This window comes from Panicum virgatum, chromosome 5N (assembly GCF_016808335.1).
Source record: "Panicum virgatum strain AP13 chromosome 5N, P.virgatum_v5, whole genome shotgun sequence".
NCBI lineage: Eukaryota > Viridiplantae > Streptophyta > Magnoliopsida > Poales > Poaceae > Panicum > Panicum virgatum.
In genome coordinates, this window is record NC_053149.1 from 61444590 (window position 1) to 61513078 (window position 68489).

The 68489-nt window shown below is 45.7% G+C and overlaps 7 protein-coding genes, 1 long non-coding RNA gene and 2 pseudogenes across 10 annotated transcripts; 8 read left to right on the top strand and 2 right to left on the bottom strand.

The window, feature by feature from the left end:
* The first annotated feature begins 2815 nt into the window (after nucleotides 1-2815).
* Nucleotides 2816-7682, top strand: LOC120672713 (2,3-bisphosphoglycerate-independent phosphoglycerate mutase). The gene is made up of 10 exons (XM_039953262.1): nucleotides 2816-2933; nucleotides 3385-3558; nucleotides 4117-4244; nucleotides 4743-4893; nucleotides 4996-5199; nucleotides 5279-5703; nucleotides 6597-6789; nucleotides 6861-6956; nucleotides 7098-7253; nucleotides 7339-7682. Exons 2-10 carry the CDS (start codon nucleotides 3397-3399, stop codon nucleotides 7501-7503), a joined length of 1680 nt encoding a protein of 559 aa, XP_039809196.1. The 5' UTR covers nucleotides 2816-2933; nucleotides 3385-3396; the 3' UTR covers nucleotides 7504-7682.
* Nucleotides 7683-16220: 8538 nt separating this feature from the next.
* On the top strand, nucleotides 16221-21027 carry LOC120673632 (protein PIN-LIKES 6-like). 3 transcript variants are annotated; one of them, XM_039954577.1, is made up of 12 exons: nucleotides 16221-16605; nucleotides 17323-17605; nucleotides 17762-17841; nucleotides 18642-18766; nucleotides 18862-18983; nucleotides 19118-19357; nucleotides 19455-19529; nucleotides 19617-19717; nucleotides 19819-19871; nucleotides 19998-20192; nucleotides 20358-20479; nucleotides 20562-21027. In XM_039954577.1, exons 2-11 carry the CDS (start codon nucleotides 17411-17413, stop codon nucleotides 20477-20479), a joined length of 1308 nt encoding a protein of 435 aa, XP_039810511.1. In that variant the 5' UTR covers nucleotides 16221-16605; nucleotides 17323-17410; the 3' UTR covers nucleotides 20562-21027. The 3 variants fall into 3 exon arrangements, with proteins under 3 accessions (XP_039810511.1, XP_039810510.1, XP_039810512.1); XM_039954576.1 differs by lacking the exon at nucleotides 16221-16605 and adding an exon at nucleotides 17083-17221; XM_039954578.1 differs by lacking the exon at nucleotides 16221-16605 and adding an exon at nucleotides 17089-17217.
* A 1244-nt stretch (nucleotides 21028-22271) lies between these two features.
* LOC120676180 lies at nucleotides 22272-25568 on the bottom strand (annotated as a pseudogene).
* LOC120676181 lies at nucleotides 22491-23820 on the top strand (annotated as a pseudogene).
* Nucleotides 25569-26260: 692 nt separating the features above from the next.
* LOC120675759 lies at nucleotides 26261-26721 on the top strand. The gene is made up of 2 exons (XR_005675474.1): nucleotides 26261-26353; nucleotides 26479-26721. It is a non-coding gene; the product is annotated as an uncharacterized LOC120675759 (long non-coding RNA).
* A 1454-nt stretch (nucleotides 26722-28175) lies between these two features.
* On the top strand, nucleotides 28176-30817 carry LOC120675996 (TATA-binding protein-associated factor BTAF1-like). The gene is made up of 6 exons (XM_039957205.1): nucleotides 28176-28360; nucleotides 28469-28853; nucleotides 28926-29363; nucleotides 29482-29601; nucleotides 29682-30167; nucleotides 30348-30817. The coding sequence occupies exons 1-5, from the start codon at nucleotides 28269-28271 to the stop codon at nucleotides 29937-29939; spliced, it is 1293 nt and encodes a 430-aa protein (XP_039813139.1). The 5' UTR covers nucleotides 28176-28268; the 3' UTR covers nucleotides 29940-30167; nucleotides 30348-30817.
* Nucleotides 30818-32549: 1732 nt separating this feature from the next.
* On the top strand, nucleotides 32550-34432 carry LOC120675745 (pentatricopeptide repeat-containing protein At4g15720-like). The gene is made up of 2 exons (XM_039956952.1): nucleotides 32550-33791; nucleotides 33930-34432. Exon 1 carries the CDS (start codon nucleotides 32719-32721, stop codon nucleotides 33427-33429), a length of 711 nt encoding a protein of 236 aa, XP_039812886.1. The 5' UTR covers nucleotides 32550-32718; the 3' UTR covers nucleotides 33430-33791; nucleotides 33930-34432.
* Nucleotides 34433-35200: 768 nt separating this feature from the next.
* Nucleotides 35201-38248, bottom strand: LOC120675746 (cytochrome b-c1 complex subunit 6-1, mitochondrial-like). Its single transcript, XM_039956953.1, has 4 exons — nucleotides 38074-38248; nucleotides 36335-36419; nucleotides 35623-35712; nucleotides 35201-35531 (listed from the first exon to the last, which is right to left on the bottom strand). Coding segments are annotated over exons 1-4 (210 nt in total). The 5' UTR covers nucleotides 38076-38248; the 3' UTR covers nucleotides 35201-35498.
* Nucleotides 38249-59488: 21240 nt separating this feature from the next.
* On the top strand, nucleotides 59489-63042 carry LOC120676401 (KH domain-containing protein SPIN1-like). Its single transcript, XM_039957670.1, has 7 exons — nucleotides 59489-59838; nucleotides 59980-60068; nucleotides 60400-60554; nucleotides 61634-61747; nucleotides 61832-61948; nucleotides 62051-62194; nucleotides 62580-63042. The coding sequence occupies exons 1-7, from the start codon at nucleotides 59741-59743 to the stop codon at nucleotides 62709-62711; spliced, it is 849 nt and encodes a 282-aa protein (XP_039813604.1). The 5' UTR covers nucleotides 59489-59740; the 3' UTR covers nucleotides 62712-63042.
* A 725-nt stretch (nucleotides 63043-63767) lies between these two features.
* LOC120676402 (WUSCHEL-related homeobox 8-like) lies at nucleotides 63768-67404 on the top strand. Its single transcript, XM_039957671.1, has 3 exons — nucleotides 63768-64472; nucleotides 66417-66935; nucleotides 67016-67404. The coding sequence occupies exons 1-3, from the start codon at nucleotides 64271-64273 to the stop codon at nucleotides 67099-67101; spliced, it is 807 nt and encodes a 268-aa protein (XP_039813605.1). The 5' UTR covers nucleotides 63768-64270; the 3' UTR covers nucleotides 67102-67404.
* Nucleotides 67405-68489: the final 1085 nt, after the last annotated feature.

Genomic DNA, 68489 nt, shown 5'->3' on the forward strand with positions numbered 1-68489 from the left:
GTGGAGAAGGAGCAGACTGAGGAAAAGTATCTACCACTACCATAGCCCACACTGCATTCCCTTTGATCCATTTGTGCAAAGTATTCAAAGACATCTGATGAATGGTAAGTGGCTGAGTCTGGTGGCCAACCAGCTTGATTTTGTGTCCTTGATCCATAAATTCAATGGTCTTGTTCTCCCAATGGCAGGTCATAGGATTGTGGGAACATAACCAGTCATAACCCAAAATAGCATCATAGGTGGCTATATCCAGCACTTTCATATCAGTGGCCAAGGTGTGTCCATTGGACCACCATTTTAACTCTGGAACCATAGTGTCAGTGATGAGTGTTGCTCCACTGGCTAACTGAACCTGTTGGGGGGCACAAGGAACAGGGACAATCCCAACAGTCTGCAGAAAGTTAGAGCTGACAAAACTATGAGAGCTCCCACTGTCAATCAAAATGAGCATGGCTTTGTTGCCCACTAGTGCTGAAACTTTCATGGCTTGCCCCTGATCTGTCCCAGCCAGAGCATTCAAGGACAGTTGACAAAAATCTTGTGCTAAGGCATCTTCCAAGTCTAATTGTGTCAGGATGTGTTCAGACAACTCAACATCAAGAGAATTCAGGGAAAAAACATTCACCTAAGCTTTAGGACATTTGGGGCAAATGGCTGCATGGGCTGGATCATACTTGTCACTACACCAGTAGCACATGCCATTAGCCTTGGAATAGTCCCGTTTTTGTCATTCTCTCCATAATGTACTTGTATGTGTCGTTTGTTTGGTAGTGCTGGTCTGCAATTTAGTAGTCTGCAGGGGTTTTTGAAACTTGTCCTTCCCTTTTTCCATTGCTCTCTCGTGAAGTTTGGCCAACATGATGGCTCGGTGTAGGGTGGGTGGAACCTGAGTCTGAACAGCCAATCGGAGATCATGTTTCAATCCATTGATGAACTGAGCAACAAAAAAGACTGGGTCATAACCACTGTGGTGCATGTTAATCTGATAATACAGTTCCTCAAACTGAGCAGCATACTCTTCCATTGAACCTCTTTGCTTCAATTCCAATAGATCATCCATGGCTTCACGATATTCATACTGACCGAATTGTTGTTCCACAGCATCAGCAAACTTAGTCCATGTAGCATGTGGTTTAGTCTTCTTGTATACCTGCAACCACTTTGCAGCCTTCTTATCAAAGTGCAGGGAAGCAGCCGTGACCCACATAGACTCTTCAATGTTGGAGATATGAAAATAGTCAACACACTTATCACGCTAGATTTTGGGGTTTTCACCAGTGAACAAAGGAAACTGTAGCTTGGGCACAACTGATCTGGGAAGGGAACCTCCATCACGACTCGGGCGCGGGCCACCAGCATGGGCGCGACGATGAGAAGGTTCAGCGACTGGTGGAGGTCTGGAGGAACGGTGGGGAACTCCCATAGTAGAGTGGATAGAATGCTCATCAGCATCACTGTCAGACATCATGTCGAGCGTCATGCGTGCGACTGCCTGACCAGTGGCTTCCACCTGTTTGGCTAAGATGTGCTGCTCCTGGGCATAGCGATCCACCGTCGCGGAAGTGCGATCCATCTGATCTCGGAGCTCTTGTTGGGAGGATCCAATGGTACTAACACGAGCAAACAAGAGATCCAAACTTGAACGAATTTGTTCCCAGTGTTCATCCTCTCGATGGGTGTACTCAGCCATGGCGTCCAGGATAAACGCTGTCTGCACGGATGGTTTGGGAGGCGCCATGGTTGATAGGAAGAAGAAAATCCAAGCGAAAACAGAGAACGGAACAGGGTGCGGAACCAGCAATCCGTGATCGAGAACAGCACGATTCCCCTCCAACTAAAACCTAAGCGGCGCGGGACGAACACTATGTGGGCGACGGCGCCGGAAATGGTTAATCGGCGCTTTGCGGTGGCCGCCGTCGACTGAACACGGTGGGCGGGGCGAGGACGTCGCGGCCGGAATGACCAACGACGGAGCGAGGTGAGGACGCCGATGAGGCGATCCCGACCGAGGAGAGGGAACCAGATCGAAGAAAAACACGCACAGATCGAGAGAGACACGGATCCGAACTCAAGGAGCAGAGGAAGTCACCGGACTGCGGCACGACGCGGTGGAACGTAGAAGCTCGCGACGAAGCCGAGGATCACCGTCTCTGAGACCACCTGTCACACCCGTTGCCGCCGGCGAGCCGACGACGTGAGATAGCACAGCACGGATCGGATACGAGGAAGCTTGGGGAAGGAGGAAGACCCTCCTTGATCCCGTTCGCTTGTTTATTTTTTCATAACAGACATAGTTCTCATCCTCTTACAATAGATTGGCATTTATCCTGCCGGTAACACACTCGCACACGCCACACGTAGGTGGTCTTATCGTCAGTTACAGACACCTCTGGTGCCAACTGTATCTTGTCACGGTATTGTCACTCCACCGGTGTGACATGCTGTTCCGTTGCACGAGCCCTCACAAGTAAGTGGACCCCACAGGGCGCGGCGGTAGCCGCCGACCATCCTGACCGTCCAATACAAGGGGCATGATATAAAACTGGCGGATCTCCGCCGTCTGGATCCACACAAACCCGGCGGAGGCCATTCCTTGCCAACTTGAACGAAAAGTCCATCTTTTCCTTCCTTTGTTAAACAAAAAATTATAATAAAACTCCAAAAATGACCTTTCTATGCACAAGACAGCCGTTCGATGGTTCCACTTGTTCGCACGGAGCGCCGATCCGGCCGTCCAATTCTAAAATCGACGAATTAGGTCGAAGGCTCGAAGCACCACCATTAAAGATAGCTTAATTATTATTCTTTTATTCGCATCGTCGTCACCTCTCCTTATTAATATCCTCGCGGCATCGCATCCTCGGTTCCATCGTACCATTGCTCGCCCAGAGTTCTTCTTGTTAGGCAAGGCAAGGCGAAAGCAGAAGCAAAAGGTGAGAACAATCTCAGATTCCTCCCTTCCCCATTCGCGTCCCCGCGATTTCTCGATGTTTGCTCGTTTCCGTTCTTTTGTCAGATCAACCATCCTTCGCATCTGATTTGCTTTTTTTTTCTATCTGGAATTGGAACTTTTCGCCTCCCCCGCGTCGTCTCCCGTCAGGCGGCTCGGGGACGACTAACCGACCCACCTAGCGCCCACCGCCGGCGGCGGCGGCCCGGCGGCGGCCCCCCTGCTCCCCCCTTTCCTCCCTCCTTTTTTCCCTCTCCCTCTCGTTCAGGCCTCATCTAAGATCTCGATCTAGATTTCGGCATCACGTGACTTCGTGTGCCGGAGGCTTAGTGCGGCGGCGAAAGCTGATGGCGATGTGTCTCATGGTTATGCTGCGGATTTGCTGCGCATCTAACATGTTGCTGACTGTTTGGTGCGGTGTATGATTTTGGCAGGTTTGGTTGGTGATGGCGAGCTCGGGGTTCTCGTGGACGCTGCCGGACCATCCGAAGCTCCCCAAGGGGAAGCAGGTGGCCGTCGTCGTGCTGGACGGATGGGGCGAGGCCAACGCCGACGAGTACAATTGCATCCACGTCGCTCAGACGCCCGTCATGGACTCGCTCAAGAATGTATGTATGCTTTTCTTTGCACTTTATTTTTTTATAAAGGACAAATCGGCCTCTTTTTGCGCTTTATATTCGATATCATGGTTGTGGCTGTTGTTTAGTCGGCAGTTGGACTGGGCACGATAGTTTTCTACTTGGAAGCTAGTGCTCAGAATTTGCGTTGCTCCAGTTGAGTGTGATGACGGATCTAACGTGATCTTTTATACTTTTCACTGTAATGGCCATTCAGAATCCAGACTGATTATTCGAATGCAGATTCATAACTGACATTCTTTTTCTGCTTGGTCTAAGCATCTGTACCCAATAATTAATGTTGAGTTTCATATCGTAGCACTGTCTGAAATGGTGATGTGTTGAGGTTACTCATGCTCTACAAATCAATGTCCATACAATTGATTGTTTGATCGTTGTCTGGGTCTGAACAAAAAAAATGACTTGGTGTTGCATGAAACCTTCTTGTTTAGTTAGATAACTCTTCGATGAAACATTGTTCTCTGTATAATTTGATTTGTAGGTAATACAATATTCATGCTTTAATTCACCCTTTTGCCAATATATCAGGGTGCTCCAGAGAAATGGAGACTAGTGAAGGCTCATGGAACCGCTGTGGGTCTCCCATCTGATGATGACATGGGCAACAGTGAAGTTGGCCACAATGCTCTTGGAGCTGGCCGCATTTTTGCCCAAGGGTATGTTAGCTTTTATTAGTTTTTGATTTGAAATATGGTTGTAACTAATGTACAATTTGTTTGAATATTTCATTGGGACATGAATGCACACAACTTTATGTTTGACCCATACATGCCAAGCCTCTACAAGTGATATAATTGCCACAAATAATCTTTATGTCCATAAGATTCAAAATATGTGTAGCACGGGTATAAGAGTGGGCAGTACAGAGTTTGCCATCTTCCACTCCTTAACCAGAATAGAGCACTCTGTATTCTTGTTATCATTGGTTCTAGTTCCATTGATATATTATTTCTTTACTTCGACCAACTGCTAACAAGATCTCTTTCATGTGCTGGTTTGTGCTTTCTTTCACTTGTGCGTACACTTTCATACAAAGCAATCAAGAAGTTGAACTTATTGTGCTATTTTATCTCTTTTATATACATGTCAAATATAAAAATAAGTCCTTCACAATCTCTGACCTAACTAAGTGCCGGATTTTTTCTGTGATATAGCGCTAAGCTCGTGGACCAAGCTCTTGCCTCCGGAAAAATTTATGAAGGTGATGGGTTCAACTACATCAAAGAATCTTTTGAAAATGGTACTCTTCACCTTATTGGGTTGTTGAGTGATGGTGGTGTCCACTCCCGTCTTGACCAACTGCAGGTTTGCTAAGCTTTCCTTGATTTATTGATGGTTAAGTTACAGAAATGGCTTAGGATGCTGTCCATGCCACAAGATTTACTTTTGTTTTTTTGCTCTGTTCAGCTACTTCTGAAAGGTGCTAGTGAGAGGGGAGCAAAAAAAATCCGTGTTCACATCCTTACCGATGGGCGTGATGTTTTGGATGGCAGCAGTGTCGGTTTTGTAGAGACACTAGAGAATGATCTTTCACAGCTTCGAGAGAAGGGTATTGACGCACAGATTGCATCAGGTGGTGGAAGGATGTATGTTACCATGGACCGTTATGAGGTAAACACTTCTCATCTTATTCAACCATCAATATTTATTGTTCACTTTGCCTTACAGTTCTTTTTTTAATGCTTTACAGAATGACTGGGATGTGGTTAAACGTGGGTGGGATGCCCAGGTGCTTGGAGAAGCACCCCACAAATTCAAAAGTGCACTTGAAGCCGTGAAAACACTGAGAGCAGAGCCGAATGCTAATGATCAGTATTTGCCCCCATTTGTGATAGTTGATGACAGTGGCAAAGCTGTTGGGCCTGTACTAGATGGTGATGCAGTTGTCACTATCAACTTCCGGGCTGATCGTATGATTATGCTTGCAAAGGCACTTGAGTATGCAGACTTCGACAAATTTGACCGTGTCCGTGTCCCAAAAATCCGGTATGCTGGGATGCTTCAATATGATGGTGAGTTGAAGCTTCCTAGCCGTTATCTTGTTTCTCCACCAGAGATAGAGAGAACATCTGGTGAATACTTGGTGAAGAATGGCATCCGCACCTTTGCTTGCAGGCAAGTACTACCTTTTTGTCAATCTTTCTCTTGATATTAAAACATTTCTTGTCGTGAACTTTGATTTTGAAAACACTTGTTATTTTCAGAGCTCTGTACCAGAAATACTTATTAATATCTTTTGGCAACATTTGCATCCGATCTTATAAAAATAGTACTTAGTGCTACAAGTCAGGGTCACATGAAAACATGTTGCTAATTGTGTCGGCTGCCTTCTGCATTTTTATCCCAAATCTTCTGTCCTTCCAAGTTTCTTCTTGTAAAGTTCCATTCTCAATCTCGGATCAATCTCTAAAATATGAAAAGATAATTTATCTATATAAATGGAGGCATGATATGCACCAAGGTTTTTAAAGCGGTAAGGCGAGGCGAGGCGAGGCGATGGGGAGCCGCTCAGTCGCCTAGGCAACGCCTAGGCGGGCTAAGGCGAGCCTTAAGCAAGGCGATGGGAAACCGCCTTGTCGCCTAGGCGACGCCTTAAAAACCCTGATATGCACAATGTTAACCTAAATGCTAAAAAGTCGATCACCTTAGCCAATTATCGAGCTAAATGCCTGTTTAAATGGGAATGGCTGGCAACTTGGGCTAAACAACCATTTAGGCAGTTTGTTTTAAATTTGTGCAGATAATATGTTTATTGCCGTTATTTGTTGACATTTATAGAGAAATCTTCAAGGTACAGATAGGAGGTTCAAGTTTTTTATACAAAGATCTTAGTTTGCTGGTCTTGTGCTAAGTGTGGCCTCATAAGTTGCTATTGTTCTTATTAGAGCTGCAATTTTTTTGATTGATTTGAGTTTCATATTGTTCTAGACTTCTAGTGCTTACAACAGCACGTTTTGACATCCTTATGCATACATAGGCGGTATGGTAACATTTTTTGTGTGGAACAGTGAGACGGTGAAGTTCGGTCATGTCACATTTTTCTGGAACGGTAACCGTTCAGGATACTTCGATGAAACTAAGGAAGAGTATGTAGAAATTCCTAGTGACAGTGGTATTACATTCAATGTTGCACCCAAGATGAAGGCGCTTGAAATCGCGGAGAAAGCCAGGGACGCTATCCTTAGTGGAAAGTTTGACCAGGTATAAGATTCTGAAGTTTGTATTAAACTAGTCTTTCAATTTATCCGTTGCTTAGTTTATTGCTGTTACAGGTACGTGTCAACCTGCCAAATGGTGACATGGTGGGTCACACTGGTGATATTGAGGCCACAGTTGTTGCTTGCAAGGCAGCTGATGAAGCTGTTAAGGTGAGAACGATCATTTATTGTTTACTTACATGCATTTTTGTCTTCATTATCTCCATATGTGTGCATTGCACAGTTCAGCATGTTTATATTGCACTATTTTTTTTTGCTTTTGCCTATTTTAATCACTGCTCTTTTAAACAGATTATTTTGGATGCTGTGGAGCAAGTTGGTGGTATTTACCTTGTCACTGCTGACCATGGAAATGCAGAGGACATGGTGAAAAGGAACAAAGCTGGCAAGCCACTGCTCGACAAGAGTGGTGGTATCCAAATTCTCACCTCGCATACCCTTCAGCCCGTAAGTCCAACGCCCCAAGATCCTAGGCCATTCACGAGGCTCATGTTGATTGCCCGGATTTTTAATGCCTCTGTTATACTTGCAGGTCCCAGTCGCCATTGGAGGCCCTGGTCTGCACCCTGGAGTGAAATTCCGGAATGACATTCAGACCCCTGGGCTTGCCAACGTTGCTGCCACTGTGATGAACCTCCATGGCTTCGAGGCCCCTGCTGACTACGAGCCAACCCTCATTGAAGTTGCTGACAACTAAATACTGGCCAACCTTGATGTCCAATTTTGTTGTTATAATTTTGAGAATGCATCGGTGATGGACATGTCTTTGAATAATTCTTGTTTGCAAGCAGGCTGCTCAAACTCGCGAAACATTGAGAGGAACACAGTTCGGATTGCACTCATATGCTCTATTGATGACTTGAAATCATCTCCTGAGCTGGCCTTTTTTTTGGCAGTTTGATAGCCATTTTTACTCTATTATACATCATATATGTGAGGCAGCAAACCGTGCCTGGCTAAAAATTGCTTGATGGTATATTCTGCTTGTGCATTCGTGCCCTGGAATGTACAATTCACCTGTCCTGCACTATGCAACCAAAATATCATAATACGAGGACAGGGTCCCAAAGTTTAAACTCGATAAATGGATCTCTGTGTGACACTTCTTTCCTCAGACGAAACCTTGAAGACCATTCCGTAGTTCTGACACTCTTGATTTTCTCAGACGAAACCTGACATGGATCTGACGGTGTTGATCTCTTCTTGGATGGTGTTTTGTTTGCTACGGTTCCCTGCCTAGAGTAAATTCCATAGAACTACTGCTATATATCACTTTTATGCTGTCGATTTTTATATTTATTTTACTGTCTACCGTCAAAGTTTAAAAGATTTTAAAAGATTTGACTAAGAAAATATAAACATAACATATTCTATGAAGGTAGTATAGAAGACGGAGGTAAACTCGCTGCTTCTACGGCACCTCTGTAAGCGTACTCCTTTTTCTATAGTTGTGACGGGAGAGTGGCGCATGCTCAAATGCATTGGGCTAACCTTTGGCAAGCAGTGAGCTAAGGGCATATACAATTCAAATGCATTGGGCTAACCTTTGGCAAGCAGTGAGCTAAGGGCATATACAATGCTGATTAATGAGTCGACTCGACTATGTTTGGTTTTTTAACTCGGCTATGTTTGGTTTTTTTACGTTTTTCCACGCGCTGAAATGCCGAACCGACCGTTGCAGACGACGGCACCGGTTCGTGCTCCCACACTATACAGACATTTCCTGCCGTGTTGTAGCATCCGTTTCCACACGGTGACGGTGGCGAGAGGACCCCCTGCTACCCACAGCAGCGCGCGTGCGAATCTGTCGATGGTGGCAAAAACCACCTGTGAGCCTGCGATTTTCCCAACCTATCCATCCCCTCAGGGGCGGAGCCAGCGTGGGGCCAGGGGGGCTCAAGCCCTCTTACCCCCAAGAGGAGGAGGAGAGAAGGGAAAGGAGGAGGAAGAAGAGGAATGACCCCTACGTGATGGGGCTAGCTTCGCCACTGCATCCCCTCCACCGTATCCCACCCGGAGGAGCAGTTGATGGCGGCAGAACGAAGAAGCGATGGGGACGGAGCAGCAAGAGGCTGCGGCGCCGTGGAAGCTTCTACCTGCAACCGCGGAGCAGGACTGGAAGAGAGGCAAAAACCCCTCGAAATCCCAAGTCGTCGGTTGCTTGCTTCGCCGGAGGAGAGCCGAGCGCAATGGCAGCGGCGGCGGAGGAAGCAGTGACCGCGCCACCACGCGGAGAGCGAGACTGCAGAGATGGAAGCGATGGCGAAGGCAGCGATGCAGTGGGAGGAGGACTGGACTGTGGAATACTCCTGGACGCAGCTCCGCTTCGACCGCCCCCTCGCCGACTGACTGTGAAGCTAGTTACTCTTGAACAGTTGAACTGAATACTGTACTTTGCTTAGGGTGTGTTTAGTTCGCGAAATTTTTTGGGTTTGTCTACTGTAGCACTTTTGTTTTTATTTGGTAATTAGTGTCCAATTATAGACTAATTAGGCTCAAAAGATTCATCTCATCATTTACAGCTAAACTGTGCAATTGGTTAATTTTTTAAACTATATTTAATGCTCCATGCATGTGTCCAAAAATTCGATGTGACTGGGAATCTTGAAAAAAATTTTTGGAACTAAACATTTATTGTGTCAATATGCTCAATTTGTGTGCATGAAGCTAATCTGTATGCATGTGTCAATATGCTCAATTTGTGATACTGTAAGCATGAACATTTTCCTCTCGTTCTCTGCTTTTTTTTCATGAGACTCTACATATTTTCATGAGACTGTATGTACGGAGATGTTTACTAGCTCTTGCTCTTTTGCTAATACTGACATCATGAACCTGAGTCCTCCTGTCCTCTCTCATGTTCAGGCTCCTGATCGTTCAGGTTGTTTACCAGTTGCATATGTATTTCTTTCTTTCTTTTCTATTTTTTTGGGTTCTGAGAACAGTGTCCTGTGATTGTGATAAAGTGTAGTGCCCTTTTTTTTTGTGATTGATAAAGTGTAGTGCCCTAGGTTTGTGCCTTGGAACAGAGGAAGGGTTAGCCCAATGTTCTTGCTTTTCTATCTTACGTGCACCAGACGACACAATTCATTTCATTTGGTTCACAAAGTATTATTTAATACATGCAACAAAAAGACATACAAAGATCCAATTTAGACTCGGTCATCTTGTATTATGTGTCCATGCTTGTACTAAATAACTTGTAGATAGGCTCACATATACCCCACTGTACATATTGTCTTTTTTATTGTTTGTATACGGTGTTCTAGACACTTACAGACGGCAATCGTCTTCAGCATTGTACATGCCCTAACGAGTTTCACGACCGAGGACAAATATGTCACTTCATCACGTCTTCGTTTTTGTTTGTTCTTCTTTCAAGCATTGTTACCTCCTATGACTCGACTCATTGCCGTCGTCACTATGAATGGTCAGTATTTCACCCTTACAAACAGTACTACTAAGAGCGCATATAACTTGAAACTTAGAAAGAATCTTCAGGGAAGAAGAAAGGTAAGAAGATGAAGATGGATAGAATTGTAAACGATCAGACTTCATGTGTTTCAAAAAAGAACTATCAAATTTCATGAGTCAATTGAATCAATTGATGACGTGCTACTTTCGCAAAAAAAAAAATTTGATGACGTGCTACTAGTAGTGGATCGACCACTACTAGAACCACGCACGGCCCGGGTCATATTAGCCTGCACATCGAGCCCATCAGGTCCATGGAGTGGCCCTGGAACGACGCTGCGCTGATGTTGCTGGATGCTGTGCCTGCCGACAATCCAAGTTAAGGGTGCAAATGGATGATCTTTAAAAGCACCTCTAATTCTCTTTAATTTAAAATATTATACTAGTTTTTTAAAATAAAACTAGTCCCAGTCAGTTTTTCCGCAGGAACAAAGCAGCGGGTGACCCGAGCCAGAACTCCGCCGAAAGGCCGCCCAGATGAAGTGGCCCTTGGACGTCCCAAGTGCCGGCCTACGACTACGAACGAGTCGCATGCCGAGGGCAAACTGCAGGCACGCATGATGCTGTGAAAGAGTGACATCAGTCTGCAAGGGGTCTGGTTCGACCCTTCCGCGGACTCGCTCCGACCCTCAAATCAAGTGGTGAATCGGAGCGAATCGACTCTGAATGAAAGATGTGTAATTGGGTTTGTGACCCATCGACCCTGGGTTCGATCCGAACCTCTCGCTGTTCCGTCGACATCGAGCGCACTAGAGCAATACAGCCACTGCGCAGCAAATCAGCTCGCTTGCTCGAATTCTCGTTGGTCTTCCCAACGATCGGAGTTGTACGTGTCTCTAGCAGCAGGAATCATATGGGCGGTGGGCATCATCATGATGTCAAAAGCTTATTTGACGTGGCTAGGCAGTAGCTAACCAACGATGAGCAACGGTGCAGCTCGGCAAGTGGGTCGCCCCTGGCTATCCATGGGTTTGACGAGGCAGCTGTACTTACGAGACGGTTCGACCCCGAACCTCCTTGGACATCGGAGGAGCGGAGGGTCACGTTTAGGTGCGTTTCGAGCCGCACCGTTTGCAGGCTGAGAGTGACACGCCGATGTCGTTGGTTAAGAAAGTGTTGGAATTGGAAGTGTCACACGTGACTGTGGGCGATCACTGAGGCTGGAGACTTCCATTTTTTGTTAATTAAAACACGAACACGCGTCGCTCCTTGAATTAGAAAGTGGCTTAAGAATCCACCCGTGGGGTCTAGTAGCCGCCGCCGTGTTTAGCTCGCTTGGAAGGTGGAAGCCGGAAGCCAGCGAATTTCGGGAAACCTGATGGCCATCTAAAAGAAAGAAGCCGGTACGGCGATACTGGTGCCTCATGCGACCCTAACCACGTGAAGCTCACCTTTTTTTTAATCATTAAGGACGAGAAACCTAATGCTGTGCGCCTACCTGTCCGCCTTCGCGAAGTCCGTAGGGGATCCGGCAGTTTCCTTTCGTCCGGAACAGTGCCGCGTGCTTGCTTCGTGCGTGCGATAAGAGAAGGATAATGATTCAGCCTATTTTTCGTTGCATGAATACTTGCAGTCTATCTCTCAGCTCACTTGTATAGTGATTAGTTTGTTAATTATTAAAATATTATCCGTTCAAGTTGGCTTGGAGGAAAAATAAAAACAGTAAAAAAAAAGAACTTCAAAATCAGAATTAGACAAAAAGCTTATGGAGAATGCAATCAATGAGTGAAATGGCCCGTTTTGTGCAACTCCGGGACATGGTGCAGGAGATACAACTGAATGATGAACAAGATAGCATCTTTTGGCGCTCGACGTCTGATGGTGTATACACAACAAAATCAGTTTACAATGTGCAGTTTCTTGGCTCTTACAGCTTGTTCAGAGGAGAACATATTTGGCAAGCAGAAGCAGAAGGGAAGCACAAATTATTTACATGGCTTTTGGTTCGGTGCAATATACTTACCGCAAACAAGATGATAGCTAGACCATGGCCTTGTAATCCAGTATGCACTATGTGCAATCAAGAATAAGAGACAGCTGCACATTTGATACTTCACTGCACTTTTGCTAGGCAAGTATGGGACAAGATGGAGAGTTGGACGCAGCATTATTTGGTGCAAGGTACGGTGCAAGGACTACAAGTGATGGATTGGTGGGAGAAAGGACTTGCGCATTTACCTAAGAAAGAATGTAACTTAAGGCAGCTTTGATGATCTATTGTGCTTGGAATATCTGGAAGGCAAGGAACAGGTGTGTGTTTGATAATAAGATTTTATCACCGATGGAGGTTCTTCAGGAGATTAAAGCCGAGGTGCATTGCAGGACTTCGACATGCGGAAGACCTGAGCTATCGTTGTTTACTGCTTATTTTGCCTTTTATTGTGTTTGAGTTAAGCTTGTTTTATGTAATAGTAAGTCTGTAAGAACTCGGAACACTACTTCTTTCCTTCTTAAATGATAGTGTGGTGCTCCCGCAAGCTTTCAAAAAAATATTTCTTTCACAAGTTTTCTTAATTCTTGTATCGAGCGGCTATGAATTATAGCCTGCTTTCCCCTCTCTCCTCTCTTCTTTTCTTCGTCTTATCATTCAGCCTGCTTTATAGACTGCTATAATACTTTTTCTAAATTCGCCACAACGAAAAGCCTGACGATCTCACAGACAGGCAGCAGTGCGCATCCGAAGTTCCGAACCGGGAAGTATTCAATCAGCTCGGGCTGCTCGGCCGATGATTTCGTCAGCAGATGACACGCCGGGACCGGAGACCCGGCGCCCCAGATCCGATGTGGCCGGCGCGCGTCGTTGCCCGCCCGTGGAAGCAACCGCGGCGAATCGCTGCTTTGCCGGGCGCTTCCGTGCGGCGACGGCGACGCTTTGGAGTTTGGACGCACGCGCGCGGTGGCTTGCCGTGGCCGCGCCCGCCGCCCAGCGTCACGAGCCGGAGTCGCCTCCCCGGGGAAAAATCTCGAGTTCTTTGGGTGGGCAGTGGGCTCGGGTCGTCGGTTGCCCCGTCGCCGGCGGCAGCGCGCCTGCTACTGCTAGCTATCGTCCGCCTCACCTGACCCTAACAACTCAGGACGCACGTACACGGCGGCACGCCTGTTCCCGTGCACCGTTCGTGTCGCTTACTTCGAAAAAAGATGGGATAACTTAGTTATATGTATCGCGTATGCTTCCTTCACCAGGTGAATACCCGTTGTCCGGCATGGTGCAGCAGGGTCTCACTGTCACTTGAGCCTACTTTACGTGCCTAACCATCTGGAAGCACGCACACCTGTTCGGTTTACTTAGCTTTACCCTGCTACTTAGTTCAAACAAGGTGTCTCCTGCACCGGATGACTACTGGCCAGGGCATTATCAATTATCTGTCATGATGAGTAGTGGCTAATGTCATGTTTAGTAGCTAAGCTGATTAGTGTACTTGGATTAGAATGTTGTGGGCCTAAATGGCCAGCCCATGTAACGGGTTGCTGGCTACTACATAAGCCGGTTGTTGGCATGAGCTGTATGACAAGTAACAGAACTCTAAACCGTTTCTGAACCGAACTCCTATCCCCTGTTCTTGCTCTGTCTTCTCGTTCTTCTTCTTCTTCTGCGATTCTCTTTGATTCCCGGTGATTTCTCTTCACTATCTTGTCGAGATCGTGACATTATCATCCCCTGCTCGCGAGTGCAGAGTGCTGACTCGATCTTTGCCTCTTCTGTCTAGCCGGGTCCGCCTCTGCAGGGCAGCGCACACGCGTCGCAGCGCCAACGAGCGCGCACAGTACGCGTCAACGTCGATGACTAGCAGCTCCAGCGGCGTACCGAGACGTCACATTAGAGCTCTGCACTTACCATTCGTCGGCACGTACGTCGGCGGGGCATGCTGATGCTGGTGCCTGGCGCGCTCGCGGTGCGGTGGACAGATAACAGCCTGTTCGGTTGAACTGAACGGCTGGGCTGGACTACTGTTTCAGCTGATTTTGTGAGGAAGCAAGTACTGTAGCGGCTCATACTGTAGCGACTTGTTATTCCCATCAAGTGCAACCGAACAGGACGGAAATAACCAAGAGCGGCTGCCGATTGATGACGAGTCTTTGTCATCATCAGGCATCCTTTTACCTGTCTCTCTCAATTTGTGATGTGATGGCTACCTCTCTGATTGGATTTTGAATAAGAGAAATACTTTCACCATCTAAAAAAAGAATGAGAAGTCAAATAATTTTAAATTTATATTAAATAATATTGACATCTACTCCTTAGGAAAATAAATATCATTAGATTAATTATGTAATATACTTTCATACTATATCTATTGAAGATTTAATGTTAATAATATCTTGTATAAATTTAATCATATCTAAAATTGTGTGACTTTTTGGGAAACGAAAGTTGCATTGTTTGATGGAAGGATGGAGTACCGCGGTAGCTGCGCCATCGGACGGAGACAGGGGCGCCTTGGATCATTTCACGCGTAACAAAAGCAGGTAGCACAAATGGAAGTTGAGAGTTTCCGCTGGGTGAAAGCTACTACGACTGCAGCGCAGGTTCGATCAGGTGTATTCAGGACTTCATGTTCAGGTTCAGAGATCCTACGAGTCCTCTTTTGCTTGGTCGGTCCAACAGCGGAGCTGCCCACCACCACCACCACCACCAGCCAGCCAGCCACTATGGACGTCCGAGCTACGATGATGGTGCCGGAGGAAGCATCGCGCGCGCTGACCATTCTTTCTCTGCCCGGCCTTTTCGAGGTTAATCACATCAGACTCGCATCTAGAAGCGTTCACACCATCTGGAATAGGACTGGTACTATTTTTTTCTTGGCGACTTCTATCTCCATGGCTGGAATTAACCACTAGTAGATCACTTTCCTGCCTTACGTGACGATGGCTCCATCACTTTAAACTGCCCGGAACCTGTCATCGTCTACCATAAAGTGGTTAAGGTACTGGGTGTCGACAATCGCACTTGAGTGGGAACTATAGTATGAACAAGGGGAAAGTTCCGAGAGAGGGCAGTCCTTTTTGCCCGTTTTCACCTTAGCTCATAATTGTCTTCACCTAGGCGTTCCGGGTATATATTCCTTCTTTACGATAAAAGCCCCGGGAAACACAGGCGCACATGTACAGACAGTATCGCCCAATATGAACGTATTTTTTTAGCTGTCGATAATAAAACTATTGTGTCTATGGCCAAAAAGAAATATGTGCCCTGAAATATTTGTCCATTAAAGATATCAAGAGTAGTCATGTGTGATAGGAGGGCATACTTTAGTACGTAGTACAACAATATGCTCCACGGTGAATTTAGCACATCAACCTCAAGTTATCAATCTACTTCGCTTTTTAGTTATTTTTAAACAGAGTTAAAAACAATGATTTAGTCTAAAACTAAATGAACTTATGTGTGATAGGAGGATACTTTACTACTTCTTCAGTTCCAAATTGTAGGTCTTTTTGATAGATCTAATTTTTGCAATGTATTTAGACATGATTTTCATTTAGATGTATAACAACGATGTATCTAAATTTGTCAAAACGATCTACGATCTAGAATAAATGGAGTATATTTAACTGGAAACGGTCTAAAGAAAAGGAAAAATAGCTGCGGAAAGTATATACTACTAGGAGAAAAAAGAAAAGAAAAATATAACAGGTCAAATGAATCCGCCCATGCCACTAGCGCCGCTGGCCACATGGCAAGCCGCCCGGCGGGCCCGCGCCCCGATCCACCACAGTCCACAGGCAGCACGCCAGCTCGGCACAGCGAGCCATAAAAAAAATGCACGGCACAGCGAAGGTCCGTATGTCACGGACGCTCCATCCCTCGTGCCTACGGAATACTGTACTGCTACAAAAAAAATGTTCTCGTATAGTCGTGCCCATGAGCCATTGACCCTGCCCTTCCGCTACGGATTCCAAAGCGGATATAAAACGCGCGTGTATAGCAAACAGCAAAAGAGAGCAGACCAACCGACCCGGCGGGGCGTCGTCTCGCGAGTCTCGAGTCTCTCAACTCGTCTCGTCGTTTCCCCTCGGCTTCGGCTCGGAGCCCAAGCCAACCCACCCCCACAGCCCCCAGCCCCCAGCCCCCACGCCAGATCCCACCCGCTCCGAATCGCCGCCACTTTCTCCCTCCAGCCTTCCAGTTCCAGGCCCCCCGCGCCTCCTCGCCTCACCACGGATCAAAACCCCCGCGTAGCCAGCTTAATCGCGGCCGGTTCGAGCCCTTCGCGGGAGGTGTTGTTCACTGATTGCTCGGAGGATTTCTCCGCGGGGAGGCTCGGGCTCAGGACTCCCTCCCTCCCTCCCAGCTCCAGCGCGGGGTCACCTCGGCGGTCTAGCGGTGAGTTGAAGTTCTCGGCCGGTCGGCCCAATCTTCCTTCCGCTTGACGGCTTGAGATTGTTTTCGGGTTCCGGGTTCGCGTCGCGTGGCGTGTGGGGGTAATGGCGTGCCGTGGTCGCGATCGCCCTCCATCGCATTGGGCACTTCGCGATTTTTTATTTTGTTTTTGCTTGCCTGTTTGCTCTTTTGATGAATGGTGACTTGTGGCGCTGGGATTCTGAGCTCGGTTGCATCCTGAGCTTCTGCGGAGGGTTTAGAGCGGATTTGGTAAAGCAGTTGAGGTGGGTTTGGCGTGACGAATCAAACCTTAGCCGTGGGATGCTTACGCAGCTTTGGGGAATCGGATCCCCCAACCACGCGAATTTGGAACAGAGGAGCAGTGGAGTGCTCGGGGATCGGTGTCGTCATTTCACTAGGATTCGAGTTGGTTGGAATCTAGTTAGGTCATAATATCTCGCTCCGATTTGATTGTGTTTTCATCAAACTAGAAGTTGGTTACTGCTAAGCTTCCTTCTTCGAAGCTACATGCCGTATTTGGTTACGCGAATCCGGTGAGCTGAGTTGTGCGCGTTCCGCTAGACGGGCTCTGCGCGAACGGCGAGCTCTCTTCCAGTCGGTTTGCCCCTGAACAACCAGCGCCAAAAGCAGTTCCAGAATTTTCCTGATGTTGCCTGTTGCCTCTATATTTTGCCTTCTAAGCCATTCATAATGTCACAGGGTCCTGATTTCGTGGGTCACGGGTCCTGAGCTGTGAAGGCAGAAAGACAACAAAAGTAAGGCTTCAGTAGCCGTTCTAGGTCAAGCCATGATGGAGAGGTCGCTGCTGGAGGCACTGGCCACGGCGGCGCAGGGAGGCACATCGGGGACATCGGTCCTGAGCATGCTCAAGTATGCCGTGATGCCCATCGCCAAGGTGTTCACCGTCTGCTTCATGGGGTTCCTCATGGCCTCCAAGTGCATCAACATCCTCCAGCCCAACGGCCGCAAGCTTCTCAATGGGGTGAGCTTTGTCTCTTGTAATAAATGCTAGCTAATGGATAACCGCATTGGATTTTGTTCAAAGTAGGAATACGTGGAGCAGTAGAGGTCTTGATTGTGCTTTCCCTCGGTACCAAACTAGAGTATTAGACTGACACATTTTCATCGTATGCTGCAGCTTGTGTTTTCGCTTCTGCTTCCTTGCCTTATATTTTCCCAGTTGGGTAGAGCAATCACCATTGAGAAGATGATACAGTGGTAAGGATATAGACTGCTACTGTACTTCAAATTTGTTATTATCTAGAACATATGATTCATACAATGTGATATATTTTTTTCCTTTTGAGGGCCAATGTGCTGTATGGTTGTGGAATTCTGATATGGAGCTTTTGTCCGAGGAGTTGTTTTCAGCTAATATTCTGCCTACTTTTATGTGCCTCTAGCCCTCTATAGTCTATAGTCAGAACCTCCAACCATTATTAGATTACTTAAAAGTACAATGAAATAGTCTACTATTGTGATCTTTCTGGCTGGGTCAATTTTTAGATCACGAACTTCCAAACTAACAAATTAGCTTAGTGAGCACCAATTCCTCCAAAAGGGACAAAAAGGAGCCAACAGAAGTTGAAGGAAATGGGCAATCAAGTATTAATTTGGTTATTAAATTTAAGGGTCATATGGTACTTACTCTAGTTCAATGGCTCTACTTTATTTATTTAATATATGCTGAAAAATGCGATCACTAGAGATTGGAGAAACTACTCCGTGTCATTTATTTTGTGAATTGTCATTTTTTTTCTTACTGCTTACACTGGGAATATTTATCTTGTAATATATGAAACTCGGTGTTATGCTGTTATAAACTATTCAATCCTCGTTTTTGGGGACACATGCCTCATTTTCCTTTCCCTTCTGGCATGTATATGCATTATGTGTCAATTTTCTCTTTCTTTTAGAATAAACTGCTTTAGGAGTATGCTCCGGAGTTCTAATTTGCCAAATAAGTTCTGCCTTTCCTTTTTGTATTTTCTAATAGCGTAATATTTTCATGTTTGCAGGTGGTATATTCCAGTAAATATTGTTGTAGGAGCAGTATCTGGCTCTTTGATTGGCTTTATTGTGGCATCTATCATCAGACCCCCATATCCGTACTTTAAGTTCACTATTATCCATATAGGAATAGGTACCACTTTCTGTTTCTAGAAAATAATTTGCATTTCTGTTTCTATTTATCATTCATATATCCAATATTGATACAGGTCCTCGTGTTTTATGCAGGAAATATTGGAAATATACCTCTGGTCCTCATTGCAGCGTTATGTCGGGATCCATCTAATCCGTTCGGTGACTCTGATAAGTGCAACCAAGATGGAAATGCATATATCTCATTTGGTCAATGGGTATGCTGTATTCTCTTCTCTTCCCTCAGCTCATACAATTTCATATTTCAAAAGTCAGAATCACGTTTTTTAAGATCGTAGATACAAATAGCTGTTGGGATTGTTCACTCAGTGGATCCTTTTACATGTTGCAGGTTGGTGCAATTATTGTTTACACATATGTATTCAAGATGCTTGCTCCACCACCAGGACGGACCTTTGATGGCTCTGAAGATGATGAACTTCCAGTCAAGGAATCTGAAGAGAATGTGGTGCCACGACTCGCCAAATATCCAATTCCAACAAGCACTCACACTAGTGCTGTACCAGAGGACGAGCCTTTGTTATCTGCTGGGGGAGATCAAAAAGAATGTGCCACTTCTGTAGGATCAAAGGTAAGAAAATGTAGTTATGGATTTAATTTTTAAATGTCAGCGTCACATGCTTACTTTGCTCTGAAGAAAATAAATAACCATGTTTATATGAATGCAGATAATGGGCCATGTTAAATGTGTGATTAAATTCCTGAAAGACAAGCAGCTTCTCCAGCCACCAATTATTGCATCTGTATGTATTGCTGTTGCAGTTTGTAGTAGTGTATATACACATCATTTATGCATTCTGCGCTTTGACTTTATTTTAAAATATGCACAGGCTTTTGCAATTGTCATTGGTGTTGTCCCATTCTTGAAGAATTTTGTGCTTACAGATGATGCACCTCTCTTCTTTTTCACAGACAGCTGTCTGATTCTTGGGTATACATGTCTCTTATCTGCTTCATTTTCAATATACAAATCTTGCCAATAAAGTTACCAAACTTTGACAATCTTTGATAATATCTGTAACACACTTTCAGGGAAGCTATGATCCCGTGCATTTTACTTGCTGTCGGTGGCAATCTCGTTGATGGTAAGCACCTATTTTATTTGAAACTCTTGGAAAATTGCATAGGAGGAGATCAGCCTCAGCAGTTAGCATAACCATCATATAGGGTTTAAAGTCATTTCTTATCTTATCTCATGTTTATTGCATCAGGTCCTGGTGAAGGAAGTAAGAGGCTTGGTGTGCGTACAACCGTTGCTATAATTTTTGCACGGTTGATCTTGGTCCCACTTGCTGGGGTTGGCATCATCTTGTTAGTTGATAAACTTGGTTTCATTCCAAAAGATGACAAAATGTTCAAGTTTGTCCTGCTACTGCAGCATTCTATGCCCACATCAGTGCTGTCAGGTACGATATGACATTAAGGAATACTACTTATCATGTGCTTAGGTGTACAGATTCCTCTAATAATGTAGTGTTAGATGAGATCTGTTTCGTTATAGGGGTGGGTTGCCATGTTCCACATGCTAGCTAACCACATTATGAAATCTGACTAATACATTTTTTTTACAGGTGCTGTTGCAAACCTGAGAGGCTGTGGTAAAGAATCAGCTGCAATCTTGTTCTGGGTTCACATTTTTGCCGTGTTCTCTATGGCAGGATGGATCATTTTCTATTTGAGCTTGCTCTTCTAAGTATGTCGATCCGCACTTGCACCTGTCTGCTGCAAGACCTTGCTATTTACTCTGATCTGATATTTAATCAACTGATCTGCAGACACCTTACCGCACAGGAAGATCTTTGAAAGAAAATATCATCCAAGTATCACGAAAATAGCGAGATGGTATGTACAATAGCCTGTAAATCATGGTGACAGCTTCAGAGGCTCTATGAATTGTATCAGCATAGATATACGGTAATTGTGGTTCTGCTGCTTCTGCTGCAAGCAGTGGGTGAAGATGGCACATCGGTGTTGCCCTGCCCGGTCACAGAGAACCATTTAGATAGGGATGCCAGGTTCTTCCAATCAATACCCAGCTTTTCAGTTTTTCTTTGTTCCAAAGTCCAAACAATATAGTACCATATGATCGTATTAAATCCTCGACATGGTTCAAGTGTATTTGTCTGAGATGTCTACGTTGAGAGCGATGAGAGTTCGTGTTCAAATAGTGTAAGCTGTACAGATACCTCACCTCTTATGCTACTGTCCATGCCCATTACGGTGTTTACTTTGAAACCCAAACAGAAACGGTGCCCTGTGCCCATTGCTTCCCCATACGTATTCCATGGATCTGATTGTCAGAAATCAAGAACTGCGAGCGTTCTTTTTTGAACGATAAAGAACTGCTCGTTGCGTCACGATTTTCTTGTCATCTTCTGACAGCTGTTCGTGGTATAAAGTTGTTCAGATCTCAGATCTGTGGTCGAATGATATGCCGTCTGATCTCACCATGTGCTTATAGATTCATGGATCTGGGGACCTGCAGATCTGAACTAGAGCCATTGAAGCTAGGGTCAATAATTGCTTAACGGAAAGTGGTCCTCAAAAAAAGTTTCGGCGTGGCATCATCTGAGGCCAATCTCGGTGGGAGTGTTATAGGAGTGTTATGGACATTAAATTTGTTAACATGTACCAACAGTATGAGGAGAGAGGAGTGTTATCACTATGACTCTCCACTGGCACAGTTCTCAAGTTTCCAGTCTTGGTAACTGTGTCGATAACACTTTCACTAAGACTGGCCTGATTCGAGTCAGCTGTGTTTGCGGCACGCCGTGGTTGTCTGATTGATCAACTGAACACGCGCGGTCGATCGCCCAAGGCCCAACGTCGCATGGTGAAAGGCACAGATTCAGGAGAAGTGATGGCCACCCGCTGAACGCTGATCCTCACGGACGAAACTAAATATTGGCAGATCAGCCACTCCGTTCGTCCGTATGTGCACAACGCGACGAACGGCTTTCAAGCGTATGCTTGCATGGCGTGTTGCAGTACAAATGCGTATTGTGAGAGAAATTTATGATCAAAGTACGCTTTTAAAGTTTCTTACTAAATCCTAATGCACCATACATAAATAGAGAGGAGATACTGCATGACGACCTACAGTGGCGGATCTAGAATCTTTTCTTCCCTCCTAACTTTTTCTTCTTCCTCTTCATTCATGGTTGAAAATTCTTGAGGGGGCTTTGGGAGGGCTCCATTGGATCCATGGGGGCAGGGGGGCTCACGTTGGATCTGCCCCTGACAACCTACTATAATCGATTTCTACGATATGAAGTACTTAATAAGATTTATGTTTTTTACGTTTTTTATTTTTATTTAAAACTCTTACTTAAAGACCCTTGCTCTCCGTGCTCAAGTTGCAGTTGCAGTACTAGTCGGTATCAAGAGAAAAAAAAACAGCAGAGCAATGCGGACACCCATGGCCACCATGGAATGGCCGTGGAGACGAATGCTGCAAAGCAAAACGAAAGAAGCACCACAGGTCAAATGCAAGAAAGCTTGCTTCACATCGGAGCACCATACCGTTTTTCAGCTATGCTTTCCCCTCTCCTAGTGCTACAGCTTTCGAATCAATTCCATGGCAACAGCAAAGCAAACACGGAAAATCAGCCCCCATATCACCTCGGAATAACTGTAACGTGGTAAAGCACCCTATTGACGCAACGAATCTCAAACCATCATTTTCAATGGTCTGCGTCCCCGTCCTGCTACCTCCTCCTCACCTTTCTTTCTTCATCTAGATGGCAAGAACGTCGGTCGAGTTCTGCGTGATCTCCGCACGAGGCCTGGGCCGCAGGTCGTCGCTGCTCAAACCGCAGTGGTTCTCCGTCGCATGGGTCGATCCAAACAGCAAGTACTGCACCAAGGTGGACGCGTCTGGGAGCTCCGACCCGAGCTGGGGCATGTAGTTCTCTGTCTCGGCTGACGAGCATGATTTGAGCAGCCTGCAGCAGATGGCTCTGACGGTGGAAGTATACAGGAGAGAGCCCATCTTCCTGAGAGAGCACCTCCAGGGAGCTGCAGTCATCCAGATGAAAGAGTACTTTGACAAATTTGCGAATGGTGAGGAGCACCCGGGGCTTATTGAGGAGACTGCAAGCTTCCAGCTTAGGAGGAAGAAGTCAGACAAAGCTCATGGGTTTGTCGATATATCCATCCGAATCTGCAAGGAGGAAGATGTCCATGCTCAGTTTTCAGGTTAATAGAAACTCATCTTTTTATTTCAAAATAGAACAATGTGAGATTGTACCCATTGCGTTGATCGGAACTCAGTACAACACTTCGAAAATAGAATTTTCTACAAAGAATATGCAGACCAACAATACAAAACTTACGTTTAACCAATAGATCAAGTGATCAAAGATGACCTTAACAAATATTTACCATATTAAATTATTATACAATCCGCCTACAACTGAACTCAACTCTATTGCCTTGTGGATATGCAGGGTCACATGATGGATCGAAGTACCCAAACCAGGTTGGGATCACATTAGCTATAGAAGATGGCCCAGTTTATAATTATCCACCACTGCCTTCAAACCATTATAGGGATCACAGTGAACCTAATGATATCTACGGCAACACCATGCAAACGAGCCCTATCACTCAGCCAGATCCATCACCATCAGGAAGTAATGGCTATAGGAATCGACCCCCACTGATCCCACAAACCCTGCCACCTCCCACCTCAAACCCCAGTTACTTTTCGCCACCATATCCTGCTGCTAGGGGGCAAGTGCCGCAGAACTACATAAATATGCCACCAAGAAGGTTTGCAGGTCAGAATGGTCCACCTAACCTGGGAATGGGGCTTGGAGCTGGAGCGCTGGCTACTGGAACTCTGATATTTGGTGAAAATTTGTTGCCAGGGCCAAATTTTGGTGCTGGTCTTGATGGTGCGAGCTTAACTTTATCTTCTGATGCACCATTCTAACTTATGAGCTAATGTCAGTCCATCTGCTTGTAACAAATTGTTGTAGCAACATCTGAAAAGTGATCATTCTACCAGATATAATGGAATTATGTTGCTCAGATGCCTGCACTCCATCCAACCTATCAACTTGTGGAACATTTCATAGATCACCCAGCCTCAGGATAACCATCCCACTTTCACTGTTCTCTCACCCTAGCTCAACCCAGCTGCAACCAGGTGCAGCCTTCTGCACCCCTCGGCGCTTCATCTCCCCTCTCACCTCTTCAAGCTCCTCAAAGTTTCCCTCCCAACCGTATGTGTTGGCAAGCAGAACCCATCCCCCACTCCCTGATTCCTCTGCCATCATCAGCATCCTAGCTGCCTCTTGTGCTCTCTCCTTATCACCATGCATCCGGCATGCAGCAAGGTATGTCCGCCATGCACCAGCACTCACATCACCAGCCTCTTCTACTACTTTTCTCGCCTCATCCAACCTTCCTGCTCGACCAAGCATGTCAGTGACACATGCATAGTGCTCCAGCTGTGGCTCCACTCCAAACTCCTCTTTCATCCTCTTTAGAAAACCCTTACCTTCCTCGACAAGCCCAGAGTGGCTGCAAGCCGATAGTGCTCCCAGCAATGTTACCTCATCTGGCACCAGGCCTTCTTCTATCATCTGGTGGAACAACTTCAGTGCCTCTTGCCCCCGCCCGTGTGAAGCATACCCATCGATCATAATGTTCCATGATGCCACATCCCGTTGCCGTGTCCAATCAAACACACAACGAGCCTCATCCAGACCACCACTCTTCGCATACATGTCGGCGAGCGCATTGCAAGCAAACACATCCAGTGCACCATCATAGGCCAGGCCGCTCGTTACGATATACCCATGCACCTTCCTCCCAACCTGCAGGGCTGCAGTCTTTGCGCATGCAGGAAGAACAGCCGCCACGGTCACTGCATCCGGCCACAGTGCAGCACGTCTCATCCTTGCAAACAGATTCATTGTCCCCACGTGGTCAGCCGAGTACTGCAGCGCTGACAGCATTGAGTTCCAGCTGAACAGATCCTTATCACTCTCTGGCAGTGCCTCAAACACCCTTGTTGCATCATCCACCTTATGGCACTTTCCGTAAAGGTCTATCAATGCATTACACACCGATGCCTCCTTGTCGAATCCTGATTTCACCAACAACCCATGAACCGCGGCCCCACGCCCGAAATCTGCTCTCGCGGTACAAACCGACAGGATCCCGGTGATGGTGAAGCTGCTGATCTCCACATCGCCCTCCTCCCTCATCTTCCGGAAGCACTCCGTGGCGTGGTCAAAGCACCCGATCTTCGCGAACCCATTGACCATGGCGTTCCACACGACGACATCCCGAACGGTCAATTCGTCGAACAGGCGGTATGCGTGGTCGGCGAGGACGAACCGCAGGCACCCCCGGAGCAGAGCGCTGGCGCAGAAGAGGTCGTGAGCGAGGCCGCAGCGAAGGGCGAGGCCGTGGAGCGCGAGCAGTTGCGGCGGGGAGGGGGCCGAGGAGAAGAGGGGAGGGAAGGAGAAAGCGTCGGGGGAGTGGACGAGGCGGAGGCGGCGGAAGAGCGGGAGCGCGAGGGCGTGCGGCAGGGAGAGCGCCGCGTTGTAGCAGGGGAGCGGGTCGGAGGGCGCGAGGAGGAGCGGGATGGCGGGGCGCAGCGCCGCCGGGGCGCGCGCGTAGAGGGACACGAGGGAGGTGAGCGCGGCGGGGGAGGCGGCGAGGCGGCCGGACACGACGAGGCGCGCATGGAGCGCGCGGAGGAGGCGCGCGGAGGGAGGGGCCGCGCGGGAGAGGATGGCGCGGAGCGGGACGCGCAGCGCCGCCATCTGCTGCGGCGTGGTCTGCGTGCGTGGGGATTGGAACGCGGCATTTCGGCCTAGTTCGCGCGAATTGGGCCGTTTAGGTGGGCTGATAAGCATTGGCGAAACTGGGCTAAAGGAGTAGACTTGTCCGCCGAGAAAATGATTGCGTGCGCTCTCGTGATTCGTGAAAGAAAGAAAGAAAAGGATCCGGGTGCCGGTGTGCGGTGGTGGTGGGATCTCGGCCTCCGGCGGGTGACACGAGCTCCTGGATTCGTGCTCCACTGCTCCCGGTATCCTCACTTTCGTCAAAAAGGTTAAGGCCTTCCCACACCATAAACCCGTAAACGAAAAAAAAATTATATTGAATGTTTCGATATATGTATGAAGTAATAAATGAAGTCTATTTATAAAACTTTTTGTATGAATTAGCTGTAAATCGCGAGACGAATTTAATAAACCTACTTAATCTATGATTTGCAACAGTAATGTTACAGTTACCATCCGCTAATTATGAATTAATTAATATCATTAGATTTGTCTTGTGATTTACAACTCATCTGTGCAAAAAATTTTGTAAATAGACTTTATTTAGTAATTCAAATTAGCAAGATTCTTTCGAAATTTTTTTTGCGTTTCAACAAAATAGGGCCTAAAGAATGAGAGGGCATGGGTCAGTTCAGATGGGACTTTATTTGCCACGGGACCGGGAGGGGCCCCTCGTGTCTGTGGGCTCCGCGACAATCTGACAGTTCGGTGCGTGGCGCGGCATGGCATCTCAGAGAACTAATTCGTGAAACTTCAGGGCCAAGGTGAGATTATTTTCTTCTCTTTTATTTTTCTCTTCAGTGCATGCCCCATGCTTTCAGGACTGGGGAACCAACCAACATATTTTTCAGGACTGTAGTTATACCTAATGGCCCTTGCTTTTGTTCAGATGAAGGGCACTAGGATAGTCTATCAGATATCACTCTTATCTTCAACAACTGCTACCAACTGATGGTGACTGTGTTTTCTCAGTTCTCATGCAAGTACTGAAGTACTTTGTATGGCAAAGAAACAGGAAATGGATATAATTGATAGTTATCACTCCTAATCTTTTGCCTTGGATTGTATATAAGTGAGACTAGATATCTGTTATCCTGCAATTAAGTGATAAAAAAAATGTGTGTACTTGACCCTCGCGCTTCCGCTTGTATATGGAGTGCGCCGGCGGACTGGCGGAGTATGAGATGACGCTATCAGGACAGTAGGGATGGAGCGCGATTCCTCCCTGGGCGCCGACGCCATACGCTTCGCAACCAGGGTTTTATTTCCTGACCGGTAACCGGTAACCGCCGGGCTCCGGTTCCGGTTTACCGGACCGGTTTGACCGGTTACCGGTCGGAACCGGTTGAATTCAAATAAATTCAAAAACTCCCGTGCAACCAGTTCCGACCGGTTTACTGGCCGATTTGACCGGTTTGAATTCAAATTCAAATTCAAAAGCTCCCGTGCAACCAGTTTATCAGCCGGTTTGACCGATTTACCGGCCGGTTTGACCGGTTTGACTGGTGGGCCTTAATGGGCCGGCTCATTTTTTTCTTTTTCTTTTTTGATTTAACTTTAAATCCCCGCAAACTATACTAAATGAACGAATTTTTGAGAAAATTTGATACCATTAGATTCATCGCAACTTGAAATATTTTTAGAAATTTTTTGAAATTTTTTCATTTTTGAATTTAAATTTAAATTTTGAATTTTGGCCGGTTGGGTACCGGCCGAAACCGGAACCGGTCCGACCGGTCAAATCGGACCGGTTCCCACAGGTAAGGTTAACCCTGGTTTCCAGCTGCAGCTGCAGTAAAAAGCAAGTGTCACAAGAAATGGACAAACTGTTAGTACATGAGAATATCTGAAACGAGAAGATCATCTAATTTAAAGATGCAGGCACGAATTCAGAAACAAACCTGACCAACTAAATTAGATCTGAATGTGGATTACTGATTGATTTCAAAAATGAAGGGGCCAGCAAAAGGATATTGGCCGCAGAAGAAGGAACATTAGGAAATTAAATTAGATCTAGGTTCAATCAGAGACAACAACCAATAGTGCACTAATTAACCAGAAAAGGAAGAACATGAAGAGAAGAAGAGCATTCGATCAACCAACGCCGGCAGGCAGTCGGCGTGCGTCCACCAACGCCGCCCTCGCTGCAGCTTGCGGCTGCAGGCCTGGCTGAGTGACAGCACCTCCTTCCGCCATGGGAAGGGAAGGTCGCATGGCGCATGAGCTGCGCGCGCAGCCCAGCCATGGGGCTAGCAGGTGGCGGAGGGGGTGCTCGCCGTGGGTGCCGAAGCAGCTCCGGCGGAGGGAAAAACGGCTGATTCAGGCCGGGGGACGCTTGGCCGAGGGTTGAGGTTGAGCGAGGTGATCGAAAGGGCGGTGGGGGAAGCGTTCCGACGGTGGCTTTGAAGGGAGATGGCCGGAGTTGGCCGGATTAGGGGAGATCTAGATACACGCAATGGAGAGCGGTGGATCGGCGGCGCGCGGGCCGGAGGAGTGCGGGCCCGGGGCGAGAGCAGCGGCGCCGAGCGCGGGGCGGCGGCGCGCGCCGGAGGAGCGCGGGCCCAGGGCGAGAGCGGCGGAGGGGCGCGCGTGCGAGGAGCAACCGTCAAGAGGTTGGGAACAGTAGGAGTTTATCTGAAACTGTCCCGTCTAAATTCTGGCCAACCTCAATATTAGGAGATGCACTGCAGGTTGTCTTCCAGAACCTACTTTTGGAGTCAAATGATGAGATTCTTCAGTCCTCTGAAAGGGCTTGGAAACTTCTACTTCAGGTTATTTTGATGTTCTGGACATCGCTTACTTACTAAATCCACATCAGCTTAACAATCTGGTCTAGCATTCAGTGACATTGATGAAAAAAACTGTCTCAATTATTGTAGTGCCCTGAGAAGGACCTTGAATCTGCTGCGAAGCTATATTTTAGTAATTGGGTACAACTTGCTACCACTCCATTTGGCTCAGCATTGGATTCAACAAAAATGTTTTTACCAGTTGCCCTTCCCCGAGGAAGTCGTTCAAGAGCTGCTGCAAAGAATGATCTCGTTTGGTTCCACAGGGGAAAGTACTTCTCATGAAAAACATTTTGATATTCCCTCCAGTATTTCTAAGATAATTGTTGGTGCTGATTCTGACAAATCTGTTACACGAGTTCTTACATCAATGGCACTTGGGCTTTTTGCATCTAAGTTGCCTGTAGGCTCATGGCAATTTGTTCTAAGTCCACTAGCAAATGATCTCATGTCTCTCTCAGGAGTTCAGCGACAGGTATGAGATGGTTCAATCATGTAAATTATGTCCCTGTGTTCAGTTGTTAAACTCATGTTTTTGTTGCTTCAGGTGGCTTCAATGGTTATCGTTTCTTGGTTTAAGGATCTGAGAGGTAGAGATCCTGTATCAGTGGGTACATTACTAGCTTTCCTATCTTCCGTGAAAGAGTGGCTACTGGACATGTTGACCTGCTCCGATCCAGCATTACCTACAAAGGATTCTGTGCTTCCATATTCTGAACTTTCAAGGACATACACGAAGATGCGCAATGAAGCCAATAATTTGCTTCACTCAATTGATTCTTGTCCTGTTTTCAAAGATTATATTAATGGCTTAAACCTTAATGTTGATGTGCTGGGTGTTGATGATGCTATCAACTTTGCATCAAAGCTTTTTTTACCATCCGAATCTGATCTTCCTTCAGAAAGTGAAAGAATTGTCCTGAATAACATAGAATCAGCAAAACAAGGTCTATTGTCTACGTCAGGTTACTTGAAATGTGTTCAGGTATGGGTATGTTCAAATTATTGTGTTCTCACATGTTACTTGAAAAATGCTTGATATTTATGATTTCCTAATTGTTTGTAATATATTTACATAGGCTTTGTTTGATGTTATTATGCAGAATAATTTGCATGTGACGGTTTGTTCTTTAGTGGCTTCTGCTGTAGTCTGGATGTCAGGTTTGCCTAGTAAGTTGAACCCAGTCATTTTACCTTTAATGGCTGCCATAAAAAGAGAACAGGTAAATGACTTAGCTTTTCTTGTGATTATTTTGTATTTTCTGCATTAACCGTTATGCTCAGATTATTCTGTGTCATCCAGGAAGAAGTACTTCAAGATAAAGCTGCTGATGCACTTGCCGAGCTCATTTGTAGCTGTGTTGGCCGCAAGCCTGGCCCCAATGACAAGCTAACCAAGAATCTCTGCACATTGACATGCACTGATGCTAGCGAGACACTGCAAGCTGCAATAATTAACTCAATGCAGGTTGTTGAGGACCAGAATTTACTGTCAATTGGAAAGCGTTTTAGCAGTCATAGGTCCAGGGGTCATACAGTTTCTGGTAGTGAAGAAAGGTAAAAAATGGAGGGCTTTATTAGCCGCCGTGGATCAGAGTTAGCTTTCAAGCATCTCTGTGAGAAATTTGGACCGTCATTGTTTGAAAAACTTCCCAAATTATGGGATTGCCTTACTGAGTTTCTTAAACCAGTAAAAACCGAAGATGGCCCAAAAGATGATACAAGTATCGCACAGCTGGGCAGATCGTATGAGGATAAGGATCCACAGTCGCTCATAAATAATATCCAGGTTTGTTCCATTTAGAGTTTATTTGGATCGAGTGTTTTGGGTGCTTTGTATAACACTACTGTATTGTCTAGGCTTATATCACCTGTTGGTATCAAACCCGTATGCAACTTCAATTTGAATCCTTTACTGTTAGCATGCTTAGTTCTGCTCACATTTTGGTGTCTTTCCATGTTTTTTCAGGTTGTTCGTTCAATTACGCCTCACTTGGCTGAGCCCTTAAGGCCTCAACTGCTAAGTCTCCTTCCCTGTATTCTTGGGTGTGTTCGTCATCCTCATGGGGCTGTTAGGCTAGCTGCTGCAAGGTGCATCACATCCATGGCAAAGTCATTGGCTGATGATGTGATGGTTCTGGTGATAGAGAATGTCATTCCAATGTTGTCTGATTTATCTTCTGCTTGTGCAAGACAAGGGGCTGGGATGCTTTTGAGCCTTCTTGTTCAGGGTTTGGCTGTGGAGTTGGTTCCATATGCTCCGTTCCTTGTTCCACTTCTGAAGTGTATGAGCGACCCAGATGGTTCTGTTAGGCAGACTGTGACTCACAGTTTTGCTGCTCTAGTTCCTTTGCTTCCATTATCAAAGGGTGCTTCATTACCAGGTGGACTAAGTGAACGCTTATCTAGCAGTGCTGAAGATGTGCAGTTTCTGGAACAGCTCCTAGACAACTCGCTATCTTTTATCGACCAATCAGCGATGAGTGGCTGATGAAGTGAACCGTATTCGCTTTCTTCTCCAAATCGGAAACTGAGGTCTAGTTTTAAAAATTTGATTGGATCAGCTAAGTCAACTAACAAACCCAGGCCTTCTGCGAACCGCAGGATTTTTCGCATCCCAGAGGAGCTTGGATTACTATAGCTTATATGCTGTTGAAAACTAATCAAATATATGTTAGCAGGAAACATGAAAGGAAGACGAATGAAAAAGGTAAACGTTATTCTAGAAATTCCTTATCAGTTTAAGAATGTCGAGAGCATAAACCGCAAATGGGCCCAAACTATACTCTCACCTGTGTGTGTTTTTTTTTCATTTTTATATTTAAAAAAAACAAAATTTCAAAAATATATGCCGAATAGGGAAATTTTCAAAAATGGGTGCCTGTCGCCCCCCTAATGGGCGACAGGGAGCCTGTCGTCCATCCAGTTGGCGACAGTACCTAAATGTAAAAAAAAATTACATTTAGGTCATGGCGCCTTGAGCGTATTAAACAGTGAACTTGTAAAAGCGATATAAAATCGTAGAAAAATCGAAAAAAATACAAACTCAACTGTTCTGGATTCTATGAAACAAGATCTACAATTTTTGTTACATAAAGTTTTTCATTTGATCAATGTATCTTGCTCTATTTTAAATACCAGTTTAATGCACTTTTATTTAAATCTCAAGATCTATCCTTTGGATGCATGCCATCTTTGGCCAGAGTGTTGCATGTGGTGAGTATAGGCTTGTGTAAAATTGGTAGGCCCAAAAACACTTCTAGCATAAGTTTTTAAATTAAATCTTGCAATATATCTAGTTTAAATGAGTTATTTATCCATGCTGCTATACTGAGTTTTAGGAGCCATAACTTTTACAGTAGTCTTATTTTATTTCCTAAGAGCTATAGAAAAAGTTTGGTAAATTTTAGGTAAGCACAACTGGACCAAATGAATTATGACTAAGGTAAATGCACTAAATCAAGAAAAATAGTTCTTGTACCTAGAAAAATCTGAAATAATTCATTTGATCTAGTTGTGCTTATCTAAAATTTACCAAACTTTTTCTATAGATCTTAGAAAATAAAAATAATGGTACTGTAAAAGTTATGGCTTCTAAAACTAAGTATAGCAGCATGGACAAATAACCCATTTAAATTAGATATATTGCAAGATCTAATTTAAAAACTTATTCTAGAAATGTTTGCTGGGCCTACCAATTTTGCACAAGCCTATGCTCACCATATGCAACACTCTGGCCAAAGATGGCATGCATCCAAAGGATGGATCTTGATATTTAAATAAAAGTGTATTAAACTGGTATTTAAAATAGAGCAAGATACATTGATCAAATGAAAAACTTTATGTAACAAAAGTTGTAGATCTTATTTCATAGAATCCAGAACAGTTGAGTTTGTATTTTTCTACAATTTTATATCAATTTTACAAATTCACTTTTTAATACGCCCTGGGCGCCAGGACCTAAATATAATTTTTTTTATATTTAGGTCCGTCGCCTATTAAGGGGGCGACCGGTACCTATTTTTGAAAATTTTCCTATTCGACATATATTTTTGAAATTTTATTTTTTTTAAATATAAAAATGAAAAAAAAACCTGTGTGGGCTCTTATCTCGAAGGCCTCAACAACGAGGCCTAAAACTCTTCAAAATAAAGACTGGCCCGCGTAACAATCAACTGCTCCGGTGTGGTGTGGTGCCTTTCTTCTTCGACGCCGCCGCCATGCCTGTTGCTCACCGGCGGCGGCGCTCATGGCAAATACCGTGCAACTAGGGTTAGCTGGGGCAACAAAGTTAAGCTGAGTGAATTCGGTGCATGAGGCAGCCATGAAAACCCGTTCCAATGGCAGCGCCCTCATTCTCAACTACCACGCTTACACCGGTGCTGATCCACCTCCTGCGCGGCGCCTCCGACCTCGCTTCCGTCGTGGCCATCCACGCCAAGCTCCTCAAGGCCGGAGTTGCGTCCACTATCGCCTCCTCCAACCATCTCCTCGCTGCTTACTGTCGCTGCGGCTCGATGAGCCACGCCCGTGACCTGTTCGACAGAATGCGGGACCGGGACGTCGTCTCCTGGACGACGCTCATGTCTGGGTACACCGCATCCGGTCGGCCCCAGGAGGCTATCGCCGTTCTCCTCGCCATGGAGTTTAGCTGTGTGCAGCCTAACGTGGTCACCTTATCGACGGCCGCCAGCACCTGCGCGCGCCTTGCGGACGCGGGGCTCGGCCGGCAGGTGCACGCCCGCGCGGAGGTCGCCGGGTGCGCGCGCGACACCATCGTCTCCACCGCACTCGTCGACATGTATGGCAAGGCCGGCCGCGTCGATGACTCGCGCGCTGTGTTCGATGGCATGGCTGCGCCTGGGAGGAATGCCGTGTCGTGGGGCGCGATGCTGGCTGTGTACTCGCAGAATGCGCTCGGGAACGAGGCGATCCAGCTCTTTGCCGAGCTCACGACAAGTGGCTGTGGTCTGACGCCCAACCACTTCATGCTGTCCAGCGTCTTGAGCGCGTGCGCCAGTGTGGTACGTCACTTGAAGTCCATCCAGTGACACGACGGCTTCGCCCCTTCCCGCCAACACTTTCACAAATCACATTGTGGTGTTACCCATACGTGGTGTCGCCTCTGGTGACGACGTGACGTCACCAGAGGCGAAAATGATAATGGCTCGACAACTGAGTTCTGGAACGCTCTTTTGATAAGGAGTGAAAGAGAGCTGCGCGAGAGACTGGTGGGTTTCACCGTTGCTGCAGTCCTGAAAAGGACAACATATTCGTTCAATGGTACCTCTACTGAAAACATCTGGTTTCCTGTCGGAGTCGCCCAAATGGATTCTTGGGTATCTATGAATGTTGGAGAAGTGTATAACCAGCTCAAGTATCTCGGATCTAGGATCAAAGTTCTAGGAAACAGGTATGTTTTACTAACTCATTGATCATCTCAGTTATTTGCGTATGTGAAATGTCAAGTCTTGTTAGTTTTCCCCCTCCACTGAAGTGCCATCACGAAATAGTTTTATTATAGAACTGATTTCCTCCTGCTGTCCTGCAGGATCGACTCCGCATGTCGATACTCCGTAGAAGAAACCTGCCCCGCTCTGCACCTGTCCACTTCGAGTCGACTGATGTAGCCATCTGCAGAGAGAGACACACGTTGACAAGGTGCAGGGTGTCGATGATCTTGTGCTCCGTCCTGGAGCCGGTATGGCACTGCGTCTGCGTATGCTGCGGAGGCATGGTGGACAAGCTACTCTGCAGTCATTCTTCATCATGCAGGCGTCCCCTTTGAACGCCAACCAAGATGAAGGGTTGCTCGTTCTCTCAGGACCCGCTGTCCCACTTTGCCCTTCTGCGGCATTCTGCTGCAGAGGTCGACGCCGGTTACATGTTGCAGAAATGGGGAAGAAGCGATAGTTATGGATGGTTTGCTCTCACAAATTTGCTCAAGATGCCTCTTGCTAAATGTTCAAGCAATTCATAAACAAAATAAGTGTGTAAACAAATCTAGAGTCTTCCACTAAAAAATAAATAAAACAGGATTCATGTGCATCTGCACAAGCCGCAGATCTGAACACGATCAAAACAAATTGATCCAAGCACTAGAAAACGAAATTGGATTCAATGGCAAGACGAGACAGAACTAGCAGAGTAGCAGCGCATCGGCTTATGCGGAGAAATGGCCTTGCGGTCAGTTGTGGCAGTAGTGCTCTGTGCTGTGCGGAGTGGAGATTGTTCAACAACTGATGTTGCTGTTGTGTCAAGAACCTGTACTCTCGTGCATTTTACAAGTAGAAAATGGGATCTCTATGGCAGCAGCATATAGTGGCCGGCCCAAATGATGATAACTCTATTGAACTGCCCTTTTGTAGAAGCATTCCGTCTACTACCTCTACTTGCATACCGTTCATCACTTCAGCCGCGGCCAGAGACCCCTCTGACCTTGTTTCTCAGCATTCCGTAATGCGTCGTCGTCTTTCAGATTATCACTGTTGTTTGTGCTACAATGAGTTTGTGTTTTGGACACCTACTTTAATTCCTAGATTGGTGTGTTAGTTGCAGTCTGTTCGGCTAGCTGTGGCTGATGCTGATTTGTTGTCAGAGAAAAATACTGCTAGTTGGCTGCTAGCTGATAACTGATGCTGATTTGGTGTGAGAGAAAAATATTACTAGCTAGCTGGCTTGTCAGCCAGCTGAACAGAGCGAATAATATGCCATAATCTGGACAGAATCAATCCACCTTTGCAGCTCATGGATGCCATATTGCACTGACTGATTCATTTGAAATCTACACAGAAATTATCAAAGGACTGGAGGCACGAAAAATGGATGCAATCTTGAATGGAAACAATTGCCAAAATAAAGGATGAAAGTTTGAATTTTGAAGCTCATATCCACCACCACCACCACCACGAAAACGTTTGGTTAGTTATACCAACACTCTGGGTACCTTGCTCCATCTACCTTCTCTAGGTATGACAGTTAAACTGAACACCAGTACAGTACGTGTCTGCCTTATTCAAAGACTTCTGCCAATTGAATAGCAAAATGAAACTGTTTGTTACATGTTCAATTTATTTAGCTTGAGAACTACGGCAAAGAAGTCACATTGAAAGCAGCGACATCATTTAAGCTTATCAAAGAGCTTTGGAGCAACCTGTACGACAAATTTGATAATGAATTGCTCAGAGACTGATAAAACGTCAAGAATGTGAATCTGTAATTATTCAACCCAAAGTATTACGTACACACTTGTCGACGCATGACCAGTAGTCGAAATATTGGCCAGTGCAGTGCTTATGCCCACTATCATCGTTCTCAACTCTTTTCATGCATCTCTGCACAAGAAAAGGATAGCGTTAACGCTAACCACACAAGATTAACAAGTGAACATGCTTCACAGTAAAAGCATCAAGATCATATGTGCCAATACTAGAATGAATCAACATAGTTGGCTTAAAATTCAAGCTCAGTGTTTTGCCTATATACTATACAAGATTAAAAAATACAAACCAAAATACGGCATAGATTGTTCCTTGTGGTAATCAGATCCATATCTGTTTTCATGGAATCAAATAGCATGTTTGTACGATTGTACCATTCAGAATCCAATGATGTGTCCATTTGACTTGGAAAATATTGCTGACAGCACAATAATAGTAACTCTAAGTTCTAACTAGTATGCTATAGGGTGCCTAGAAAACTGAAGTGGACTCTGGGAATGCAAAAGTATGCCATTTATAAGATATGGCAAAAGGATGGCATTGTCCAATTTATAGCATAATATGCAGAATTCAAACTTGTAGGCTATAACATATTTCAAATAAAACTTCCATAATGTAGGCATGCATTAATATACAAGAAAAGAACTCTGTCAAACTTCTCCAGCATGAGTCCTGGATCTGTGATTGGAATTATTTTATCAACCATATCAGCTCCTTAAGACAAATGTACACAAACCTCATAATCATACAATGATTTTACACACTGTGGCTTGCAACGTTCCTCAAGGTAATTCTTCGGATCAACAGGTTCAGCATCCGCCCTGACAGAAGATCAACCATTTTTTTTAAAAAAAAACACACATGAAATGGACGTTTCTTGTACAAAATCGCTCAAAGTCAAAGACTACAGGTTACAAAGTCAGAGGTCAATCAATAACAGGAGGTATTCCAAAAATCCAAAGCTAACAAGGTAACAACATTAAAATTCAATACATGACATTATTTCTTACTCTTTTTTACTTAAACAAAAGATCGATCAAGCGTTGTAAACCAGTATGTAGCAAGAATGTTGAGCGCATAGAAGAGCCAAATTTGCATAACAGAACAATATATAAAAACTGGCAACAATCAGATAAAATTCCCTTCCCAAGATTGTGAACAATATATGCATTATTACATAGCAAAGCAACAGTGATTTTTTTTTAAAAAAACACTGATTCCATCATAAGCAATCTGCATTTAGATGCAAAAATCCCAATTTGATGATCCATCTGAAGCCAGTGTATCTAAGTTCTGAACCCAAGGAACCAAATAATTGCAGAAGTTAACATGCAAAATCTAGTTGTCAAAGATGTGACAAATCAGCATTTCAATTACACATGTCACACTTAACTTATGGTCTGACCTAAAACAGTTGTTCATTAAGTATCCAGTGGCACTAATTCGTCACCCCTCCCACGCCCTACTAGGTGACAATCTGGATTACTGAATCCTTTCGTGTCAAAAAACTCATAGTTGATGGAGCAAAAATTTCCTACCTCAGTTCACGAAAATACAATGAAACAGAATTGAGCATATTGTGAACAAGTGAGCATGAATATAAATCACACGTTCATACAGAACAAATAGAGAGGTATCAGTTCAGAGGCTAAACTAACGATTCTAATGACAGCTGAGAAAGAGAAAGGCGTTACACATAGCACTTATAGGATCTTGATCGAAGGTCTAAAACGCTAACATAAGTTCTGAAGCAAACATCTATTAATTCCAGACTTGTAGGCTGCCGTAGACAAGCCAAATGGAGAAATGGGAATTCAGTCACATTGCACATTTAATTTATGATTTCCCACAGAACGGCAGTTGATGAGGAGGGAGGCATTTAGCATGCATTAACTAGTCCCACTTCTCATTTCCAAACCAGGACTCCAGGAGACAACCCGGAATGATGAATCCATTCACGGGGATAGAACATCCAGTCAAAAAAAAAATCTCCCTCACTTCACAAATAAAAAGAGAAGTGATGATAAATGAAGCCTGTTAAGTGTTAACTTCTCATCGCCCGGACTCAAAACTGAAGGCTACACAGGAAGACATTCCATCAGTAGTTAGAGCAATTATGAAGTTCCCAAGCGAAGAAGGTAACAACATTAAAATTCGGTTGCAGGACATTATCCCCTTCCTCTCGCGGAATTCATGGTCTCAAAACACCCTTCAAAATGTGCAATTACACTACACATTACGCACGTAACCTATAATTTTCCCTGCAGCAGCAGTCCGTGAGGATTGAACCGGATCAGGAGGCGCTCCGGGGAGACGAATCCTCTCGCGGGGACTGAACGTCCGGACGGAAACGCAAATTTCTCTACCTCGCTCCACGAACGAAGAAAAATGGACGAGAACCGAACATACTTCGTCCAGGTGCACGGATCAGACACGGATGCGCAAAAAGATCTACCGAGAGAGAAAGATACATACATGGAACTTGTAGGATCGCGAGACAAATCCCTGGTCTCGTGAGCCAAGAGGAGCCGAGACCCCGATCTGATGGGTTGTCTAGGGTTACGAGATGGAGGAGGAGACGCGACGCCGAGGAAGAAGAACTGCAGGAAGGAGAGAAAAACGATGACGGAGGAAAGGTTGATCGTTTCAGCTGGGCTTTTTTAGTGGAACTGGGCCCAATCCTGGGCTTGGCTCTTCTTCCAGGAGCGCATCAGCCCGGCCCAAATGACCGAATTGAGCCCACGGCTGTGTATATCTGAGCTGTCTCTTTACGCCGCGGATTAGCACGATGGGCCGCGAACTTGTAGGACTAGAAAACCTGCGTTGCTGCGCCATCTTTGAGCTCGCATGCAGCTAACAACTTGGATGATAGAAGAGATGGACTGTCTTGTATTCCAGAATGATCTCTTTCGATTATTCATTTTCTCGATGTGCAGTGTATCAATGGCACCTTGTTACTCGGTTAATATTATGCTGCAGCTTTAAATTTTCATTCAGTATTTTCCAGTATATTTTACTGGACTGCTTCTGTTCTCTGAATCTCAGAGCAGGACTAGCAATTTATAATGTGCATGTCTTTTGTATTAAATTTCTTGATATTGTTCACACTGTTGTGTTTTGCTGGGCAGAGAGACACAACTGGACTTTCTGCGGAAAATCCAGAGCTCAAGATAAGGTTGCAGGCCATGGAGCAGCAGGCTCAATTGTGTGATGGTGAGTCTTTAACTTTTTCACAACAAGCTTGTGTGGGATGGTGTCTTATTGTTGCAGCCTAGCTTCATATTAGGCAGACCAGATAACTTAGCAAATGGATGGGAGTTCTTTTTGTTAAGCGTTCTAGTGCGGACCATACCTTAACATGGTAAGAAAATGACAGAAATTATATATTATATGACAAAAACTTTTACAACTCTGTAGTCTTCGAAACCACAAAGATGTTATCACCAATCTGAAATTCAACTCATTTTTATATACACTTTACACACATACAAACATACTTTTCACTAATATAAATCTCAAGCCTTTACACTACAGAGCAAAGCTGCATACACATATACAAAACTATCAACCTAATGCTATCATGTAAACACAATATTTACAAACATGAACCATACTCCGCATTGGAAACTCTAATGTGGTTTTAAACAAACTTAGTGACGTAGCTGCTATGCAGCTGTTAATCAGTGAAAACAATATATAAATCTGAAAGTCCTTAGCTCCATAAAAATGAGAGCCCATTCGAACCATGACCACACAACTCAGAGATAAGATGTGAACACAACTGTGTGTGTCTATATATATATATATACCTATGTGCTAATCTACACCCTAGGTGTAGAATAGCATTCTACACCCACCAGCCCAATACCCAACGACCCAGCCAGCCCACCCTCCCCGCGCCAGATCGGCTCGGCCCAGCTTGACCCACCCCACTCCAATTACCCCCCTCGATCCCTCCCCAAACTCACCTGATCCCGATTCAAATCACAGCGGCAACCGTGAGCGTGATGGAGCGCGGCGGTCCAGAGCGGCGGAAGAACAGTGCGGAGGCGGCGACGGCGACAAGGAGCACGGCGCGGCGGCTGCATCGGCGTCGAGCGGCATGGCGTGGAAGCTGCGGCGGCATCGACCCGCGAGGCGCGGAGGCTGCGGCAACATCGAGCAACGGGGCGCGGAGGTTGAGGCTGCGTCGAGCGGCATGGCGCGGAGGCGGCTCGGCGGCATCCTCGAGCGACCGGGGTGCGAGGGCTGCAGGGTGCGTCACGTGCAGTCCCACCCACACCCGGCCGGGCCCTCGCGCTGTTCTTGCTCTGGGAGGCTGCGCACATGCTCTGAGAGGACTCCGTGGAGAGGCTGCGTGCCCGCGGCTTGGACACGGGGTGGGGCATGCGCGGTTCTTCACCACCACCGCGCTCGGCCCCGGCGGCGGCGGCGAAACGCTGCGCCCGAGGTTGAGAGCGGTGGCTAACTGGTGATTTCGAGCTGTCGTGGTGGCCTCGAGCTGAGCATGCCCCGTTGGGCATCGCATATGTCCCTCCAATCCCCTCCGTTCCCGTATACTCACCGCATGGTGAGCATCATACGTAGTATGCTTTTTAAAAAAAATTCCAATCCCCCGATCTGGAATTGGTCGGCATACATGCAAATCTAGCAGTAATCAGCTTATCTGATTAGATGAATCATCCTGATGTGCTTTATTCAGATTTCTGTTAGCTCCTGATATATTATTTCATCTTTTTGTCGGTATTTACTGAATGTTTTTGTTAGGATTTCAGCACCAATAAGTAATTCGTTAGACTTTATTAGATTTAGTATTTTTTGAGATTACTGAGTGCCGATGATTTGAACCCAGTAGTTAGTCTAGTAGGCTAGCATTTAAGTCTTGGTAATTTTTACTGAACGTTGTTGCTCTAAATTTATGACCTAGTCTATTATTTTTGTTAGGTCAGTAGTTCAGTATCTCTTATTTTCTTCGGGTCAGTAATATTGCCAGCATCACTTTTTTATTTTGGTCATTACTGATCATGAACTGAGTAGTAGTTAGTCCACTTGCTATGTTTTAAGTCTCAGTAATTTTGTTAGTTCCTGCATAATGGTTTTTCTTACTTAGACTCGGTCATTAGTCCAGTAGTAGCTAGCAGCACATGCATTCAGTATTTTTCATTCCTTTATGATCCATATGTAGTTTGTTGGCTTTAGTATTTTTTTATTTACTGAACATTGATAATCTAAATCAAGTAGTTAGTCTAGTAGTTCAGTAATTTGATATTTCCAGCACAATTGTTCTTTTTTGTTGTTTATTAGTTTAGGTTCAACACTATGTTAATCAATGTCAGTAGTAATATAATTTTCAATCATTACTAAATATTTGATGCTTGATTTAGTAATTCAGAGGTTCAGTTATCCAGTAATACATATGCATATGTAGATTTAGTAATACACCAAGTAGTACCTATGTATGCATATGTATATTTTGGATTCAGCAATACAGAGATCTGGTATTCAATATTTTTGCATGCATCTAGTTGATTTTCACATTTTCTTATTACCGAGCTTTGATGATCTGAACTGAGTAATTCAGTAAAGCAGTAACCTAGTAATTCAGTAGTACATCCAGCAATTTCTATGTACGTCTTGAATTCAGTATTCTGGAGATCTGATATTCATTACCTATGTATATCTTGAATTTAGTAACTTTTAGGTTTGTATAAATAGCCTAGTATTTTTTATTATTGATGCTTGATGAGAAAGAACTACACACCAATTCGTCTGGATATGGGGTCATCCTACCACCCTCGCTTGTGGTATGTATCTAGTAATCCAGTAATAATTACAAGTATCAGTAATCCCTCAATACCCTAGCAGTAATTGCATGTTTTTTAGTAATTATTAGTAATCCAGTTGTACTTGGTGGCATTTAAGTTATTCTTGGTAAAGCAGTAACCCAGTGATTCAGTTTCCTGCCAGTCTCACTCTGTTTTTCTCAACGATCTTTTCTAGAGTTTTACCGGTGGCAGGTTCATGTGGGCATGACACCCTTTTCCGATTCATCGTCTCATGCATACGACAGTGATAGTACTGAACTTGACATGGGAGAGGGTTCAAAGAGAAGAGAAAGATGCGTCATGCATTTTCCGAAGACTTTTTTTCGGAGGCTGCACGAGATAGTTAATCATAACTAATATGTGTACTATACGTAGTCACCCACCCAACTATATGTATATTATTGGATTCAGTAATCCAGGGAAATAGCTATTCAGTATTATGTACTTCTTTCAGTAATTTCTCATATCTTTTGTGAATTATTTTTTCAGTAACACACCATGTAAATGTTTGGATTCAGTAATAGAGAGATCCAGTTATTCAGTATTTCCAATTATTCATGCCCACCTCCAAACTATATGTATATGCTTGGATTTTCATTAATCTAGAGAATCAGTTATTCAGAATTATGCATTTCCACTATTTTTTCTCACATTATTGAAGAATCATTTTTCTTGGAATACCCATTTACATGCTTTTGGATTCAGTAATGCATATGCATATGTTCATCTAGCAATATCTTTGTATATGTAGATTTAGTAATACATCCCACTATTTTCCTATGTATTCAGTATTTTCTATGCGCATTCAGTAATTCAGAGATCCATTATTCAGTATTTACTATGCGCATTCAGTTGCTTTTCTCATATTTTTGGGTTATTCAAGACTTTCACCAATAATTTTTGTACACTCGTTTGGGTTCAATAATGCAGAGATCCAGTTATTCAGGAGCAGCTCCCTCAATATTTTTGTGGTTCAGGACTTCCACTAACACATGTAGATTTTGTACATGCAGACCCAATAATTTCTTTTACAAATTCATACAACAAATCCATAGAATTTTTTAATTCAACAATGGCTATATACATGTCTTGAATTCAGTAATCCAGAGTGTCACAGTAATAAATATTCAGTAACCTAGTAACACGTGTTCATCAACACTGCATAGGATGCGCATAACGCTATGTTGTAGGAACGAGCTTATAGATATGCTAAAGCACAGTGCACTTAAAAATGTATACCCTCCATCCCGTTCTAACATAACGTTCGTCTTATGCTCCTCCTTAGCAATTAAATTCTTGCCCATTCTTCCTTAGTCCCGTTCTTCTTAATAGAAATGTAGCAAGGTTGGCATACACAGAACTCATACGCAGCATCAAATGGCTCAAAGTTGACCTTATAAACGACTGGAAAAATACTAGACTACTAAACTACTGAACCATCCAGAGCCGGATACTGAAATTGATGGTTAAGAAAAAAAACCAAAATCATGCCATGAAAAACTAAATTCAATCACCGCAAAACACACAGAGATAAGTCATTATAGGACAAGTAGTAGCTTAATTATTGAGAGAAGTTAAGTGCTTCATTATTTTTCAAATTCCAAAGGAAGGTTCAGTAATTTTTTCCGAATCTGCTCAACGCAGTACACCATCAGGCATGCCCAATCTGCTCACCACACTACACCTCCACGGATCCACGTAAGGTGTACTTGCCGCCGATGCCTCCCCTGTCTAGCTTAGAACGCGCCGCCGCCACCCACAAGGTCCTCGGCTCCTCGCGCACCCGGCATCTGGAGCACCTGCACGCCCCCTGCTGCTGCCTCTGCTCCTATAGCGTGCCTGCTCCCAGACCGACGCTGCTGGCCGGCCCGCCGCCGCTCCAGCTAGCTCGTGCGGCCGCCTCCCTCGTGTTGCAGGAGGCCGCAGCGGCCTCCTTTGCCCACCAGCTCCCCGCCCCCTGCGCGCCGCAGTTGCTCTCGCCACCCTGCGCGCCGCCGCACCTCACTCCCCGCACGGCGCCCACTGCCCTCGCCGGCGGCCTGCGCGCCACCACAGCCTCGCCCCTCTGCGCGCCGCCGATCCGGGGACGTCTCGCACTCGCCGCTCGCGCCGCTCCGCGCGCTCGCGGCTCGTGCTCACGAACGAAGAAGCTGGAGAGGTGGGGTGGACGGGTCGGAGTGGTGGAGTTATGGATCGGTTGGTTTGCTGTGTGGGTGTTGGGTTGGTTGGGTGTAGAATCTCATTCTAGACTTAGGGTGTAGAATAGCGCTGCCATATATATATATATGGTACACCCCGTGCACAGCAGTTGAGCCCAATCAAACTCTCAGGTGCTGTCCCTAGGCTTGCTGAAGGTCAGTTTTTTTATTAAAAAAATCAGTTCAACTTCAACCCTGTCGCGCCGTCTCCCCCAAGTCACTTTCACAATCTAGCCCCTGTGGCTCGCAGCTTGGTTCCTGATCTCCGTCGTCTGGATGCTTGCTATGACTGGCTGTCGAAAAATGCTCCGCCATTGCAAAGCGTCCGATTCCAGATTCCTCTGGAACGACCAGCCAAAGACATCATTCTCGGAATTTTTTTAAATAATATTATTTTAATAGTTAATCGCAAAAATAAATGTCAAAATGTAAAAATTGCTAAAGTAAGTGCCAGTCGGCCCTTGGAGAGCCGAGAAGGGAGTGCGCATGGACGTGCACGTACACTTCCGATGTGTCAGACCCAGCTTGCGCCACTATTCACGTAGTAGTACCTCACCACGACGCATACGTGTCGCTCATCGTGCTTAAGGATGAAAACGAACGGAAAAAATCTCATCCCGTCCCGTCCGTATTTCTATATTTATCCCGTCCATTTCCGTATTTACGGAAAAATACGAAAATGGTACGGGAAATGGGAAGGGGTGTATCCCGCTAGTATTTGCAGGATCTCGTTTTTAGCCAGAATAATCCCGTATTTAGAAAATCCGGTAAAAAAATAATAGGCACATCATATATTCTCTCATATTCATCAACATCAATACATGTACTTCACGATTTAACCGTAGAAAACAAGAAATATTGATCATATTTTTGAAAAATAGCTTGTGTAAAAGAGTGTCTAGTGTTGTACTCATGCAAAGTGAATGGTGATTAAATAATAATGCATTCCGTGGATTTTCCGATTCCCGCCCGTTTTCGTAACCGTTATATCCCATTTCCGCTCCCGTACCCAGCTATTTTGCTCCCGCTCCTGTTTTTCGTAATAAAAAACAAAAATAAAAATAGTTGAGGGGTTTTCCCGCCGTTCCCGTCTGTTTTCATTCCTAATCGTGCTACCGCCGTGAGATCATGCATGAGAGAGGTAGGAGTACACGCGGGAACTAAAGCTCTGTGGGCCCCACCCGGCCTGGTCATCAAACGAATCCCCCAGATGCAGCTACGCCGTCGCCATCCGCGGGGGCTAATTAAAAACTACTGCTTGGCGCGCGCAAATTGACAACACGTAAAAAGAAGCCAAAAAGAATCCTGAAAGGAAAATAAAAGAGCAATCTCAAAGATAAACCATAATACGCAACAGAATAAACATAAAGTAACAGTATTCGACAGAGCAGGACCCAGCACAGCAAGAAACAAACCAAGAAAATGAAAACTCAACGTGTCTACAAGGGGAAAAAAACACCAGCTTGCATCAGAGAAAGGAGTACAGCAGCTCTAAGCTAGCTAGCTAGCGGCAGCGAGCAGGAAGCATCTACTTCCAAAACTTTGGGACCGGATCAAGCAGATACGAATACAATTACAAAGGAGAAGGAAAAAAGAACAAAATAAACAAATAAAATGAGCACAAGAAGTGAGTGATTAAAAAGAAGGAAGGAGGACAACAAAATAAACAAATAAAATGAGCACAAGAAGCGAGTGATTAAAAAGAATGAAGGAGGAAAGTGAATACGTAGACAGAGAACTTATCCGAGGCAGCCGCCGGCGGTCAGGGAAGCGCCACGCAACATGGGAAACACGCGCCAAACGATCGCCATCGAACGAGCGGCATATTTTCCGGTGACGTGGCCGAGCTTGCCGGCCGCCTCCCCCGTCCCGTTTGTTACTTCAGATGATCAACCTCCCCCGCTTTTGGCGCGGCCGATTAACCGCGTGGACGCCGACCCCCACCTCACCAGGCTACCTCTCCCTCCCTCCCGCGCCACACCACGTCACCCCCTCCCTGCCTGCCCTCTCCTCCGGGTACTTGCCACTGGCCGCGCCGGAGCTTGCTGGACGGCGCCGCGGTGGCACGCGGCCAGAGTGCCAGTGCCAGGCCGGCGCGGCGCGGCCGCTTTTGGCCGCCCCTGCACACAGCACGCGGATCCTCCCGATTCACCCAGGTAACGTGCGCGAGATTTGGGCTGCTCCCCTACCCAGCCGTGGCGACGTACGGGCAAAGCCAATGCCAGCCACGCCGGGCACGGGCGCATCCTATGCCCAGCGTCAGCGCGCTCTGTCGTCGCGTCTCGCGCCCAGTTCACAAGAAGCAGCATCCCGAGTAGTGAGTACAAACCAAAGCCGGGGTGGGAGAGGCAAGCAGCTCGCTCCGGCCAAGGGACTGGAGGGAGCATGTGAGCGCATGATAGGGTCACGCATGGATCCCCCTGACCCCCTCTACTATTTCCTCGCGTGGAGCATGTCACCGTGCGCCAGCCTTGCGCGTAGGCTCGCCGCCCCCGCGGGAGAGCCTCCATGTGCGCCTGCCCCTGGTTCCGACATAGGCTAGCTCCTCCCCCCACCTTACAGCTCTGAGCTCTCGACTCTCGAGCGTGTGTAAAGAACTGTAAACGGAGGGTTGGCGTTTGCGGTTTGTCAACACATGGGGGCGTTCTTTTTTGTTGTTGTTGTTGATTGCCGCTTGGTGTTGTGGTCTTGTTTGGGGTTACTGTTTTCTGTAGCGGAGAAGAAAACGAGCTTTTGGTTTACCGGTCGAGCTATTAGTCGGTCAGCAACTATGAACAATGCCTTTTTTTTTGCGTCCTATGATGAACTTCCTTGCTGAAGTCAATGGTAGGGTAACTAAAAAAGAATTGCCTGAGGGAGAAGAGACGGTTTAAGAGTCCAAATAAAATTAAAAATGCGTGCAGGTGCAGCAGCCTACAACAGATGAGAAACAGAAGACAAGCGTAAAACATTACGAGCACATTCAGCATATTATGCATCAACAGAAACATATACACATTAACAGTGTTCACGAAACAGCAGATCACAAACCCGAAAAAAAAACAGATCACAAGTTGTGGACCGGCAATGTGGCATCCTTCTCTGATTTTCTAGAACTTCTCTTCTATTTTCCTGGTGTGACAGTTGCTATTTTCCTGGTGTGACAGTTGTAAGGATCGATGGACCAAGAGGGGGTGAATTGGGCCTTTTTCAAATTTCTAAAACAATTAAAGCAACTTTAACCTATGCAATGCTAGTAAGACTCAATTCACCAACAGGCTAACTAAGCAAACTACACAAGCTATCAAAGAAACAACAAAATATGAAACTAAGTAAGGTAGAGCTAAGTTATGATCTCTAAGGTCAAGCACATGAATAATTACATGAAAGTAAGTGCTTGAAAAGAAAGAGTGGGCAAGAGACAACTAGATTTTTTTCCGTGGTGTCGATATGTTGGTATACACCCCTAATCCACGTTGTGACACTCACTAAGAGTCTTGTCACCTCCCATGTCACCGAGACTTGGACGCTCATTAAGAGTCTCCGTTCACCATCCCGGCGTGGTGGAGCTCAAGCCACGTACAAACTTCTTCGGGCTCCCACAATCCTTGGCAAGCTCCGGAAGAAACACCTTCAATCACCAAGATCGCCTAGGTGCTGCCAATCACCAAGAGTAACAAGCTAGGGCCTTCACTTGAGTAAGAACCGATCACCAAGAACGGATGCACACAAGCTTCTCTCTACTCAAGTCCTTAGTGTTGCTTCTTGAATGATTTAATGGACAAATGTGTGAAAGATGAAACTCAAGGTGGCTCTCAACAATAGTATAGTGTATGAATGTTTCCTGGTGTCAAGAGAGTGCAAAAAGACCCATTGGAGGGGTATATATAGGCAGCTCACACGACTAGAGCCGTTGAAGAAAAGCTGCCAGAAAAGTACTTAACGCCGGTTAATCCGACGAACCTCCAATAGCCAGCGTCGGTTTAACCGATGAATGTAAACTGCCCCTTATGGAAACTAGCCGTTACAACTTGGGCAGATTAACCGACGTATCATCGGTTTAACCGGTGAGTGTAGTTGTCTGCTGATCAACTGAAAAACCAACCCTCTAGACAACTGCACTGATGTTAACTCAAATCCATCGTCGGTTTAACCGATGAGTATAACTTCTAAAAAACCTGGAAAAACCAACTCACTGGACAACTGCACCGATGTTAATTTCAAACATCGTCGGTTTAACCGGTGTATGTACTTGTCCAGACTCTGCTAACTGCATTTAACCGACGTATAGAAAAATAGAGTCGTCGGTTAAACCGATATATAGACTTTTTCTGATTTTGCCTTTTCTGATTTGAGTCTTGAATGAAATCCAAATATTCTTGAGATATAAGTTGAAAACCACTTATTTGAACTTCTTGGAACCTGAGTGACCATAGTGTGCATCCATTTTTAATTGACCATATCCATGCTCAAGTTATTTGGCCTTAACCCCTCTTAATAGTGCGATCACTACAAAACTATAAAACCTATACTAACCTAAGTGTCCTTCTCAACCTTACGACACTTAGGACTAGAAAGATCCTTAGTCTTGAATATATATATTTGAGTTGAATATCGAGATCGTCTTTTTGAATAATGAAAATTGAGGGGCCTCTTAACAAATGACCAAATGAGCGATAATGTCTCATTAAGCTGCACAAACTCATTAGTCACAATAATAGTTGTCATTAATCACCGAAACATACCTAGAGGGTCTAGATGCTTACAATCTCCCCCTTATTGGTGTTTGATGATAACACAAATGTAAATAACGAGAGAGCGAGAAAGGTAATACAAGATAAAACCAAGCAAACTCGAAAGAGAACCAAGGAGCTCAACGGCTCAAACGAAATCCATAGATATGTCTCAAAGCACAGCATACTCAAGAGTCAAATGTACATATCCATGAACTAACATCAAATGAGATATAAAATACCAAAGTCCTGTAACTAAGAGCTCTCTCTAACTCTACCCTCCCCCTGACTCCAACTCCCCCTAACTCTCTCCCCCTTTGGCATCAAAGTACCAAAAAGGCGAGCTACTGATCCGGCTGACGTGGCACGGCGAGGAAGCGGTCCGGGTCATCGTCGTCGTCGTCGTCGGACGGAGAGCCCTCGGTGACGGACGAGAGCTGCTGGTCTGAACTGACTGGGGGTGTAGCTGTCGTAGAGACTCTCGTACTAGCACTGCCTGGGAGAGGGTCCGTAGAAGTAGTAACCGGGTCAGCAGAAGACGTGTCAACATCTGAAGTATAGACTCCTCTCCTCCTCCCCCTGAAGGTAGTGTCTGTGGTACAACAGGGAGGGCGACTGACTGAACTGCCGACGGTGAGTCCTGTAAGAGTGTAGTCGTTGGCAGTGGTGAGAAGAGCGGACGACCGGCAGACCCAAGGAGTGCGGACAGAGATTCTGGGTTTGAAATTTTTATGGAAGATACATATCTAAATAACTTGCCTACTGTGAAATTTTCAGCCCATTTCATGCAGCCTATTAACCACGAAAAATAAAACAAACAGCTACTGCTGCAAACAAAAAATGAATTTTACAGGCCAAAATCTGCAAGTAATGGTCATGAAATTTTAACTGAGGGTTGTATACCTAAAGATAAGCCTGCCATAAATTTTTCACAATTAAACAAGCAATGTACAGGGCATGAAAAATAATACAAAGTATAGCTGCATGGATCAAAACTAATTTCTACAGACTGTTCTAGCAAGTTACAGAGCCTCATATTTTACTAGAACGGTTACTTACTCAAGGTTAACCTCTAGAAAAATTATTAGAATTTTTCATGCACAGAAACTATTTTTAATGATTTAGTGTAGCTATCCTCACCAAATCATTTGGTCCAGATTGACTTAACTAAAAATTCTCAAACTTTTTCTGTAGACTCTTGGAACTAAAATACAAGTACTGTAAAAGTTTGAACCCATGAAACAGAACATAACAACTTGGGTAAATAAAACTATCCCTCCTAGGCATACAACAAGAGTTAAATAAAATGATAGCTAGGTATGTAAACTGTCCACGAAATTTTTACACAGGCTTATACATCTAACATGTAACCTACCTACCAAAAATGGTTAACAACACATGCTTGTAACTTGAGATCTAATATAAAGCACATTTCCTTTGCATTTTAAATGACATAAAAACTATTGAGCAAATGAAAAAGTTAATGAAACAAAAGTTGTAGATCTATTTTCAAAGATTCCAGAACAGTTGAGTTTGAATTTTTTTGATTTTTCTACGATTTTTAATCGAATTTACAAGTTCACTGGAAAATCTAGAAAATACAAAAACACAGATTGCAAAGGGGTCCCTGGAATTCTCACAGAACCCCCTGGAAACCTAAAACTATTCGCGCAGGGGTCCCTGGCCGGAGTTGGGGACAGAGGCGGCGGCGGCGGGGGTTTTCCCGGCGAGGAGGGGCTCGCCGGCGGCTGGGATGGGGCCCAGGGGAGAGAGCTCACCGAGCTCTACCTAAGGATGGGTGATGCGGTCGACGGGGGCGGCCGGAGCAGGGTCGGCGGCGGCGCCCAGGGAGCGGCGGCGGCGGCTGCAGCGGACGACGGCGCTCCGGTGTGGGAGGAGGGGCAAGAGCCGGCCGGGGAGCTTCACGGCGCCATGAGGAAGCTAGTTCAGGGGTTGATTGGAGGCGGGGAGGGGCGGAGCAAGGAGGTCCGTGGCGGGCGGGTGGCCGGCGATGTCCACGACGGCGACGGCGGTGTTCCGCGGCGCTGGGAGGCTCTGGGTGAAAATGGGCGGGCCTGGGAGTTGCCTGGGGGTGAATCGAAGCTAGCTGGGTACTCGATAGGGGTGGAGGAGGGCTGAGTTAGGCTCTCCGCGAGAGCCGTGGCTCGGCGGGCGGAAAATGGGGGCGCGGCGGCGCTGCGCGGTGGCGCGGCGGCGCTGGCCGCTCTGGGCGAAGGGGTGGGGCAGATGCGAGGGGAATGGGGTGCGGGCGTGCGTGCACACGTGCGGCGCGAGCTAAATGGGGGAGTGAGGGTGTGAGGAGGGGGCGGGACGCTCGGCGGAGGAAGCAGGGCGTCGGCGGCGAGGGTAGCCGTGGCGCTCCGCGTGCGCGTTTATGGCGCGCTGGCGTGGCTGAGCGGCGAGGCAGCAGCGGGGCAGCGACGCAGTGAAGGCGAGGCGATGATGGCGGGGTGGCGTGCGGGCAGCAGGTGCACGGCCGGCCCGTTTGGGCGCTACGGCGGCGAGGCGGCGCGTCGCCGTGCGCTTGTCGCGGCGTGCGCGTCAACGGGCTGGGCGCGGCGAGGACAGCGTGCGCGCTCAAGTGGAGGGGCGTCAGCGGCGCGGCGAGGTAGCGCGGCGGCAGCGAGGCAGCAAGGCCGCGGCAGCAGCGCAGCGAGGCAGCGAGCGCACGCGCGCTCAAGTGCCTGCGCGCGCGCACAGAGCAGAGAGGAGAGAGTCAGCGGGGAAGAGAGAGAGGGGAGAGAGAAAGAGAGTGGAGAGAGGGAGAAAAAGTCAGCGGTTTGACTTGGTTCAAACTTAAGATTTTCAATGGAAACTCGAAAAATTTTGAACACGAAAGTTGTTCAAAATTAAATTTCCTACAACTTTCCTTTTAGGCAAAAATGCATTTGAGCGTTGGTTTGAAAGTTTAAAATTTGAAATCCAGTTTAATGATCCCGCTTGTGTTTCGGGGTTTTTCTCAAATTTTCATGTTAGAACTTAAAAAACTTTGGACACGAGAGTTGTTTATCTTGTCAAGCTCTACAACTTTCATGTTGGGCAAAAGTTCGTTTAATCAAAGATGCGAGAGTTGACTTTTTGGTGTATTTAAACGGAACCCGGCTTTTAAGTAATTAACCGACTAGGGTTAACTGTGTCATTGCATGTTAATTGCTTGTTTAATAGTGCCAAACACCTGAGGTGTTACAGCGGACATCGAGAACGTGGTCTCCGGTGTCGCCGAAGCAGCTGGAGCTGCAGTAGGGGCTGGAGCTGGAGTGACTGCAAGCTGAGGTGCTCCAACACCCTGAAGGCCTGGCTGCTGCGGGGCGAGTCCGGTGTGAGTGTACAGCTGCGTAATCATCCCGAACATCGCCATCATGCCCTGCTGCATCTGCTGAAACTGAGCGTCTGTCCTCTGTGATACTCGGTCAATGAGCCCGACAAAACGCTCCTCGGTTGCAGCACGCTCTCGGACAGCCTCTCTCTGAATGGCTGCAAGCTGAGCCTCATGGGCTCTCCTGGCCTCCTCCTGAGCGATCCGATCCTCTCTCTGCTGAGTGACAAGCTGCTGAAGGAGATAGGTAAGTTCGGACGGCTGAGTCACCTGGGACTCTGTGACTGTAGCAGCTGCGGGTGACGAGTGAGCTGGCTCTCTGGACCCTCCTGCCTCGTGATCGTGACTGGCGGGTGCTGCAGGAAAGTACTCGGCATCCTCGGAGGAGTCTGACTCAAGTTCAGACCAATGTATCTCATCATCTACTCCGAGAAGCTGTGCCTCTGCTGCCAGAAGTGTCTCGTCCTCCTGTGCTACTCGGGCCTGTGCCTCTGGTGATAGCTATGCCATAGCAGCTCTCTCGGCCTGTCTGCCCCTCCTCCGGTCGTGGGGAGCTGTCGGACGGTAAACTGGGAACCGGGGAGCCTCATCCTGACGGTATACTGCACTGACGGGTGACTCAGCTGGCACGATCATAGAGCATATAAAACTGATCCAGTGAGCATAAGGAAACTGACGTACAACACCCATCCCGTCAGTGATCACATCCTCGATCTCAGCCAAAATGAAGTCAACAATGTCAAATGGCTCGTGAGTGAGTATGTGAAGAAGTAGCAGCTGCTGCAGACATGTAAACCCCTCTGGGTAGCCACTCCTTGGTAACAGAGTCCTCCGGAGGGCCATGTGAACTGCGTATGCCTCTGGGGTCAGCAAGCTGGGGACTCTGGCATATGACGCTAGAAACGGCTGACGGAAGCAATGAGAGATCGCCTCGTGAGAAGGTGCAATCCCGCCAATCATCGCCCTTCGCGGTGGATCTGCGTCTCCGTATACCATCTCGTGCAGGGAGACATCGATCAAATCGACTCCGAGAATCCCTGCAATCGTCGCCCTGGACAAACCAAAGACCTGGTCTCCAAACACGAAGTGTACGGCTCTGCGCTCGGGAGCGATCCAGGCTATGGCATAGAACACTCTGACCCAGTCCTCGATATATCTGTTCTGCTCCATCTGAAGCAACCTGGGCAGACCTCTAAAGTGTGCAAAGTGCTCTCTAATATCTGCTCCCCCTGCAGCTGTCCTTAGTGAGACCCAGTCGAGCACCCTGTGTGGGAAGATCCTGTGGCCCCGCCTCTGATAGGTCTCGTAGAAACTGGCATGTAGAAGTGTCCAGAACCTACGATCAACCCTGCTGTCACGGGTCACGGGGAACCAGTTCTCCTCTGACACACTCCACCTGAGCCTCTTGACCTTCGCCGCATTGGCCTTGGTCAAGTTCTGGAGCAGCACACCTGGCTCCAGACGCACAACAGTGTCCATACGGAACACTGTGCGCTTGGCCTCTAGGGCCTCGGCTCTGCGAGCTGCTGCTGCTGCTGCTGTGGACCTGCGAGGCTCCTGTGGCTGGTGACCTCCTCGTGTCCTCGGTCCAGTGCGACGCTCGGTCGCTGGCGAAGACTCTACTACTGGGGACGTCTGCCGAGTGCGGCCAGAACGTCGTAGAGTCGGTGACCCCTGAGTGCTCTGCCCCTGAGACTGCTCTGACTGTGCTGCCTCTGAATCCACAGCAGTATCTGAGTGATCTGACTCTGCTGCTACCTCAGTCGTGTCTCTGGTGGCCCTGGCACCTCGGACCCTGCCCATACCTCTGCCTCTGCCTCTGCCCCTGATTGACTGCTCCCTGATCGCGAACGGACGAGCACGGCCTGACGCCTGCTCCTCGGCGGACTTGGCCACCATCTCGGCCCTCTCGGCCTCCCTCTCTGCACGAGTCCACTTTCGGACCGGCTTCTCGACCACGACCTCCTTCCCCTTCCTCTTATCGCGGCCCATTTCGATCAGGCAATACGTCGAACACTTTGCGAGTGCTGAGCGAGTGTGTGTGTGTGAGCTGCGGCACGAAGTGAATGGCGTGCAAGAGCTGCTACGTGGGCGGCGCGTAGTGTAGGAGCAGCGGCTCGGAGCTCGGAGCGTGGCGGTGGCGCGGTGTAGCAGTGGCGGCGGCGCGGAGTGGCAATGGCGGCGGCGTCGTGCGGGTAGTGCGCGAGGAGAGCGGCGCGGGCGCGGGCGGGCGGAGCACGGGCAGCGTCACGGACGGTGAAAGTGACGCGTGGTGACAGCGGCTCGGGCCGGCGGCGCGTGGAGCGAGCGGCGGCGGCTGTGTGGGCGAGCGGTGGTGTGGAATCGGCGGGCGAAGGCGCGGCGGCGTGAAGAGAGAAAAGGGAAACAGGAGCCGGTGCCGCGGGCAAGAAACATATATGACAGGTTGGCCCCGCGTTTTTCCTTAATGCCGGTTAAACCGATGCCTAGGTCTAGAGCGCCGGTTGAAAGCATCGGTGTAGTTCACCCGAGACTCCAGCAGAAATTCATCTGAACGCCGGTTGAACCAATGATATGCAATTTGAACTCGCCGGTTGAACACTGCTATCGCCAGTTGATTACTAGGTCAGATCAGTATTACGTTCACCGGTTGATCCGATGTTGTGACTTTTGCATACGCCGGTTGAACGCCTGGTTTGTCTGAGCTGAGACAGAAACTTAGTAATGCCGGTTAAACCGATGGGTATAGATCCATTAAACGTCGGTTTAACCTGTGAATCCGAAAACCCTCCACTCAGCTCACTCTTCTATGCTAAGTCCAATAAACTTATAAAATTCAACTAAACTCAAGTTAATGGACTAGTATAGGCGACTTTACCCCTCAAAATACTTAGGATAGCACACTAGCTTAATAGTTTTTCTTCTTGAATACAAGGGAAAGCCGCAACGCGAGACAAATCGCCAAATAAAATGTATGAGCCTTGTCATAGGAATATTGAAGATAGAGAGCTTCAAACTCATCATGACATGACTCACTAGGCAATAACGCACCTAACACTTTGCTCTTTTCACTTTTCATGAATTAAGATCTTGTATATGAAACAAGTCTCATCTTCATCAAGTGATCTCCTTTGTGACCCTTACGCATGCAATGATGGTGCAAGCTATAACCACATGCGAAAGAAAGATAAACATGAAGTGCACATCTATATGACAAGGAATGCATAACAAGAATTTAAGTTCTACTTGTCAAGTTTGAACCCACGGGAAACTTCTTCATGATGAGCCTTTCTACAAGCCTAGAGGAAAACAAGTGGACCACCACCTCTAGCTAAACCCTTGCTCATCACTATCTTACCATGGTTAGACAAGTGTCCTATATGTATGTATTTTTCTATATGACATGGCAACTTACATGACGTTTGCCGCATCTAATACATTAAGCTCATTCCTTAGCCTAACAAAAGTACTCTCGTCTAAAGGTTTTGTGAAAATATCCGCCAATTGCTCCTCGGATCTCACACCTTGAAGAGATATGTCTCCTTTAGCTTCGTGATCACGCAAGAAGTGATGGCGAATATCAATGTGCTTTGTGCGAGAGAGTTGAACCAGATTTTTGGCAATTTTTACGGCACTTTCATTGTCACAAAGGAGTGGTATCCTATCTAGTTTCACACCAAAGCCCAAAAGGGTTTGCTTCATATATAGGATTTGGGCACAACATGCACCTGCCGCTATATATTCCGCTTCCGCGGTGGACAAAGCCACGGAATTTTGCTTCTTACTTGACCAAGAAACTAGAGAACGGCCAAGCAAGTGGCAACCCCCGGAGGTACTCTTGCGATCCACACGGCTTCCGGCAAAATCCGAATCCGAGTATCCCAAGAGATCTAAGCTAGCGCCTTTGGGGTACCACAAGCCTATGCTTGTAGTATCATCGGATGAGCTTTCATGATGATCTTCTTCTTCATTGCTTGAGCTTGATTCTTGCTTGATCATCTTGAGCTTGCGGGGCTTGTTTGCCTTGGTTTTGAGAGCGATTGACTTGCTTGTAGTTGGCTCTTCGGACATTCCAAGGATATCCATTTCATGAGCGCGAATTTCGCCCACAAGCTCTCCCACTTCCATCGCATCAAGATTCTCCTTTTTGAAGCATAGCATTGATGATGTTGTACTTGGGCTTCGAAAGGAGCATGAGAATCTTGCGGTTGATGGAGCCACTGTCAATTTTAGAAACTTCAAGAGTATTAATGTCCTTAACAATGACAATCAAGCGAGAATACATATCATTGCAATTTTCATGAGCTAGCATCTTAAAGGAATCATACTTAGCTCTAAACAAGTGATATTTTTGTTCACGAACTTTTGTGGAGCCTTCATGAATTTCAATTAGTTCTTTTCAAATATCACTTGCTAAGTCCGTGCCATTTACTCTAGCAAAGACTTTCTCACTAATGGCTTCGAAAATTGCATTTCTAGCCTTAGCATTCCACTTTAGTTGTTCCGAGGTGGGAGTTCCGGTGAACCTGGTCTTTGTTGCTAACCACACTTCGGGGGCAATAGCATCAAGGTATGCGGCCATGCGAACTTTCCAATAGGCAAAGTTCTTGCCCTCGAAGTGAGGCGGCGAACCACCCATCTTGGCCATAGCTCTAGGCGGTGAAGCCTAATGATCCAAATGAGCAACGAGGCTCTGATAACAATTGTAAGGATCGATGGACCAAGAGGGGGTGAATTGGGCCTTTTTCAAATTTCTAAAACAATTAAAGCAACCTTAACCTATGCAATGCTAGTAAGGCTCAATTCACCAACCGGCTAACTAAGCAAACTACACAAGCTATCAAAGAAACAACAAGATATGAAACTAAGCAAGGTAGAGCTAAGTTATGATCTCTAAGGTCAAGCACATGAATAATTGCATGAAAGTAAGTGCTTGAAAAGAAAGAGTGGGCAAGAGACAACCGGATTTTTTCCCGTGGTGTCGATGTGTTGGCACACACCCCTAATCCACGTTGTTACACTCACTAAGAGTCTTGTCACCTCCCATGTCACCGAGACTTGGGCGCTCACTAAGAGTCTCCGTTCACCATCCCGGCGTGGTGGAGCTCAAGCCACGTACAAACTTCTTCGGGCTCCCACAATCATTGGCAAGCTCCGGAAGAAACGCATTCAATCACCAAGATCGCCTAGGTGCTGCCAATCACCAAGAGTAACAAGCTAGGGCCTTCACTTGAGCAAGAACCGATCACCAAGAATGGATACACACAAGCTTCTCTCTACTCAAGTCCTTAGTCTTGCTTCTTGAATGATTTAATGGACCAATATGTGAAAGATGAAGCTCAAGGTGGCTCTCAACAATAGTATAGTGTATGAATGTTTCCTGGTGTCAAGAGAGTGCAAAAAGACCCATTGGAGGGGTATATATAGGCAACTCACACGAATAGAGCCGTTGAAGAAAAGCTGCCATAAAAGTACTTAACGCCGGTTAATCTGACAAACCTCCAATAGCCAGCGTCGGTTTAACCGATGAATGTAAACTGCCCCTTATGGAAACTAGCCGTTACAACTTGGGCAGATTAACCGACGTATCATCGGTTTAACCGGTGAGTGTAGTTATCCACTGATCAACTGAAAAACCAACCCTCTAGACAACTGCACCGACGTTAACTCAAATCCATCGTCGGTTTAACCGGTGAGTATAACTTCTAAAAAACCTGGAAAAACCAACTCACTGGACAACTGCACCGATGTTAATTTCAAACATCATCAGTTTAACCGGTGTATTTACTTGTCCAGACTCTGCTAACTGCGTTTAACCGACGTATAAAAAAATGGAGTCGTCGGTTAAACCGGTGTATAGACTTTTTCTGATTTTGCCTTTTCTGATTTGAGTCTTGAATGAAATCCAAATATTCTTGAGATATAAGTTGAAAACCACTTATTTGAATTTCTTGGAACCTGAGTGACCATAGTGTGCATCCATTTTTAATTGACCATGTCCATGCTCAAGTTACTTGGCCTTAACCCCTCTTAATAGTGCGATCACTACAAAACTATAAAACATATACTAACCTAAGTGTCCTTCTCAACCTTACGACACTTAGGACTAGAAAGATTCTTAGTCTTGAATATATATATTTGAGTTGAATACTGAGATCGACTTTTTGAATAATAAAAATTGAGGGGCCTCTTAACAAATGATCAAATGAGCGATAATGTCTCATTAAACTGCACAAACTCATTAGTCATAATAATGGTTGTCATTAATCACCGAAACATACCTAGAGGGCCTAGATGCTTACAACAGTCCTACTAAATTCTCTATTATCATTTCAGGCATATAAACAAACTTTCCAATACATGTGCTTTGATATTATTTTTTCTAACTACATGTTATGAAAACATATCTAGTCAAAAAGGGAGTAATATGGCATAATTGACCCGTCAATTGTGTGCCATGGATTTAAAGTGCTAGATTTGATCACATGGTTTATGGTTATAGTCAATATAGATCTACTTCGCTTCCTATTAAACAAAGTCCTTGGATCTACTTGGCTGCAAATGCTGCTAAAATTATTTTCACATGAAGTGTAATTAATTTGTATATTCAATAACGACGGTCTAAGTTAATGATAGCAAGTCTTACATTACTTTAAAAACAGATAGTTGCCACTGTAAAACTTTTATTGACTATAATCATTTTTTTAATAAATATTGACTATAATCCTATTACCGAGATAATTATGATAAACTATGAATGAGAGGAGTTTTTTTTTGAGAAAATGAGATGAGAGGAGTTGCCATACAAAGGGGGTGCTCTCATTCCCTAATGTCATCCTCATGTGTTTGATAGGTCGGTTGCTAGCAACATGTACACGATAAAAGGAAGCTTCACTGTGCAAGAATACCTTTTCTGTGTCAATTATGGATAAAAAGAGTAAAAGACACAGAGTTAGGGAGCGTGAAAACTAATTGCCTAATTAACCAAACCAAAAAAGATAAATTCAGTCATTTTGTTTATTTTCAGGGTGTTGGAATAATTGATGTAACTTGATAAGCCAAATTTCCACACCAATCTTTATATTTTTCTTTCGATCTAAGTAACACACGTATTCACAAAGATAAATTGACAATGCTAAAACAGAGACCATTTGGAGTCTAATTTTAAATGTGTTGTTTTAAATAATAAATTTTGTAAATAACGCACATATAGCTTATGTTCAATAGGCAATAACATTATCTCACGGGTTAATTTTTTTATTTTGTCAACTGAAATAATTGTCCGAATTGATCTTTAGTGATTAATTTTTTATAATGTTTGTAGTGAAAAAAAAATCCAAACTAGGTAACACTATACTTTCACATATAAAGGATATCATACAACATATATATAGTACGATGTGTTGATTAGGTGTAGTAATCATCGTCATAGAGAAAGATACATCAAAAGGAGAAAATATCTTTGATGAAAGATATTTAGTGCTATAGAAGACATCAAATTGTATCACAAAGACAAAATATAAGTAATTGCTATTGTGAACGGAAGAAGGTTGAACATCGATGGCTGATGCGGGAAAGACGTGGTTATTTGCAATTATTTTAAGATAAATATGATGAGATGAAAATGTATTTAAGATACACTTAATGGACTAAGCTCAATGATAATTTGACATGTCTTGTACGGGTATGACTCAATTCTACGTTTCCTACGAGTAGATACGGTATGCTCTCAACGGATCCCCTAAACCCTACTGCCTCAAACAGGGAAAGGAAAAAAAAAAGGATCACCAACCGGCGGCGGCTGCCAAAAAACCTACTCCACCTTATAGCGCCGCTATAAACCCTACGAAGAGGGTAAAAAGGAGGCGAGCCAGCCGAAGAAACCCCCAGAGGAAGCTGCCGTTTTTGACGTCTCGTATGCTCGATTTCGCTGGAATCCTGCGCGATTGATTTTACCGCACAGCGGAAAAGGAGATAAACACGATAAAAATCTAAGAAAAACGCAATCACATCTTCTCTTCGTCCGCCGCCGCCGCCGCCTCCTCTCTCCATTGGTAGCACCTTAATCTGACCCCTGTCCAGCCCGCCGCCATGGAGGCCCTGACGGCCACGGACAAATGCTTCTCCCCCGCCAGGTCGATGTCCCCGATGCCGATTATGAGGCCCCCTCCATCACCGGACGCTGCCAGGTAAGACGATACCCCGATTGGATTCTTGAAATTTACTCGCTTTTTGCTGTAATCTTGTTCCCCTGTTCTTGGATCGTCGTCTGAAACGTGTCCTTTTTCTGTATTGGTTCGGTGGGATTGGATTGGATTGCGGCGGCGCAGTCAGTACCTGGAGGAGTTGCTGCAGGAGCAACAGAAGCTCGGGCCCTTCGTGCAGGTGCTCCCAATCTGCGGCAGGCTGTTGAATCAAGGTGAGGATGATTCGGCTTTATAGTAGCAGTCGTCTCTCAGATTCAGTTGTTCATCTGCTCAGTTCCTGTATGAGCTTGTGTCTTTTTATGATAAAAGAGTAGTCTTTTCATGATAAATGAGCAGTCTTTTCATTTATTTGTTAGTATAAAGGCACAATCGGTTTAACGTGGGGTGACTTGTACGGAGAGCTGTCTTTCCTGTGTCTCATACAAGATGGAATTGTTTGCGTTCTGAAATGAAATTGGTAGCTTTACCAATGATAGGTATTTTTTCCGTATGCCAATGTTAACACTGATCACAGACTTAAACTCTTGGAACCGTAATGTGCAGAGATAGTGAGAATATCAAGCATGGTTTCACACCTTGGAGTTAGGGGAAATGAGAGGCTGCCACCAATTGCAAGTCCAAATCATATGCATCCATTGCCCCGGGTGCCCAATTTCTGTGGAAACGGTTTTGGTCCATGGAATGGGATGCAACCTGAGGTATTTGCACTGTCTACTAAAGTTGTTTTAATTTGTTCCAGTTCATTCATTTACTTGATAGCTCGGCATCGTATGCAACCAAAATCCTGTTGAAAAAATGATACTACAGATATATAGGTTATCTGAGATTGAAACGAATCAGAAATATAATTCTGGCACTTTTGTTGTAGTTTTGTTAGGATATACTCCATAGTCGTGTGAACCTGTCTTTAATGTGTTTATAAAACTGCTCTTTGGATAGTGCAGCTTTTCACAAGTGTTACGTGGATGTCAAGATGCAGCGAATGGAACAAACAAGATACCATCACATCTATTTAACATGTTATCATCAATGGATGTATGCATGAGTTCCAAAATAAACTGACCTCACTACATTGATGAACCTTGCCTATTAGAAAACTACATTTAATATTCTTAGCTTAGAGTTTGACTATCTGTTTATAGGAAATCCTGATGACAGCATTTATTGATTGGAACAGTGCATGCATATCAAATACTTAGATATAATGTCCATATAATTTAGTTACGAAATGAACAGATAGGTTCACTTGTTCTGCTTAATGCATTGGATCAGTTTGCTAGGTGATGTGAAGGTGTCCAAAAGATCTTAACACCGCTAAATAGTTTCCACCTGGCCGCTACATTAGTGACCTAGTTTCATTCTGAGTGATATTTTGCGCTTGGCCCATAAGAGTAGGCTTCAATGTTATGTTCTTTTTTTTTGAAAAAAAAATCTAAATGCCTAAATCTTACACTGCTTGAAAAGTCAACTATGTTTCTTGCGGGATGGTTTCTCTCCCCCCAAGCTTCCTTGAAGAGTACTTTAGAAGCTAGTTTATGTTCAGTGGTTAAAATATGGTACAAGAAATAGCATTTGAAGGCTTTGGTCTTACCTAAGATGCTGGAGATATGCAGGATACTTTTGAATGACTTCGTATCATGCATGTTAATAGGAGAATAATTTTTTCAGCTACTCTTGTTTTATTCTCATACTGCCATGTTATGTTATTGGTATACATTTTATCTCTGAAGAAGTAAGCTGAACTTACCATTCTATTTTCATACCTTCGACTTTTCAGAGAAATGGTTTTCCTAGGGGAGCCATGGGCTGGCAAGGTGCTGCACAGAACCCTTCCTCTTACATCGTCAAGAAGATTGTGCGATTAGAAGTACCAACAGATGCTTACCCTAATGTATGTTCTTTCCTGCTTGTGATGGTTAACAATATCAAACTGTTATTCATAACTTATCAATTACCCTTGATGCACTTCATGCAGTTCAACTTCATTGGCCGTCTGCTTGGGCCGAGGGGGCACTCACTGAAGAGAGTTGAAGCTACTACAGGCTGCCGTGTTTTCATTAGAGGCAAGGGATCCATCAAAGATCCTGTAAAGGTATAAACAAATTCTCTCATATTCATAAGCTGATTCTTCAATTAGAGTAACACTTCGTGGGCCAAGCACAAAATGCTGATGTATTCTGTCTTTTTCCTGTAGGAGGAACAGTACAAGGGAAGGCCGGGCTATGAACACTTGGGAGATCCAACACATATCTTGATTGAGGCTGAATTACCTGCTGATGTCATTGACGCTAGACTGGCACAAGCACAGGAGATACTAGAGGAGTTGCTGAAACCAGTGGTACACAATACCTCTTCCTTTATCCATTCCCCAATCTGTAACTCTTGAGGAAGCAGTAACATTTTTGGAAAGGTCAATGAAATGATTTATTAAATACGTTGTGTAACAAATATTTTTGCATTCCATCAAGTATTGGATATAAGTCATTTATGGATTAGCAATGTTAATTATGAGCCAGTGGTAGTTCTATTTTCTTTTCTACGATACCATGCCATAACTGATAACATTGTTTGGGAGCATTTGTGCAAATTTGTAGTTACATCCCATGGTCTGTTCCCATAATTAAACAAAGTAGCACACAATCTGCTTTCTTCATCTATGTTTTTTCCCTTTTCTTTTCTTTCCTTTTTTTTAAATGTCTATTCATTGATGGTATATCATGTAGGATGAGTCACAAGATAACATCAAGAGGCAACAACTTCGAGAACTTGCTATGCTGAACTCAGTATATCGAGAGGATAGCCCGCATCAGAACGGCAGTGCCTCTCCCTTCAGCAATGGTGGCACAAAACAGTGAGCGTGTGGGACTCATTTCCTCAACCCTGATCCTTGCAGAAACTTTCTGCCCAATCCTGCTCCCATGACAGACATAGCTTTTCTGATGCTCAAGCTCCCGTGATGGTGTTGGAATTCATACCATTGCTAGCTGGTGATTTTGATCTCCCTTTTGACCTGGTGCTGAGATGACTAGTAGTGAACAAAATCCTCCATGGCTGTGTACTTTAGGATACTTATTTTATTTCTTCGTTGTCACCGACTATTAGCGATGATAGTGCAGAGAGAGTTCCAGGATTTTAAGCAATTTGATTGACTATGAAGTTATGCCTGTGCAACATACAATTTGATCATGATAGTATTTGCCAACTCATATTATATCTCCATTGCAAGAGGATAATCCTTTGTTTTCTAGAGTAGATGTGATGAAGTCGGGCGGGCCTCGCAGGAGCTAGAGGCTCTCGAGTCACCATTTCGAGCATAAATGTTATAGGACCCATCTGTCTTTTTTTTTCTATTGCAATGAACTCACTCTTTCTCACTTCCCAATGCTCCCGTCTTTCCGACTAGTTAGTAGCTGCTAGGTGTTTTTTTTTTTCGACGACGAGTACCATTTTTCACGTTCTCTTCCAACGCGATATGAACATGATATGGCTATAGCTGGCAGAAGCTAACGCCGATGGAGATGCCCTACGCACTCAGACAACGTGAAAAGGTTCAGAACACTTGGCACACAGAGGACAAGTGCCTTTGCGCTTTCACTGTATCGTTTGCGCCCGTTTCAAAGGAAAGCGCATTTGCTCGTGCTCCTGCGATCATTGCTGCCCACGTTGGGGGGCCGCCGGGGGCGACGTCGTCGTCCGCGGGTCGCCTCCTCGCTGCTGCATTGACCACCCACCCCTCGCCTGGGAGGCTGGGACGGCCCCACCTGTCTGCCGTGCCGCCGAACGCCCGTCGCTGGGGCCCGCCCCGGCCCAACTCAACCAACCACCCCGCCGCACGTCACGCCGTAACGCGCGGCGCGGACCGTCCCCTCCGTGCCCTGTCCGGCTGTCCGCATGCGCCCCGGCCCGCCCCGCCGCGCCGCCCGTAATTTCTTTCCGCCGCGACTCGCGGCGCCCGCCGGTGCGCGCGCGTCCGCAACCGCCACCACCGCCTTCCCACTCCCAAATAGTAGTAATAGTCTTCCTGCCACTTTCCTCATCCCTGTCTTGCTTGCCACCTCCCCTCCCCTCCCCTCTGCTGCTCTCTGCACTCCCCTGCCGCCCTGCGGCGTTTGCTTCACCTGCTGCTGCCGCCCGTCGGCCGTCGGCAGCCTCCAGTCACCACCCCGTCCGGCGCGGCTGTCCCTCCCGCGAGACGGCGAGAGGACGCGTGTCCAAGCTAGGCTGGCGGCACCTTGGTCCGCGTCGCATGGACGCCCGCATCGCCGCCAACCGGGTGCCTGCCTAACCGGCCGATTTCCTTCCTTGCGTAGCTCCATTCAACCGCACAAATAGCGCGCGGCTTTCCCAATTCCCGTCCCGTGGCTCTCCTTCCGAGATCTTTGCCACTTCGTGGGTCTTGTAGCGGCTGGGGGTGATGGAGTGGGGGGACAGGGCCAAGGCTGCCGCGGCAGCGGACGAGAGGGCCGGAGGTGGGGAAGGGCTCGGGGGGTACGTCAAGGTGATGACCGACGAGCAGATGGAGGTGCTCCGCAAGCAGATCTCCATCTACGCCACCATCTGCGAGCAGCTCGTCGAGATGCACCGCACCCTCACCGAGCACCAGGACTCCATTGCAGGTCGGTCAGCGCACTTGCGGACAAAACAAGTGCTACTCTCTAGTCTCGCTGCTCTTTGCTTCCTGCTTGTTCTCGCAGCAATATGGAGTCTGGAAGTGCGAAATTGGGGATCACTTTTGCTTTGGTGCTTGCATTGTGGCTTATGAGGGTTCCATGTTCACCTCTTTGTCCGGATTTTATTTTTTTTTTTGCCATCGCTTGCTCTAAAGACCGGACCCGTTGTCTGGTAACTTGATTTAATTAGTTTTACGAAATTCGTAGCGATCAAGTTTTATTTCATCTGTAATAACTGTTTCAAGATTAAGTGCATTAATTGTCACCACTCCACGAGCAGGCCTCATTTTCATTGCTATTGCTCATGTTCAGTTTATATTCAGTATCAGCAATTCAGCCTGCTTTCTCCAATTGGTGAAGTCAGATCATTTTCACTCTGTTCATGTTACTAGGTGCATATTTGTGGCTTTGACTCTGTTCTACCTTGCTGAAGTCATGGGTACTGTCTAAGCATTGGTAAATGGTTGGTAATGCTGGGTCCGATGTAGTAAAAATTTGGTTCATCATGCATTGTTTGCTGTCATTAATTGTACTGTGATCTGTTAAGTTTGTTGTGCATGTGAGATGCTACATGATACTTGTAAAGTATATTGATAATAAAATGTAATGGCCATCCTCATCGGTGGTCTAAGCAACCAATTTAGAAAATGAGCATTGGGCCAGCACATGCAAAACATTGCTTCTCTGCAGAAAAGCTAGGGCACTGCATCTGCATTGCTCGCTGAAACTAGAACTTGCAGGCAGAATTCCATATAGTTGAGCTTGTTGTCTTGTTGAACCAAAGCTGCAAAGAATGCAATAAACAAACTATAATCCTGATGCTTCTCTCCTGTTTTGCTTTAGTTAAGAACTTTTTTTTATCATTATGATGCTCTTACAATTTAATTTCCTGAATCTTGCTACAATCACTGCAGGATTTAACATACTTCTAGTTCGCGAACTTTATTATGGGATTTTTTTGTTAAAAATGTTTTATTGCTTGCAAATTAAATTACAGAACAAAAGAAACTACCAATCAATTTGATGTGTCTGTAGGTACTTGATGATAGGTAAAAAATGCCGATGCATTAATTCGATGTATTTGAGGAAGTTGACAATAGGTTCAGTAAATACCAAACAGCAGAAATTCTTTAATTTATTCCTTTTTCGAGCTAATCAACTAATGTGCATATAATTGATTAATTTCTCAAGGTCATATTCCATGGTTGTGGCATGATTGTTATTTGTGGTAACATGTAAAATTTGGCTGTATGATTGATTTCGTGTGTTCAGTCATTTACTAACCCTATAAATAGATAATAGCAGTTAGCTATTAAGACATGATTGTCATGTAGTGCCTACTAGTACTATTTTGTGTCATGTGCACCCTGATTATTCCACAATCTTCTGCTGCCCTCCTGAACCTAAGATAGCTCATAACTTGTTCACATGTCTTTCCGGGCCAAAATACTGAGTTCTTTATTATACAATCACAATTATTTTTATTGCTTATGACCAGCAGATATCAGTCATTTAAAACTTGTAAAACCGTTCCATTTGTAATCAATATATATATTCTTCAATTAACTAATTTCGTCCTCACAACTTATGTGTAAGCTTTCTACTTGGCAGTTTAAATTAAATCATTAACTTTAAAACTTCTGAGGATTCAACCTAATTACGTGATGGTCTTACCTGTAGCCAGGTAACTGTTTTGAAACCTGACTTATACCACTTCAGGAATATTCTCCCTCTCTTTTAGATAATCTTCAAAACAGATGTTATTAAATCTGCACATTCCCCTCTTTAAATGTGTTTTATTGTTATTTTCTAATGTATATGTTGTTGATGGAATATGTATTTCTTTCTTCTTCTTTCCCTGGTCAATTGAAGTTTGATTTTCTTCTGTAGGAATGAGGTTCAGTAATCTGTACTGTGATCCTTTAATTATTCCTGGAGGTCACAAGATCACAGCAAGGCAACGATGGCAACCAACACCGATGCAGCTGCAGATCCTTGAGAACATATTTGACCAAGGCAATGGAACACCAAGCAAGCAAAAGATAAAGGAGATAACAGCAGAGCTCTCACACCATGGCCAGATCTCTGAGACAAATGTCTATAACTGGTTTCAGAACAGACGGGCACGGTCGAAGCGGAAGCAGGCTGCTGCTTTACCTAATAATAACACAGAATCTGAAGCTGAAGTGGATGAGGAGGCCCTAACCGACAAGAAGCCGAAGTCAGATAGGCTGCTCCATGAGAACAAAGCTATGAGTGTTCACACTGAGAGGATCTCAGGGATGCACCACTTTGATGCAGATCATGATCAAATCGGTGGCATGATGTACGGATCCAGTGAAAACAGCATGAGATCGTCTGGCAATTCTGGCCACATGTCCTTCTATGAGAACATCATGTCGAATCCAAGTACCTCCTCTGTCATTACTTCATTATTAGGCAGCACAAAATTGCAAAAAGATTTACAGAAGTTGATGCTTTCTTTGCAGGAATCGACCATTTCCCGGGGAAGGTGGAGAGCTCCCGGAGCTTCTCACATCTCCAGCATGGGGAAGGCTTTGACATGTTTGGATGACATCTCTCGGCACTGAGTTACCCTGTAAAAAGTGATTGCTGACAGCATTCGCCCAATTCGCTGACATGAAAGTTCATCCTGAGCGACACAGTGTTGCTTGCCATGGTCTGTTTTAACCAACCGCCAGATGGAAGCTAGCTCTCCTGGAACCTACTTGTTGGAATAGGTGTAAGAAGTTGATATATAGTATTTGCCCGTAGTCTATCATACGCTAAAATATTTCCATGTAATCCCTTCACGTTTGCAAATTTAGCATGAGACTGTCGTATGCTGTGCGGCAGCTTCTTGTCGCGCTTGCCCTTTGCTCGGTTGCATCACAAAAATGTGAACTGGTTGCTGGCGACTCTCCTGGAGCAGTGCCCACAAGCATGTTGGAGTAATGGACTTGGCCCATTTATCCTAAAGCATTAAAAGAATTTAAAGCCCACTATTAATGCTAGGGAATCAATGTTTAATTCCGTACCGGGAATTGAGGAGGATCTCAACCGACTTAAAAGGTGGACTTCTTGTACACCACTTGTGAAGCTGGTAAGAGGAGGACGGTGAACCACACGCGCGCGCTCGCTCGCCGGGCCGGGCCGGGCCGTGGCCGTGGCCGTGGCCGTGGCCGAGGCGCGGCCGGACGGGCGGTGCGGTGCGGTGCGATGCGATGCGGCGTGGTGCGATGTGATGGCTATTTTGCCGTTGACAGCAATTAATCGTGCGATTAAACGTGCAATTAAATCTGTAATTAATGGCCATAATCGCATCACCTAAATGACTCTGATGGTGTCCAGGTTCAACGATCCTGAGCACCTGAGTCACTATATAAGGAGTGCCATTCCCCTCATCCATCCTGCACCAGAGCACTGAGGCAACTCGGCTCCTCTCTTCTCCCTCTCCAGTTGCAACAACTGAGTTCCCCAACGCTAATTTAGCACTGAGGCAACTCGGCTCCTCTCTTCTCCCTCTCCAGTTGCAACAACTGAGTTCCCCAACGCTAATTTCTGCGCGCACAGAATTAGCGTGAGCAGGCCTCCGAAACCTTGCTCGCCTTGAGATCCTGCACGGGATAGGCGGGCAATCAGGTTTTTGGGTAACGCTTTAGCGTGACTGCTCAAAAATACTAAGGCTTTGCCCGATTGTACGACTACTTCCTGGTGGACGAGCCGAACGACTACGTCGACTACATTCTGGTGGCCGAACGACTACGTCGACTACATCTTGGTGACCGTTCGTGGGACTGCACTGCGAACTTCTTCCTGCACCGATTTAGTTCGACTACTTCGACTGAGGCCAACCGAGTAGATGTCTACTCCAGTTGGTAACAGCGCAGCCAATGCCTCCGGCAACGGCCCCGCTTTAGGGTACTCCCTGAAACTTTGGTTATTTATATTGTTTATGCTTAT

Bases quoted from the DNA above. Each gene is read 5' to 3' on its own strand.
- LOC120676402 (XM_039957671.1), top strand. From the start codon at position 64,271: ATGGAGTGGGGGGACAGGGCCAAGGCTGCCGCGGCAGCGGACGAGAGG. The intron at 64,473-66,416 runs GTCGGTCAGCGC...TTTCTTCTGTAG, and splicing joins GCACCAGGACTCCATTGCAG to GAATGAGGTTCAGTAATCTG. The intron at 66,936-67,015 runs GTACCTCCTCTG...CTTTCTTTGCAG, and splicing joins GAACATCATGTCGAATCCAA to GAATCGACCATTTCCCGGGG.
- LOC120676401 (XM_039957670.1), top strand. From the start codon at position 59,741: ATGGAGGCCCTGACGGCCACGGACAAATGCTTCTCCCCCGCCAGGTCG. The intron at 60,555-61,633 runs GTATTTGCACTG...TCGACTTTTCAG, and splicing joins GGAATGGGATGCAACCTGAG to AGAAATGGTTTTCCTAGGGG. The intron at 61,949-62,050 runs GTATAAACAAAT...TTTTTCCTGTAG, and splicing joins CCATCAAAGATCCTGTAAAG to GAGGAACAGTACAAGGGAAG.
- LOC120675745 (XM_039956952.1), top strand. From the start codon at position 32,719: ATGGCAGCGCCCTCATTCTCAACTACCACGCTTACACCGGTGCTGATC.
- LOC120672713 (XM_039953262.1), top strand. From the start codon at position 3,397: ATGGCGAGCTCGGGGTTCTCGTGGACGCTGCCGGACCATCCGAAGCTC. The intron at 5,200-5,278 runs GTAAACACTTCT...AATGCTTTACAG, and splicing joins TTACCATGGACCGTTATGAG to AATGACTGGGATGTGGTTAA. The intron at 5,704-6,596 runs GCAAGTACTACC...TGTGTGGAACAG, and splicing joins ATCCGCACCTTTGCTTGCAG to TGAGACGGTGAAGTTCGGTC.
- LOC120675746 (XM_039956953.1), bottom strand. The intron at 35,713-36,334 runs GTTTGTGTACAT...TTTCTTGTGCAG, and splicing joins AATCATTGTATGATTATGAG to AGATGCATGAAAAGAGTTGA. The intron at 35,532-35,622 runs GTACGTAATACT...TTTGTCGTACAG, and splicing joins GGTCATGCGTCGACAAGTGT to GTTGCTCCAAAGCTCTTTGA.
- LOC120675996 (XM_039957205.1), top strand. From the start codon at position 28,269: ATGCACTGCAGGTTGTCTTCCAGAACCTACTTTTGGAGTCAAATGATG. The intron at 28,854-28,925 runs GTATGAGATGGT...TTGTTGCTTCAG, and splicing joins TCTCAGGAGTTCAGCGACAG to GTGGCTTCAATGGTTATCGT. The intron at 29,602-29,681 runs GTAAATGACTTA...TGTGTCATCCAG, and splicing joins CTGCCATAAAAAGAGAACAG to GAAGAAGTACTTCAAGATAA.
- LOC120673632 (XM_039954577.1), top strand. From the start codon at position 17,411: ATGATGGAGAGGTCGCTGCTGGAGGCACTGGCCACGGCGGCGCAGGGA. The intron at 18,984-19,117 runs GTATGCTGTATT...TACATGTTGCAG, and splicing joins ATATCTCATTTGGTCAATGG to GTTGGTGCAATTATTGTTTA. The intron at 19,872-19,997 runs GTAAGCACCTAT...TTATTGCATCAG, and splicing joins CGGTGGCAATCTCGTTGATG to GTCCTGGTGAAGGAAGTAAG.